At 36.2% G+C, this 71,765-nt stretch overlaps 4 protein-coding genes and 3 pseudogenes across 6 annotated transcripts; 2 read left to right on the top strand and 5 right to left on the bottom strand.

Annotated features, from left to right (window-relative positions):
* Positions 1–6,182: 6,182 nt before the first annotated feature.
* LOC110770645 (uncharacterized) lies at positions 6,183–7,566 on the bottom strand. Its single transcript, XM_021974834.2, has 4 exons — positions 6,790–7,566; positions 6,654–6,707; positions 6,483–6,577; positions 6,183–6,261 (listed from the first exon to the last, which is right to left on the bottom strand). The coding sequence occupies exons 1-4, from the start codon at positions 7,564–7,566 to the stop codon at positions 6,183–6,185; spliced, it is 1,005 nt and encodes a 334-aa protein (XP_021830526.2).
* A 6,027-nt stretch (positions 7,567–13,593) lies between these two features.
* Positions 13,594–15,048, top strand: LOC110745368 (uncharacterized protein At5g64816 pseudogene; annotated as a pseudogene). The gene is made up of 2 exons (XR_015836313.1): positions 13,594–13,734; positions 14,512–15,048. The product of XR_015836313.1 is annotated as an uncharacterized protein At5g64816 pseudogene (transcript).
* A 635-nt stretch (positions 15,049–15,683) lies between these two features.
* Positions 15,684–16,522, bottom strand: LOC110745367 (uncharacterized). The gene is made up of 2 exons (XM_021945447.2): positions 16,163–16,522; positions 15,684–15,922 (listed from the first exon to the last, which is right to left on the bottom strand). The coding sequence occupies exons 1-2, from the start codon at positions 16,426–16,428 to the stop codon at positions 15,703–15,705; spliced, it is 486 nt and encodes a 161-aa protein (XP_021801139.2). The 5' UTR covers positions 16,429–16,522; the 3' UTR covers positions 15,684–15,702.
* Positions 16,523–43,077: 26,555 nt separating this feature from the next.
* LOC110773624 (DNA-directed RNA polymerase II subunit 4) lies at positions 43,078–45,496 on the top strand. Its single transcript, XM_088254072.1, has 6 exons — positions 43,078–43,295; positions 43,376–43,484; positions 43,712–43,789; positions 44,390–44,423; positions 44,523–44,591; positions 45,185–45,496. The coding sequence occupies exons 1-6, from the start codon at positions 43,247–43,249 to the stop codon at positions 45,260–45,262; spliced, it is 417 nt and encodes a 138-aa protein (XP_088110198.1). The 5' UTR covers positions 43,078–43,246; the 3' UTR covers positions 45,263–45,496.
* A 953-nt stretch (positions 45,497–46,449) lies between these two features.
* On the bottom strand, positions 46,450–50,451 carry LOC110773623 (programmed cell death 2 C-terminal domain-containing protein). Of its 2 annotated transcripts, none has more exons than XM_021978152.2 (8): positions 50,293–50,451; positions 49,615–49,718; positions 49,427–49,510; positions 49,238–49,335; positions 48,848–49,131; positions 47,954–48,188; positions 46,889–47,093; positions 46,450–46,767 (listed from the first exon to the last, which is right to left on the bottom strand). In XM_021978152.2, the coding sequence occupies exons 2-8, from the start codon at positions 49,705–49,707 to the stop codon at positions 46,645–46,647; spliced, it is 1,122 nt and encodes a 373-aa protein (XP_021833844.2). In that variant the 5' UTR covers positions 49,708–49,718; positions 50,293–50,451; the 3' UTR covers positions 46,450–46,644. The 2 variants fall into 2 exon arrangements, with proteins under 2 accessions (XP_021833844.2, XP_088111028.1); XM_088254902.1 differs by having other exon boundaries at positions 50,301–50,434.
* A 6,677-nt stretch (positions 50,452–57,128) lies between these two features.
* On the bottom strand, positions 57,129–58,129 carry LOC148293769 (uncharacterized; annotated as a pseudogene).
* Positions 58,130–59,394: 1,265 nt separating this feature from the next.
* On the bottom strand, positions 59,395–61,658 carry LOC148293768 (receptor-like protein 2 pseudogene; annotated as a pseudogene).
* Positions 61,659–71,765: the final 10,107 nt, after the last annotated feature.

Below are 71,765 nucleotides of genomic sequence, written 5' to 3'. Positions count from 1 at the left end.
TTCCAAGGTACTTGAAAGGTTTAATATGATGGATTGCAAACCGGTGTCTACTCCTTTGGCGGAGCATTTTAAGTTAAGTGCAAAAGAATGTCCTTCTACGAATGTGGAGAAGGAGGAAATGAGTAAAGTTCCATATGCAAGCTTGGTAGGGTGTCTCATGTATGCAATGGTGTGCACACGCCCCGACTTAGCCCAAGCCGTTAGTGTGGTGTCAAGGTATATGGCGAATCCTGGAAGGCAACATTGGACAGCAGCAAAATGGATTCTCAGGTACTTGAAGGGCACCAAAAGGCTTGGGATATTGTTTGAAAGACAACAAGGAAAGGCATGTGTGTCGGGGTATGTAGATTCTGATTATGCAGGAGATCTAGACAAGAGGAGATCCACCACAGGATATGTCTTCACTTGTGGTGGAGGACCGATTAGTTGGAGAGCAGTGTTACAATCGGTTAGTGCCTTGTCTACTACGGAAGCGGAGTATATGGCTTTAACGGAAGCTTCAAAAGAAGCGGTATGGCTGAAGAGATTGGCAAAGGAATTCGGGATAGCTCAAGACTTGGTGGTGATTCTAAGTGACAGTCAAAGTGCTATTTGCTTAGTGAAGAATCAAGTGTTCCATGGGAGGTCCAAACACATTGATGTGAGATACCACCGGATAAGGGATTGGGTGAATGATGGAGACATCACAATAATGAAGGTTCATACAAATGAGAACGCTTCAGATTGCCTAACAAAGCCAGTCACAACAGCTAAGTTCAAGCATTGTTTGAGCTTGCTCAATCTTGTTACATGCTAAAGATTGAGGTGGAGTTCTTGAGAGTTATTAGGACGATTCTCAAGACATTACAGATGTCCTAGAAGGCAATGATGTCCACAAGGAGTATTAGGCTCGCCATGGTGGAGATTGTTGGGAAAATGGCTCACCTAAGGATACAAGGTTGGTTTTGGCACTGAAAGGAAGATTTTGAATCTGCCTAAAAGCGACCGGTCGCTAGGCATTTGCGACCGGTCGTTTTGAAGCAGATTCGAAGTCTGGAGCAACATCAACGAGCGACCGGTCGCCAGTTATTTGCGACCGGTCGCAGGAAGCTAGCGACCGGTCGCTTAGCATTTGCGACCGGTCGTTTAGAAGCAGATTCAAGGTCTGGAGGAAAAACCAAAAGCGACCGGTCGCCAGTTCCTGGCGACCGGTCGTCCCAGTCGTGCTGTGACGATTTCTTACGCGTTTTCAACAGTGTTTTCAATGGCTATCGCTTTCCACAAGATTTCAGAGGCTTAGTGGGTCACTTCTGAGTTAAATGAACGTTGACTACCTGCTGGATAGTTGGGAGAGCACTCATGGCTAATTGGTTATCTTATTTCAAAGATATCACTCTCCATTTTCTGGTGTAAGTGGGAGGTGGCTGAGTTGGATTCTATTTACCTACTTGATCTGACATTTAGTCTAAGTGGTGACTAAAGGGAAGAACGTGGAGGACAAGCTGATATCTTATCTCTTGTCTATTGGCTTGTGTAGGAAATGGGGTGAAGTAAGATAACACAAGAGGAGAAAACAAGTTGAATAATTGTAAGTGGAAGAAGCTGGTATTCCAAGTTGAGTTAGAGCTGAAGTTTTAGTTGTGAGTTCAGAAAAACTAAGGGGAGAGCAAGAGAGTTCTCTAAGTGTATCAAGGTGTTGAGCAAGGGTGTGAGAGAAACAGATTGTGAGGGTAGTGTTCTAAGGGGGTTTCCTTTGTAAACCAAAGTTGTAACCTATCTTCATTAGTGAAATTTCTCAAGGTGATCACCAAAGAGGATGTAGGCAATTTGCTGAACCTCTATAAACACTTGTGTCATTTGTGCTTGGTTAATTTCTGTGTGTGTGTGTAAGACTCATCCATCATTGAGTTCTTTGTCCAAAGTCCATCAACAACAAGATCTTAAAAGGGCAGTGAGTTAGTCATTCTAATTCACAACATGAACTTCTAGATAAAATTCTTGGAAATGGAGGGTGTATTTATTATGGGAGTTATTACATTAGATTCGAAATTTATGAATTTACATGGTAAGAGTTAAACCCTATGTTATGTGTGAAAAGTCTTCCAAACATTTACAAATGGTAATGCACAATTATTAGTTGACCAGAATTTCAAAGAAGTGTAAATTAAAGTAATTATATGGTTATGCTTGAAGCTCGCTACTTAATTTTCGTTTCAAAATGTTAACCTCAAATAACAAACAATTTATTCACGTCACTACACATTTCATCAAGCTCTCTTAGTTCGCCAATTTTGTTGAAGGATTTGAAGGCCTTTTCTTTTTTTATTTTGTATACAAGCAATACTGCTTGAAGCTCGCTTGCATTGTTGAATGCCAACTTTGTCCTCTTTTCTTTTTCAGAAAATTACCTTGGATGTTTGACCAAATCTAATGTGTCAAGGGTAGCTATATATTGTCACTTAGACTTAAAACATTTTGTGGTTTTGAGGTACCACATCACAATATAAACGTAGGGAATTGGATGGTGGGAGAGAAGCTTCAAACTCTTAATTCAACCTTTCTTTGATGATTGTCCGCCAACAATGCAAGCTCAACTCCCTAAATTGGTATTCAAAAATTCAATTTGATTCATTATGGACTAAATTTTGAGCTTCCAAATAGACTTAAAAAGTCAAGTCATTATCTGAAGGCCAATATCTTAGCTTACGAGGCAAGAGCGAGTGCAACTTATCCCAAATCGATTGTTTGATATCCAACAATACGCTTTATAAACTTAACACAATGAAGTTACATCGTTGAGCTTGGTAATTTTGAGCTTGTAACCCTAATGAAGGCTTTGAGGTGTTAGAATATTGGTCCAGTATATCGGGTCAGGTCCAAAGTGGCTTTATTCTAGGGTTTAGGGTTGGGCTATGGTAAAATGTTTTAAGTGTCTTTGCATATGGTAAAATGTATGTTTGTCTCACAAAGACTGAAAATTAGTTTAAGGATCCCTCAACTGAAGGGGGACTATATATATATATATTCGACTCAAAGATCTTCTATGCAAAAATTCACTTAAATCCGAAACCATATAACCACTCAATTAGATGATTGTTATTTTATTCTTTTCTTGAAGCACTGTGTTCATCTATTTTGTTGCTTGAAGTTATATGCCTTAATGACTTTCAATTTGTCTGATTTTTTTGCAAGGATGATCTATGAATGAAGACCTGCAGTTATAGACGGCTTGGGTCGTTGAAAAAAAATGTGTACGGTGCCCTAAAGGGCAAGGGCAGAACCTTGAATTTTTCAACGGGTGGGCTAGCTAAAATAGAAGTATACATTAAATCATATAAGTTACGCTAATTCATAGCTTCATTAACTAATTTCCAATCAGCTCTAACATAAAACAAATACATATTATCAAAATGAATATATGTTCAACAACATAATTCCAAGTGTATCTATTAAAGTTGTGCCCTGTGTGATCCTTGAGAAAATTGAAAAAGATTAAAACTTAAGAATTAGGGATAATGACTTTACCCTTACTATGGGTATTGATGATGAGATCGACTTTGATAGCACATAACACTGAAAGGCAACATATATTTTTTTGGGACCACTAGGGCTACGTTTCACATATATCTTTTATTTTATTTTTTATAAACAGAATATCATACTTCATTATGTGGTGGGACCAACGAGGAAACCACTAAGAAGCCACACAAGATGAGGGCCCCAGTCACTTGATGGGCTATACATAGGTTTAATATATTTTTTTCTTTTCAAAAAGCTACAGTGGGCTGCTTTATTGGTTTAATATATATAATTTTTTTTTTTGCAGAAAGCTACCTGGGGCTACAGCCCAATGTAGCCCACTATGTACGTAGTTTCGCCAATGCTAAAGGGTGTCCCTCAAATAAAATTATTTAAGGGTTCCCTTAAATAGTGTTATTTGGGGAATGGGGCACTCAACTGTTGGATTAGTCTTAATAAAATCTTGCGGCTATGATCGTTTCAATGTTTTGACCCGTTTTATAGTCTTGAGCATCTACAATCATGCTCCCCTATGTTTTAGCTAAAATTTGGCTAAAAACACACAAAAGTTATTTTAGGAGCTCTTTATAAAATTTGAACTCTAATCATACTCCCTAGTTTAGGGAGTCATAAATACTATAGTTATTTTTTAATTCAATATGATTGGTCCATCTCCATAAAAATAATATAAAAAAATAATTAGCATTAATTAAAAGTTTAAACTATGCATAAAACAAAGCAGCAGTAAATTATAGGGAGTCACTAGGAGTCCTTTCTCGCTCATCGGATTTAGGAGCTCCTAGAGGTCCCCTTATTTTAGGAGGTGTATAGGGAACATGGTTGGAGTTGTATTTTTCTAATTCCTTCCTAAAATTTGTCTAAGGATGTGGTTTAGGGAGCCCATTGTGGATGCTCTTATGACTCGCAAAAAACCCAATAGGAGAGCGTCCACACTCATCGACTTGAGCGCACTTTCAGAGAACACCCCAAAGAGGAAGACCCAACAACGCCAAATTTCTATCCGAAACAGGTATGGGAATCCCTTCTTGTGATTATTTTAAAATTTACTCTTTGGTTCTTCTATTTGGGGGGTTCTGTGTTTAGGTTTGGTATGGGCTCTAATGGGTAATTCGTTATAAGGATTGTAATGAGTCCTGACATTTCAAATATATACCTTTTTCTCACAATTCTCTATTTTGTCTATCACGTTTTTAGATTTTAATTTATGAGCTTGTTAATGCCTGAATTATGAGTGTTGTCCAAGCAATATTTTGGTTGCTTTTGGCGGATTGCTTGCTACTAGGTTGGATCGGATGTCAACCTGTGGAGGCACCATTTGTTACTACTGGACAAATTTCTCCTTTAGCATGTTTTAAATCAAATTTCCAAAATTGAAAAAGCTAAGAATGAAACCTAATGCTTTCCCTTTTTTTTTTTCATGCTTTGGTTAAGTTACGAGTACACGGAACAACAAAATTTTTATGTGGCAAGTTGGCAACAACAAGAAGATGGCTCCAGTTTTTCCAACACCACCTTCATTGTCTGGAAACGTTGGTTGTACCCAACATGATATGTACAACTCTAGTAGAGATAGGCGTATAAAGATCAAAGGTTGTGATGGAGAGTTTTCTGGATGATGTTTAGAACTCTGAGTGAGTAGTGGCAAAAGAGATCCAGTTTCTAGTTTCTTTATCTACTGATTTATTTTTTAAGGTCTATTGAATTATGAGAAAAGTTTGTTTAAGGCATATCTTGCTTGATTTCTTTGTAATTAGTTGAATCAATAAGGAACTATGGATGCAAGGTGTAGTCATTTCCAGAGCAGTCAAGGTGTAGTCAGTTGCCTTGTGAAAGAAGCTAGTAAGGAACAAATGAAATATTTCTACTTCTCCAGTACATTAAATTGATAAATTTAAACAGAATGTTTACATTACCAACATTAAATTGGAATATTTTACAAGTGCTTCCTCCACAGATGCCTCATAACCAACAAATAAATTGATCTTGTATGTTTCCTACTTCAAAGCTCTTCCTCATATGGTTGCTCTACTCTCATAAATGAAAATCCAAAGTATTCTACTTTAAAATTACTATAAATGCTTTCAAGTAGCACAGCAGTGTCCCTCTGCAGCCTCCTTTAAAAAAATGGCTTTTTATCACAAAACGTCCCTGACGTTTGCGAAACTATCAGATTGCATCCTTAAGGTTTTTTTGTATCACAAATGGTCCCTAACGTTAATATGGGTGCTCTTAAATAGTCCCTCCGTCAAAAAATCTGTTAAATCCCTATTTTATGAGGGATATAATCGTCAAATCAATCCCTTTGACCTCTTCAATGCCTTAGACCTATTTGCCACCAATTTGGAACCATTTCCCTCCATTTCTTATTGGAATTGGCGGGCAACTAAAGCTGCTGTTCATTTTCACATGCTAAAAGCGCTAAAAATGAAAGGGAATAACAAAAACAAATTGGACTATAAACAACTCACGTTGAACAAATTGAATAAACTAAACTACCAACCACTATGAACAAATTGAACCAACTGCATACATCAAAAACCACTTCCATACATAAAAAACTACTTTCAATTACATCATCAACCACATTCAGTTCCATCACATTAACCCCTACATGACTTCCATCAAAAATCACTTCCTTTTTTTTTTGGTCAGAAAGTAGGATTTCACTTCCATACATACAAAAATCCTAGACCACTTCCATCAAAAACCACTTTCAGTTCCATCACTTTAACCCCTAGAAAGCTTCCATCAAAAAACAATATCATACATCAAAAACCTTAGACCACTTCCAATTACAGTTCCATAAAACATCATCTCAAACTCTCCATGGCCTTCCTTTCTTTGCTGGAGACTTTAATTTCCTTCTTTGGACAGTTTGTGATGTTGAGGCTTGCTGGGATGAAGAATTGTGTGCAGTAGGAGGTTGTGATGCCACTTGAGGTGCTGGAGAGGGTTGTGAAAACCTGACAACTGCTAGAGAAGGTTGTGAAATACTTGTTCCCGTTGGAGCATTAGAGTTTGACCTTGATTGCTGTATTTTCCTCCCTCCTCTTGCCACCTAGACAACAATTAAAGTCAAACTATAATACAATAATTAGAACTATTTTAATCACAATACAACGATTTTGTAAAACCTTAAGTTTTGGTTTCCTTTGTCTAGGTTTAGGGACCACTTGGGCACTTGGAGGCTGCAAAGCATATGAAGAATTTTAGTAATTAATCAATAAGCAAATGAATAATATAATTCCTTGAAGTAAGAATATAATATACCTGTTGACTTGTTGATTTGCCACATGTTTTCTTATTATGGCCAGCTTGGCCACATTTGCTGCAACTAAATTTGTCATGAACCCACTTAGATAGTTTGTTTCCTTTGGTTGCAGCTGGTGGATCACCCTGCTCCCTAGCCCTTTTCTTTCTTGGCCTCCCAGTTTGCTTCTTAAATAGAGGAGGCAACAATGGGTGAGGACCAGTGCTTAGCCACTGATCCATGCTAGGCATTGGAGAAATAATAGGGTTATAGCACTTAAGATAAGCTTCCCTTTTGTAGCACTCATCTACATATGAGTAAGGGTCATGCTTCCTTCTAAGAATGCAACTGATTGCATGTGGACATGGGAGCCCACAAAGATCCCATCTCCTACATGAGCATGTTTTTATTGCAAGATCCACTGCAAATTGCCCCCCATGCATATTTGTGACTTGATACTTCATATCCCCAGACAAAGTAGGAATACAATAACCAGCCTCCAGCTTGTTCTTCTCCATAATTTGTTCAATCCTTGGACCAACATGCCTTTTCCACTTCCAAGCTGCAACCCTCCTGTTTGCCATCCTCACCATGAGATTTGTCCTTATACCCTCAAGCATTGAAAGAATTGGCTTGTCCCTTGCCTTTAATATTGAAGAATTGAAAGCCTCACAAAGATTATTCAGCAAAATATCACACTTATACTGGGTTCTAAAGTGTGATCTACTCCAATGAACTGCAGATTTTGGGTGCAACCACTTCCAAGCAACTTCACTCTCTTGCTTCATCCTCTCCATATGGCATTGCCACCAAGGGATTGTTGTTGCCCTAGCTGCATCCCACATAAGTTGTTTCAATGTCAGGCCACTATGTGAAGTCTTGAAATTGTTGTAAAAATGACGGACACAATGCCTATGTTCTGCATTGGGAAGTAAATCACCAAGGGCAAGTCCTAAACCCTTTTGTTTATCTGAAATGAAAGCATAACCATGTCCATTTTCAATGGCTAAGTCCGCCATCAGATTTCTTATGAACCAGTCCCATGTCTCTTTATTCTCTATCTCTACAACAGCATAAGCTAGCGGGAACATTCCATTGTTCCCATCAATCCCTACTGTTGCCAATAACTGACCAGGATGTGGTCCCTTAATGAAACACCCATCCATACCAATTACAGGCCTACAACCTTGCAAAAATCCAGTCTTGCATGCTTCCAAACAAATATACAGCCTATGAAACCTTCTTTGATCACCATCCAACTCAGTTTTAAGCAAAACTGTGCTTCTTGGATTTGCCCTCTTCAATTCCTCACAGTAATCGTGCAGCTTGTGGAATTGCTCAACAAAACTACCTTTGTTTAACTTCGTTGCCTTCAGCTTAGCTCTATATATTTGTTGCATACTCGGCTCCAAGCCAAAATCTCTCTGAATTGCAGCTGTAAATCCAGGAACTGACCAATCCGGATCAGCCCTTAACTCATTTGCATACCTTTGAGCAAAAAAAGTAGAATTCAGCCAATAATTTCTCTGATCCCTTGAACACTCGTGCTCCAAATTCAAGGTTTTGATGACCATTGTTGGTGAGTCATCAATTCTCGAAGCAAATATCACAAAAGGGCAGCCCACCTCACATGCAGCCCTTACTCTTTGTTTGTCATCCTTTTTAAACCATATGTTCTTCCCTACCATGCAAGTATAGTGTTGCACAGCCTCTTTAAATACTGTTTTGTTGGCAAAGTGCATCCCAATATCAAAGGTTGGATTTTTTAGCATAGCTTCTCTCCTCCATTGTCTGAAGTTTGGAACATTTCTTTTCCTCCTATTGCTGGTGACTTCACCATTCTCATCACACTCGTCATCATTGTCTTGTTTGCTATGAAGATCTTCTGAATTCTGGACATCATCTGAAATCTCCCCTGCATAACCCATTTCTTCAGGCTCTTCTTCAATTGGATTGTCAATGCACTCCTCAAACATTGTATCATCAACCTCCACCTCTTCTGCATATGTGTCTTGCTCATAGTCACTATCTATGAACTCTGTATCATCTTCTTCATCACTCTCTTCATTTTCACTAGCATTCCCAGCTCTTTCCCTTTCTTCCTGCATATTAACTTCTCCATTTTTTGTACCATTACCATCTTGTCCCTCATTTTGCCCTTCATATTCCCCGTTCTGACCTTCAGCTTCTTTGTAGGTGCCACTTGCTGTTTCACTTAGTAAATCCCCATGCTGACCTTGCCATGACAACTCATAAAGTGCCACATCAAATGAAACAACATATAGAGGGATAATTTTGCTGTTAGGCCTTTCTGCAACCATCTGCAACACATTTTTATCATTACCTATTAATTTGTAATCCTTATCACGAGGCAACTTGTAGTAAAAGCATATGTTCTCCCCTGTATAACCTATTTCTTTTGCAATCCTAACCAGCTCAATCCACGATAATTTATCTCCATCTATATTGTCAAGACACACAACCTCCCCTCCACAATATTCATCCCCTTTTCCGACAGCTACTTGCATCAGTGTACCTCCATAGTGAATCTCAAGAGTAAGCTTGTCAGTATCTGCCATAACAAACAATTAATCCCAAGAATTGAAGTCTGTTTTTTTTCCTTCATTACCTATTTCAAAGCCTTTCTATAATAAATACGTACACCAACCACATGAAAACAAACCATATATGACAAACCACAACCACACACTGACAACAGCCAAAGTACCAAAGCAACAAAACAATAAACAAACCCCCATGTTTGAATATGACACAAACTAGTCAAATATGGACCACACCCAAAGCATAAAGCCACAGGTTAAAGCATAAAAATTCTCATCAGAAGCAAATAGTCAAATATGAACACTTTGCTTTTTCACACTTCAAAAGATTCTTACCTTTATACGTTGGAGCCTTTCCCCCTTTTCGATAGTTTTCATTTGCCTCATCCATCTTCTCTCAATCACTTTTGCAGATGAGCTTTACCGCCCAATTTCCCACGACTGAAAAACCTTATTTCAAAGAAAAAGCATAGATATGGGTCTGATGATGTTGACGACGACCTAGAGGAAATATATTTGAATTGTGAGAGGTAAAAGTGAGTTTTTTTTTGGGTCAAAGTAAAAGTGAGTTGATCTGACGATTATACCCCTCATAAAATTGGAGATTTAACGATTTTTTTGACGGAGGGACCATTTAAGAGCACCCATATTAACGTTAGGGACCATAAGTGATACAAAAAAACTTTAAGGATGCAATCTGATAGTTTCGTAAACGTCAGGGATGTTTTGTGATAAAAAGCCTAAAAAAATTAATGATAATAATGTCCCTTCTTTTAAGTTCTTTTTCACAGCACATCTGTAAGGCTAGAATAAGTTTTGGTGATGACAAAATCGTGGTTGTTTTACTTGTCCAAATCGCACGGTAATATGTTTCAATTCGTTCTATTTGGCATAACAATAGAATGTGATAGGATGGGGTTATTACTATTCAAATCCGAACGACTATACAGTGGCAAAGAGAGAAAACTTTACATACTGATTTGGACAAAGCTTATTGTATTTGATTGTAAACTGATAGTCTCCTAAACGAGTCAAATGGTCTCAATACTTAGTCTAATGTTTCAGGAAGAGTTCATGTTGAATATCTTTTCTTCAAATACTTGGAATGCATGGACACAACTTAATCCTTTTTTTTTTCTGTTCCATTCACATGTGTAGATGGTGTCACTTAATTTGGAGAATCTTGCATTTCGTTCCGGTTATTAGTGTCTTTCGAATCTCAATCTTTCTCATGGCAATGGTGTTGCAGTTTAAGTTGTTAACGACAGGTTGTGGTTCTGAGATTCAAGCAAACTGAGCTATACAAAAGTAGGTCTTATGCAGGAGGGGCTAGTATTTGAAGACATAAAAGAACTGCACCGATATTGGTCGAAATCGAATAGCTTGGTTTAGTTAGCTGTGGAATCTGATTTAAGCAAAACAATCTCTGGCACAAAACTAGTAGAAACATGAAATCTTTGTATTTTGGTCTTCTAGTTGCTTTCATAAGGATTGATCTAGATTATCTCCCTACTCAGTTTCTATAGTTCTTTGTCGGATCACGTCTGAATTAGATGGATGATCATTTCATCTTTACAAATTAGGCTCAATCACTAATCCTTTTTACTGTCCCACAATAACTTTTAGTTAGTTTCTGCCTCACATCTTCCAAATTGATCACTTGTTTTGGACAGTTATTGTTCTATGAGGGAATATGGCTTGCCAAGATTTTATCTCTACAAAAAGAGCATCATGTGTATTAATCAATTTATTTCTGGATTTGTTGAACAAGTGCCTAGGGTTTGTAAGTCTTCTCTTCTTTAGATAAGTGCTTATGTCTCAGGACAGTTATGTCCAAGTTTTTTTATCTTGATTGGTTCAGATGACGATTCCAATGGTTTTAGCTTCCCTAAATCCATGGCCTATTTCTCCAGTTCAAAGACCACCACAAACTTAAGATCAAAGTTGGAATGATGAGATCATTCTTACAGGAATACCCAGGTATGAAATAAACATGGATATCATAGATTAAGAGCTCACAACTCCTTTGTGTGCATAGCTAATCAAACAATGGTAAACATAATTTTAATTGTTGATCCAATCAATTCATACATCAAGGAAAATCAAAGAAGAGATGCATGTAAAGAAAAAGTGGTGGTTTGGTGTGAAGTGGCAGAAAACCCTAGCCCTCTCTCTCTCTCTCAAAAAAGACTCCCCTCTCCCCTTCTTCCCCCCTCCCCTTCTCCCTTCCTCCCCTCTTCTCTTTTTCCCAATTTTCAGAGACAGAAGGTTTCCCCTATTTGTCTTCGTGTTGTAATGATTTTCCTCCACTAATCACAGGCAGATGCGTCTCGGCATCAGATCTCCACCTGTGTTTCGGTGTTGGATCTCTACCACCATCTTTTTTGTTATTTCTTTATATTTGGAATAAGTCGCAGAGACTCTTTGGGTTTTCTGTATAGTTTTCACCTCTCCTTTTGTGATAGTTTTTCACCTTTCTTTTATGAGAGCTTTGCACCTCTCCTTTGTGAGAGTTTTATTTGTATTGTTATGGCTTGGTTTTTTCAAGCTTTATCTATTTTTGGTTTTTCTGAGCTTGCTCTCTTAATTGGGATGCCTCTGCCAAAGTTTTCGATCCCGAGTGATCGTGGAGGAGCCCTAGATTGTCTTAAATTTGATGTTAGACCGCTGGCCGTTTGTTGCTAATGGCTTTTTTGGCTGAATTATAAATACAATCCCAGAATTTCTCCACAAAAAGAAAAAAAATGGTTAATTGGGAGTATTTCTATCGTTGAAGTTACAACATATGACCTAACATCTTAAATAGTTACAATTGTGTAGATTAGCACCATATCTAATATCGCATGGCTCTTTTAATGTTGAAAAATATCTGGAGTTCGAATTCCTAATCTTCCTTCATCAAAATGGAATAAATAAACAAAATTAAAAAATTTCTGAGGCTATCTTTTCAAAACTTGGCAATCGTCTAATCTTCGTTGGAGCATAGACGGCGAAGTGTTTCTTTGGATCATGGAGGGCATAGTTTATGTAAGCATCAATCTTATCTTTCTCATCTTTAGACTCTGTCTTGGTAATGCCATCCATCCATGGAGACCAGGTTGAATTTGGAGGGGGAGGAGGTGGAGAAGGAGAGAGTGGTGGTTTTGTTTGAATATTTGTTGATGCTTGTCGTGGCACATACTTGCTGCTGCTCTTGCTTTGTTTCTTCATCGTTGGATTGCTGGTTTCTTTCCTTGTCTTATTTGCTTCAAATCTCTGTTAGAAGGAGCAATAACAAGAACAAAAGAATTAAATTATATGAAATAACTGACATTCATTCAAGCAAACTGTTGCAAATTAAAAAAATAAAAATAAATAACTGACATTCATTTAATTTTCCACATTGATGACACAATTATAACTCAAAACTGTATCTCACCCAATTTACTTCAATTAAACTGAAAGAATCTAGTAGCTGAGTTGTATACTGTTCTTCTCTAGGTAGCTTAATGTGCAAGAACTTAACACCAAAAAAAAAACCAAACTTCTTACGCAAGAAACAAAGAAACTCTTTCTATAGCATTCAAACCAAGTTTTCAAAGTAGAAGGATCCAACAACAAAGAAGAATTGTGGTGGTTGGTTTTCAAGTTTTGCTAATTAATCTAATTTTTCAATCAAAGCTGAGTACTGGTTTTCTGAACAACCAGAGATCCCACAAAAAATCAAGAGTAGAACAAACTTGTAGAAACAACACAGAGAGAGAGAGAGAGAGAGAGAGAGAGAGAGAGAGAGAGGTTTTTAACGTACCCTGTAAACAAGTGGGTTTGTTTATGCAGGAAGAGGTGTTCGTCTTGGTGGTGTTATATATATGGAGAGAGTAGGGAGCAAGTTACCCAAATTAGAGGTTGAATTAGATTTGAGTAAGTTTTTACTTGTGTCACAAATAAGGTATTTACTTAGAAATACCTAATTGGATGTGGCATTGAAATTGGGTAAGAAGTGATTATTTTGGAAGTTTTTCTTTTTCCTTTTTCTGATTGCTGAGATATATTTAAGAAGCTCTTTTGTTAATTAATTGAAGATCAAATAGGAAAAAAAAAACCAACAAAGTGCAAGGGGCTTGTAGCTCAAGTGGTTAAGAGTTAAGAGCGTTTACCCTGCACTTGAGGTTTTAAGTTCGATTTCCCTTTTCCCCAACATCAGTTGTATAACAAAAAAATAAAAAATAAAATAAAAACCCGAAAAAGTAGGAAGCCGAAAAAACAAACCCTCCACCAAAATGTTTGGGCTATCCCTTTCAATTAGCCCAAGTCCGGCCTCCAACTTAGTTACCCAGCCCATACTTTGTCTCTGCCTGTCCGTCTGTCTCTCCTCTCTCCCTCAAACTCTCAGGCCAGAAGGGCAGACGTCTCGTCGTATATCAGGTATGCTTCCCAAACCCAAAACCGTCTTCAAAACCCTAAACCAACTGTTCATACTAAAATATTCCAACTTGTCTTCTTCCTGCTCTACTCCTTTGAACAATTTCAAAGCTTCAAGGGTTTTGTTTTTCCTTTGAATTTCCCATTGATTCTTAACCATTTTGAGTGAAGTTCGCTATTATGCTTTAGCTGAGAACATTTGTAATCTCTGAGAAAAAAGTGTAACAAAAGAAACCACAAAAAAATTGGGTTTAAGCTTTGGATGTGTGAGATTAAGTCCTTTTAGTCTGCTTCATGTTACTTTGATTTATCAATGTGGTGGTTTTTCTTTCTTCTTCTTTTCCTTTATTTTTGGGATAATTGTTAATTGGTGGTGTTGTTGAGTCACAAAGAAACAGCCTCTGTTATTTGTGCATAAATATTATTGGAGTTCTGCGTTTAAATCCCAGAAAATGTTTGTGTGAGATTAAATGTTGGTTAGTTTCTCTCAAGGTTGGGTTAGTATCGTGTCGAATCTGGATAATTAACAACTTGTTGAACTTTGGTTTACAGTTTTCCTCCGTTCTTTCTAAGAAAAATTCGTGTTTACTGAAAACTGTGATGTTGTATGAGTTACATGTAATTCAAGGATTCTTTCACCATGTCTCCAATTTATTGACTTCGATTATATTATAGTCAGTGAATTTACTCCAAAATGACCTGTAGAATTCTATGAAGTATATGCTGGCAGTTTGTTGATGACTAAATGAATAACTAAGTTCCTTGTATTTCCTATTTCAGTTAAAGACTGGTAAAGAAGAGGTTGACCTTGCATTGGTGATGGTGGAAGTGTGGTGGTCCCTATTAGCTGCGATCCCCGCAGTGGTTGCAGGACAAGCATTTCGAGTGAAGAAAAGGCGCGCTGAAGAGCAGAGATTAAAGAGTGCCAGGGGGAGAGAGAAGAATTCTGATGAGATTTTTGTCTGTGAGAGGGTATGTACATCCAAGAGAATGCTGAAAAAGCTAGGTGCATTCCCAAAGGACCCAATTCCTGATACTTGTGTCACTGTTTGTGGTGTGTCGGAGCTGGATGCATGTGCTGATGCATGCGCACGCACTGTTTGCGTAAACCAACATCAAGTACCTAACTGGAATGACATATGCCTTCGGAGATGCCAGAGTGAATGTCTAAAACTCTCTTCTTCCAGTTATTCTTAGTGTATTTTTTTCAACTTAAAAGAGGAATGTGTATTACAAGTCGAGTTATCATAGTTTTATGACATATTCTCCGATTATCGGCTATCAATTTTAAGAAGCTTGGACTAAATTTTTGTGCTTGATTGCTCTTAAGGCTGATTTCTGGCACAAACTTGATTGTTGATTTTTTGAATTACCTTTGTTATATCTCTGGCGTTCAGCATATATAGGTGCTTTCTTGTCTTTGAGCTTGCAACTGATGTCGATTTAGGTGCTTGTTTCTTTAAGCTTGTTTGGCTCGCTTGGTGGGCTTGATATCAGGTATTTACACTCAAGCATAATAGTCATATTGCAAAGCCAATGTTTGTGCATCTATTAGGTTTAGATGACATTGAATTTAGCATCCCTAAATGTTTTGTTCTCATTTATTTTGGTTTTACTTTTGTCTGCAAATGGTTAATGGAACTTGTGAAATTTTTTCTCTGTGAGGAGGGTAATTTCTCACTTGAAGACTTTGGCCCTTTCAAGGCCTTTCGAGAGCACTAACATGAAGGAAGTTCGGACACTTCATGATCATATGTGTTTGGCTTTTTAATTAAGAAAGTCTGTCTTTAATTATTTCAAAGAAAAGGTAAAATGCGAGATCATTGATTTGCTTATTGCTGAATCTTGATAACTCTCCATTTTGATATAAAGTTATCAAACTGAATGAATGCAGATTGATACGAGTTTACAATGAAACAAATCTTTAAGCAAAAAAAGCCTTAACTTTACGAATTAAGCATCAAAAAATTCTTAAAGCTCTGCATGGGGCTCTTCATGAGAGACCTTTTCCTTTACCTTTTCTGCTGTCTTATGCATTGTCTCTCCCACTGCTTCGCCAGCTGATTTAGCGGATTCTTCAACTGTGTGTTTGCCTGTTTCAAAACTCTTGTGAGCTGCCTCTTTCAATTTCTCTCCCATCCCAACACCACCGGTGCTACCCTTTCCATCTGCCTCATCTGCACCCCTGAAACTGATAAAGCAATTTGAGAAACTTGGCAGCAAACTTAAGACTTTCTGTAAAACTTTTCGAGAATAGTCGAAAATTGGGGTGCATAGGGTTGCCACACATTAAACCAAATACCTTTGGCGCCGCAATTTTGTGCTATTTTTCTAAAATTCCATGTGAAAAGAAATGCCATCTTTGAAAAGATGGGGTGAACTTGTTGTTAGTTTTTCATGAAAGTAGCAAACTTGCAACAGAAGCACTTACTCTAGATTTGGAGGGGAAAATTGCAATTGCATATCACTTATGATGGTTTTGACTTTGTCCCAGGCATTTTGATGAGACTTTTGCAGGACAGAAATTGTATCATAGAGCACATCGATTGTATCTTGCATTGTTTTTCCAAATGCAGTCTGCTCTTGCTCATTCTTCTCAACCTGTTGTTGTCCTTCCCCGATCGTCGACGGAATCTGAAGCGAGACGATGATGAACCAGAAAAGAAACAGTGCGGTTCTTCTGCTAAATTTGTCCATGCCACTAAATTTGGAGGATTGTTAAAGTAGGGCGATCAACTGGGTTATATCAAAGGTGGTTTTGTACTTGGAGTTGTTTCAAATTTGAACACTTTCTAGGCTTCTAGCCAGTGACATGTAATAAGGTAACGTGGGGTTACCTTCTTGCATGTAGGATTCCACATTTGAACGTGTCAAATCATGGTTAGAGATGTAATATTGCAACAGAAATGTAGCATTAATAATTTATGGCTTTCTGACCAAATAAATAAATAAAATAATTTATGGCTTGCAATTTGTATTGACTGCGTGGAAGGAAGTTTACAAAATAACTAATCATGTGGATCTCTAGCATGTTAATCTGATCTGAGAAAAAATTAACGGAGGAAGGTGAGCAAGATTAATCTATATATATAAAGCAAAAGGCAGAGAATGGTGAAACATTCAAAATACCAAAAAATGCCCTTGGTTAATGCAAACATTTAGAATTGAAATTATTAATTAAATAAGGATAATATGGTAAATTCACACTTTTTCATATTTTTAAAAAAACTAAAATTAAAAGAAAAATTAGATAATGACCTATTTTTATGGAACACAACTACCCATTATCTGTTTTAATTCTAAAATAAATTTTAATTTTTTTTAAAAAAACCTCTCGCAGGCACAGAAGTGCGTGTAGAGAGGCTACTATTTTATAATACTAATAGCAATTTAATCTGATGAAATAATGCTGTCACCGCATCTTTAATAACAACGGAGAAAATGATGGTTAGATCGTGCATCCAATACATTGACAAAACAATGAGATTATTAAGGATTAGCCTCTTCGCTCTCGCATGCGAGACTTTTTTTGATCACATGCGCTATGCGCGACTTATAAAGTTTATTTTTATTTTATTTTTACAATTGTATTTTTCTAGATGGTCGTTTTAAAAGTTTTTTTTATGGCCATTATTTTTTAGATATTTGTCTCAATAGTTTATGTTCGATAAAAGAAAATAAAGAAACTGTTGAAACGAACTTCTAGAAAATACAGGTGATAAAAAAAAACTTTTAAGACGACCATCTAGAAAAATACTATTGCAAAAATCGAAAAAAAAAAACTTTGTAAGTCGCCTGTAACGCGTGATTAAAAAATGCCTCTAGGAGGATAGTCTAATGAATTTTAGTAGCTAAGACGTTCATATTCTATTGATATTAGAAACTTTAATTTTGAATAATTGATGAAAACAAAAGTAAGTCTGAAATTGGACATGCAAGTGACATCGATCCTATCAAAACACAGTCATATATTAACAGGAATTTAGAAAAATACAATTGCAAAAATAATAGATTTTTTTTTTTAAAAAAAGGCCTCTCACACGTGGAAGTGCGTGAAGAAAAGCTAGTGTAATGTAACAGTGACTCCCTATAATTAAATGCTTCTATATTTAATATTATTTTAAGTATTTATTTAATGCCAACTATAGGAGTGCTGCTATTTCCACCCACCTGTCCTATTTTCTCACCCACTTTATCTTCAAAATTTTAAAGACAAATTTATCCCTTTATAAAATGACTTTTAAGGACTTAGGAAAAAAACATTAAAATCAATTTTAAAAAAGAGAAAAAGATAGTAAAAAAAACTAAAAAGATTAACCCCACCTCACCCCATCATCTGTCTCTTTGCCTCCACTAGCGCACCCCTCCTTATTCTCTATTTTCCCTCTTTGTTTCTTTAATAGTCACCACCCCTCCCTCTTTGTTTCTTTAGTAGTCACCACCCCACAATCAAAAGATACCAAGCAGATCCACCCCCAAATTTTCAGTATTAATAATATGAAGGGACTTTAACTAAGATTTGAATCAGCCCAGCAATTCAAGGCTCTCAAAGTCTGCACCTCTCAACTGTGAGAGAGAGAGAGAGAGAGAGAGAGAGAGAGAGAGAGAGAGCAGCATTTGGGTTGAGTTGTGTGGCTAGGGTGCTGGGCTGTAGGGGCGAGTTTGATGGGTGGGGTGTGATGAAATTGGTGGGGAGGGGATCGGGTAAAAGAGAGAGAAATAAATTTTTTTTGGAGTATTTTATATTGTTAATTAATTAATTAATAATATATTATTATTTACTTGGTGGGTGGAAAGATAATGGGTATTTTAGGAATAATGGTGGGTGGAAAGATAAGATTGTATTTTTTCAAATTTATAGGGTGGGTGGAAAAATAAGGTGAGTGGGAAAATAGGACATGGGGTGGAAATAGCAGCACTCTTTTTATTATTGCTTTTGTGTCTACACTTTATTCAAAAATTGAATTAAAATTTATTAAAAACATTTATGACTCTTTAAACTAGGGAGTATGGTTATAGTAGAAATTTTATAGAGAGCTCCTAAAATAGCTTTCTAGTGTTTTTAGCTAAATTTTAACTGAAAAATAGAGAGCATGATTGTGGATGCTCTAATCACACCATGTTTTATTATAATTTTCTTGAATATTTCACTCAAAGAATGTGTGCTTTTCTTTTCTTATTTCTAGCAACACAATATTTTGTTATTTATTCTTTTCAATTTGTTTTTAGTTTTGTTTATTGGCTACATTTTACTGTTTTGCCCCATTTGTATTGGATATTTTTGTTTTGGTGTTTTTTTTATTTATTAACAAAGGGTATTTTCAAAAATTTTGAACATTTTACCACTCTCTATCTTTTGCTTTATATATATATTAGCCTCTCCGCATGCGCTTCTGCGCCTGCGAGAGGCCCTTTTTTTTAAAAAAAATTGAAATTTATTTTAGAATTAAAAAAGATAATGGGTAGTTGTGATCCATTATTTGATTTTTCTTTTAATTTTAATTTCTTTTAATATGACAAAAGTGTGAATTTACCATATTATTCTCATTTAATTAATAATTTCAATTCTTAATGTTTGCATTAACCAAGGGCATTTTCTGGTATTTTGAATGTTTTACCATTCTCTGCCTTTTGCTTTATATATATATATATAATTAATAATGTATAGAATAAAAATGGATTTTATGTTAACGGTATCTATCCTTAAACAATATATAGATAAGAAGTTCAGTTTGTCATACTTTTAGTGAGAAAAAAAAATTAAGGGTTAATTACAATTTAGTACCCTGTGGTTACACCCTTAAGACATATTCATACCTGATCTTTTTTTTATTTATTTATTTATTTTATGAAAATGATATTTTAAATTTGTTACAATGTGGTTTTGTTGTAATGTGGTTTTGTTGTTAGGGTTTTCGTCAGATCTCTCTGTTAATTGCTTACATGGCTTTGTGGGTCCCACATTTTTCACATTTTTTAATTTTAAATTGATTAAAATATGAATAAAATATTAAAAACCAAAAAAAAAAAAAAATCTCTCTCTCTCTCTCTCTCTCTCTCTCTCTCTCTCTCTCTCTCTCTCTCTCTCTCTCTCTCTCTCTCTCTCTCTCTCTCTCTCTCTCTCTCTCTCTCTCTCTCTCTCTCTCTCTCTCTCTCTCTCTCTCTCTCTCTCTCTCTCTCTCTCTCTCTCTCTGCGTTCTCCCGATCAAGCTCCAACACCAACCTTCAAACCCATACCACAACTACCCTCCACTACAGCGCAACCACCCAACGCCCCCTTCCCCCATGACCACTACCTTCCAACCCCCAACCCAGCAATGTGGGAGGAGGGGGGAGGGCTCTGTGGTGTGGTCTCTCAACAACAAAGGGAAATCCCTGGGGCAATAGAACCATGATTGAGGCTTGTTTTCTGTAATTTGGTTCAAGATATGAAAAACCCTGTTCATATTTGGTGTTTGTTTGTGTTTTAAAGGGATATATAAGATGCGAGTTTAGTTGGCTGGCTAGTGGATTGTTATTAATGTGAATGACTTTGATTTTTTGCATTGCAGGGAAGAGTTATGGGAAGAAGTTTTATGGAGGGATTGGGATTCATGGAAAGGGGAAGAGCGGTTCCTGGGTTAGGGTTCTAGGTTCGTTGGGGGTTGGAGGGCGATGGTCATGGGGGAAATATGCACTGGGTGGTTGCACTATGGTGGAGGGTGAGAGAAATTGGCTAAATGCTCTCATCTCTCAGCCAAAAAATTGATCACGACACCCACCCCCGTTCTAGTCTCCCCAGCCAAACACCCCGATCTACCCTATCGCAACCCACCCAAACGCCCTCATCTACCTTATCGCAACCCACCGTCTCTTCCGCGAACTAGCACACTCTGGCTACTAGCCTCTATAGCCCTAACCACCCTCACAGATCCAAATCAACCAAGCACTACCCATCAATAACCCAAAAAAATAATCACATCAATAAAAAATACCCATATATGATCAAGCAACAAGACATTGAAGTGATCATGCAGATCTAGGTAGAGGTTGTTTTTCTAATCGAAGGCCCATCGAAATATATGGTAGAGACGAGATAGAGGTTTGCTGGGGATGAGGGTGAGGAAGATTGGTGTTTGTGGTTATCGACAAATAGTGAGGAAGATGGAGGCTTGATCGAGAGAGAGAGAGAGAGAGAGAGAGAGAGATAATTTTTTTTTAAAAAAAACTAAATATTTTATTCATATTTTAATCAATTTAAAATTAAAAAAATGTGAGACTCATAGTGCCACGTAGGCAACTAACAGAGAGATCTTACGGAAATCCTAACGGCAGAACCACATTGTAATAAATTTAAAAGACCGGGGTATGTGATTGTTAAAATTGAAAAGATAGGGACTAACATGTCTTAAGGGTGTAACCACATGGTACTAAACTGTAATTAACCCAAAAATTAACAATGAAGATGATGCAATAAAAATTGACATTTTGCAAAATATTATATTTATAAATAGAAATAAATCTTTCTTTTTTTAAAATTAAGAAATTCTGGGATTGCATTCATAATTCAGCCAAAGAAGTCACTAGCCACAAAAAACAAATACAAACTATCCATAAAAGGACAATACAAATTAGCCACATAAGGCCATTACAATAACGAAGCTATATCTAACATCAAAATTAAGATAATTTGGTGTGCCTCCACTAACGATCACTTAGGATCGAAGAAGCTTGAAAAAACCAAGTCGTAACAATACAATTCCTAATATTATGATATATACTATAACCTCTAAAAATTCAAAATCACAATATTTAAGTACAATCTATAGCATTAATTTGTTGGATAGCCTTACCTTTGTTTTTATTTATTTATAGAGAAAATCATTAATTGTATTCATAAATTAGGCACAAAGACCATCAGCCACAAGGACAAATACAAATGCCCACAAAGGGGTAATACAAATATGAAAGCATAGTAACCACATAGGGCTAATACATATAGGGGTCGTTTGGTACGGCGGACTGTCATGGACTGGACTAAATCCTGGGACTGTCTTGGATTAGCTCGGATTGGATTAAGCTGGATTAAGTACTGACCTATGTTTGGTGTTGTGTCGGACTAAGAAGCTGGATTGTGAAAATAGTGAAGACCTATGTTTGGTGTTGTGTCGGACTAAAAAATAATTATTTTAATAATTAATTTGAATTATAAATAAATAAAATTCTAATATTTATTTTACTATCTGATATTTACTTTTAATTAAGGATTTTGACCTAAAAATAAATAATAATAAAAACAAATAAATTTTAATAATTTTTAAAGGCTTAAATTATCTTATCTCTTTTCTTTATTTCTTTTTTTTCTCTTTTTTCTCCTTTTCTTCCCAGCCCGTCTTTTTTTTTTTTTTTTTTTTATAATCTTTCTTCCTATCTTCTTCTTCCTCACGACTTTTGATCCTTCTCTCATTTTTGCTTTTTCTCAAATTTTCTCCCTGCCAAAAACTCTTCAGTTGTGATTCTCTCACAAATCTCATCAATTCTTTCTCTAATTTTCTTCCTAATCACTTTTCATTACTCAATTTGTTCATACGATGAACGATTCAACTCAATCTCAAAGCTCACCATCATCTTCTCCACTCTCTGCATCTGCCATGGCTGCTTCGACTCTTGCATCAATTCAATGAATCATGGCCTTTATTTGAGACCCCCCCAAAGTTGGGGCCCATGGTCGTCGCCTTCCAAGCTCAGGGCCGACACCGTGCGCTATTCTGATAGCCAAATAGAGACCCAAGCCTCGTCGTCCCTGACCCACATGTACGACCAAAGCTCGGCCTTCGGCGACCATTAGCAGCAGCAAGATCTCAAGGCGAATGCTGGGTTTCAAGCCTTTTCGATGAACTTGGGCTCGGAAGTGGAGGACTTGGCGTCCATTGCCCAGACTCGTGTCTAGGTGAAGAAGAAGAAGAAACTGGTATCGCGTTGGACTCGCGTGTTCTGTTTAGTGAGCTCGCTATTTTGCGAACCATGTTTCAAGCTCGCTATATTGGACGTGCGAGTGAGGCAATTTTTTTACTGTTGGACAATATAGTCTCATTTAAGTTAGTCCCCTCACTTACCAAACATGGGTTTCAAGTACAATTTAACCCAGTCCAGTCCAGTGAGACCTTCCAAACATGCCCATATAGGCCACAACAGACCAGTGAAATTTCGGCACAAAAGCCGCATACTTGAACAAACCACACATGAATCGCAGCGCCCAAATCTATCAATACAACTACAACTTTTAACACTCATAAGTACAAAATACAAGTAGAGACTAGAAAACAATCAGACACCCAACTCACAAGGAGTTGATGCAATTATTACAAAAAGAAAACTATAAACATGTGACACCCCGACCCAATTTTAATTATTCATTTAAATTAATTAATTAAATTAATTATGAAATTACAATTTTTCCCTCGGGGATAGGGTTATTTTGGTCACTTTTTAATCGGTAGGATTTTGGGGAATTGAATGGCAGCATGACGCAAATCGCGTCGAAACGAGTTCGTAGACACATAGTGGGCTCAAATCTAAATTGTAACGAAAAAGTTACGATCAACGGAAGTGCAGTGGCACAACTGTAAATATTTCGAAGTCCAGTTTTTTAAAGACCATATTTTTCTTCTCTCTCTCTCTCTCTCTCTCTCTCTCTCTCTCTCTCTCTCTCGTGCAGCCAGCACCTTCAGCCGCCACTGTTTTGGGCCACCACCACCACATTCGGCCACCGTTGGCCACGAGAGCAGTACCAAAACAACCACCGCAACTTCCTCTTCCTGCCTCACCCCATCCTCGCTGCGATCAGCCACCACCGCTGGAAAATATCAAAAACAGGCCAGATTTTACTTAAACTTTCCGGCATTCGTTTCGGCGATTCCGACCACCATTTTTGTCGATCTAGGTATGCTTTCTCATCATCTCAACGCGTTCTAGCTGATGGTTGGATTGATTAGGATCGATTTTTGAGTTTTAAAACTCAATTTACAACTTAAAGTTTGGCCAGTTTTCAGCTCGAGTTTCCTGCAAGTTCCGGTCACCTTTTGGCCATGGTCCAAGAACAAACGTTGCTCCACTCATTGTCCTGATCACGTAGGTATAAGTATTTATGGGTGTTTCGAGAATTTTCCGGTCGCCGGAATTTCTTAAGACATGCACGCGCTGCAGGCCCGTGTGGCGACCCGTAGACCTTGTTTGGGTGACTCATTTGGTCCTAAAATGATCCCCATGTCGTCTCGAGCACAACAGTATACTCGGATTTGAATTTGGTTATCGTTTGGAGGTCGATCGGATTTACACATATTAGGCGTTATTCAGGTTCGATATGTTAAGACCGTTGGATCGACTTCATTTTCAAACAGGTTGATCTAGGTACCTCTAGGATTGTGTAGGAATTCACGGATCGAGAATTGGAGTCCTGGATGCTTCAATTCAATGACTTAAAGTTTGGTAAAACGATGGCCGTCCGATCGTGCGATCACGAGCAATCGGACCGTTCGATCTGGACCAAACTTGCAGGACGCGTTTAGTAAACTTTGTTGAATCTGTAGGAACTTTCGGAGTGGAAATCATTGGTCGTGGGCACTGTGGGACCGGTTGACTAAAAACGAGAAGTTTGACCAACTGTTAACCACGGGTCTTTTGAGATCGTCTCATCCTTTGGGAAGGTACTAGAGTGGCTTTAGGACCTTTCCATGGTTGTGTATATGCGTTAAGTTTCTGGGAATTATGAGCTTAAGTGTATGTTTCAATTGCGACCTTACAGTACCGGATAGTATTACTTGAATTGTTCGCCAATGATAAATACATGGGATTTTGAATGGTGGTTATGGCGTATTGTTGGAGTCAGAGAACACCATTGAGATTTAAGGCCGTCACCCTAAAACAAAACATCAACCAAGAAAACCACATATCCACAAATCTGGACACAAATAAACTCCCTACAAGTAAAACCTAAAATCCAGTAGATGAGGAAGGGGAACAATAAGTAGGGAGGTAAGGAAAGAGAAAGGGAAAGAGGAAGAGGAGGAGGAACTTCCTCCCTTCTCCTCGAAACACAAAAGACAAAAGAGGTTTGAGAGAGAGAGAGAGAGAGAGAGAGAGAGAGAGAGAGAGGTTTTCCAAAAGACTTGTACTTGAAAAATACAGATTGAAGAAAAATATGAAAGTGATTTCATCCATTAAGATATATGTGTAACACTAATCAATAAATTTAGGTGATGACGTGAAGGAGTGAGGAATGTTGTAAACAAAGATACATAGTAAAAAAGAGAATAAGTATATCAAATTTATGACCTCCATCTCAAAACTTTGATCACATTTATTCTCAAGTATTTTTTTTAATATCAAATCAATTACATAATTAATTCAGAGATGAGTTATTCTTCTGAAGGAGGAGAAGTTGCAGGAGAGAGATATTGTGAGAACTCAACACATTGATCCCAAATTTCTACACTCTTGGTAAGATAATATGGCACTGAACAATCGTTTGGAACAACGCCACAATGTAAACTCATGATTTGAACTGTTCAATTTTAGAACCTCATACAAGGATTATGCTTTATTTTAAGACGGATTAGGGGGTTTGATGTACTCTTTTTAGTGGTGCGACAAAAGGAAAACTCAAGTTTTAATTATATATCAAGCTGTTGGATAAACGAAAATATTTGTTTGTAAAACCTCTATATTTTATTGAAAACCAACAGAATTTGTATTACTTTCTAAATTGTGAAGCCTCATTTTACTCAAAACTCGTATTTTTATGTTTTTTTAATACAAACTATGCCCAAAAAGGCACTGAAACGAACACACTAAAAAAGCAAAACTACAAACTTCACACCAACAACTACTATCGCCCACATCACCACCTTTTGTATGATATTATATTTATAAGTAGAAATGTATCTTGTTTAAGTGATTCATAAAATAATAGAATTCATAACATATGATATAGTGTTTCCTATAACATCTAAGAACTAAAAAATCACAATATTTAAATATGATCTACAAGTATTTATTTGTTGGAGAGCCTTGGATTTTGTAATTGAATTTAAGACAAATATGAAAGTGATTTCATCCATTATGTAACACCCCGACCCAACAAGGATTTTATTACATGGTATTATTTTCTAAAACGAAGGGGGCTATTTATGTTGAATATAATTTATGTTTAAAGCTTTGCTTTTTGTCTACTTATATTTTCTGTTTTCCGCCCCCATGTTCTAGATATCTAAGGTCGAAACCACTACGTCGAGGCATCATCATTGTTTGCTCTGTAAGATTGCAGTGTAGGAACTTTCCTTTAAATAGGCGATGAGGTGGAGGAGTGAGGAACGTTGTAAACAAGATATGTAGTAAAAAGTGAATAAGTATATCAAATTTAAGTCCTCCATCTCAAAACTTTGATTTCGTTTCTTCTTAAGTATTTTTCAATATCAAATCAATTACACAATTAATTGAGAGACTAAGTTATTCTTCTAAAGAAGGAGAAGTTGCAGGAGAGAGATATTGTGAGAACCTCTTAACGCCTGATCTCAGTGTAGCTTCTTCCCTTATGAGGCACTTAAAAAAGATAATAAAAATTGGAATTTTAAATAGGAGACGGGAACTCTTTGACAAAAGGGTGTTTTCCCGTGTTTTTTGGTGTGAAACGTGTTTTCACGAATAAACCCTTGCTTTTCTTGAAACATTGAGCCCAAATTTCTGCACTCTTGGTCAAAGCAATTGACTTGTTTAATTTGGCAAGAGGGCCCGATAGAGCTTTGTTCACTAATGCAATGTGGCATGATTGACCCATTGATACAAGCTCAGCGCAACAATTATCACTAATAGAACATTCCTTAATTATTGTAATGACTATTTCTTTTCCACATCCATCATGAAGCCTTGATTTGCATTCCTCTAGGAACTTAAAATTTGATGGGGCGGGTGCTAGGGTTGCAAGTCCTGGCAAAATAATCATTGTTGCAATCACGAAAATCAAGATTGCAGAAGTTTGATAACCAATGAAACTTGCCATTTTTTTTCGTTTTTAAAAATATACTTTGTTGGCAACGAAGCTATTGAATGGTGGAGAATCTATAACAAGTTTGTCTTTTTATAAGTCTAGTGTTATTGATGATGTGAAACGCATTTACAATGAAGAACATATTTAGTAGGATAACTCCAAACTAAACGGTAAAGTAATTCAATCTCATTCATTTTAGATATAGGTTTGCACATGCGTCTAATCAGTTTACGAATTAATTAATTTAGATTTTTTCAAAAAAAGTTAAAAAACTATCGTTATCGGTTCTTGTGCAACTGAAGAATAACTCAAGCTTGAACTATAAGCTAATCGCAATTGAGTCCTAATTCTATATTTATTGTTTTCTAGTACATAAGCTAATCGCAATTGAGTCCTAATTCTATTATTCAACTTGAACAAGTCATACAAATTTGTTCACCTTGAGAATAAAAGAAAATGAATTTGAGAAAAGTAATGGGTAGTTATTATTTCATGTTTGGTAAGATAGCTCATATATATAAACACACACACACACACACACACACACACACACACACATAGAGTAACACTGAATCGCTAAACCAATTGGTAAGATAATATAGCGCTAACCAATCGTTTGGAACAACGCCACAATGTAAACTCATGATTTGAATTGTTCATTTTTAGAACTTCATATAAGGATTATGCTTGATTTTCAGACGGATTAGGGTGTTTGACGCACTCTTATTAGTGGTGCGACAAAAGGAAAACTCAAGTTTTAATTATATATCAAGACATTGGATAAACGAAAATATTTGACTATAAAACCTCTATATTTTATTGAGAACCTACATAATTTGTGTTATTTTATAAATTGTGAAGCCTCATTTTACTCAAAACTCATATTTTTATCCTTTTTTTTTTAATGAAAGAATACTTTCATTAGATAAACTTCAATAATACAAACTGAGTCCAAAAGGGCACTGAAACGAACATACTAAAAAAACGAAACTAAAACAGACAAACTTCGCACCAACAACTACTATAGCCCACATAACCACCATTTGCAGGATATTATATTTATAAGTAGAAATATATCTTATTTAAGTGATTCATAAAATAATATAATTTATAATATATGATATAGTGTTTCCCATAACCCCTAAGAACAAAAAATCACAATATTTAAATATGACCTAGAAGCATTTATTTGTTGGAGAGCCTTGGCTTTTGTAACCAAATTTAAGAAAAATATGCAAGTGATTTCATCCATTAAAACATATGTGTAACACTTATCAACAAATTTAGGAGATAAGGTGGGGGAGTGAGGAACGTTGTAAACAAGATATTTAGTAAAAAGAGAATAAGTATATAGAATTTAAGGCATCCGTATCAAAACTTTGATTTCAATTATTCTCAAGTATTTTTCAATATCAAATCAATTACATAATTAATTCAAAGAGTAATTATTCTTTTGAAGACGGAGAAGTTGCAGGAGATAGAAATTGTGAGAACTCAAAACATTGATTCCAAATTTCTGCACTCTTGGTCAAAGCTTCTGACTTGTTTAATTTGGAAAGCGGGCCCGAAAGAGCTTTGTTCACTAATGCAAAATGGCATGATTGACCAATTGATACAAGCTCCATGCAACAACTGTCACTAATGGACCATTCCTTAATTATTGTAACGACTATTTCTTTTCCACACCAGGCATGAAGCCTTGATTTGCATTCCTTTAAGAACTTAAAATTTGATGGGGAGGGTGCTAGGGTTGCAAGTCCTGGCAAAATCATCATTGTTGCAATCACGAAAATCAAGATTGCAGAAGTTTGATAACCAGTGCACCTTGCCATTTTTTTTTAACTTTTTAAAAATATACTTTGATGCCAACAAAGCTATAGAATGGTGGAGAATCTATAACAAGTTTGTCTTTTTATAAGTCTAGTGTTATTGATGATGTGAAACGCATTTACAGTGAAGAATATATTTGGTAGTTTGGTAGTATAACTCCAAACTAAACGGTAGATTAATTCAATCTCATTCATTTTAGATTTTAAAGGTTTGCACATGCGTTTTATGAGTTTATTAATTAATTAATTTAGATTTTTTCAAAAAAAGTTAAAAAAACTATCGTTATCGGTTCTTGTGCGACTGAAGAATAACTCAAGCTTGAACTATATATAAAGCTATTAGTTAAATGAAAATATTTAATTGGAAAGCATCTGCATTTGACTAAAAACCTTTGGAAATTTTGTTACTTTGTAAATTGTGAAGTCTCATTTTACACAAAAACTTATATTTATTGTTTTCTGGTACATAAGCTAATCGCAATTGAGTCCTAGTTCTATTATTCAACTTGAACAAGTCATACAAATTTGTTCACCCTGAGAATAAAAGAAAATAAATTTGAGAAAAGTAATGGGTAGTTATTATTTCATGTTTACGTAAGATAGCTCATATATATAGACACACACACACACGCACATACACACACATGTGCACACACATAGAGTAGCACCGAATCGCTAAACCAATTGGTAAGATAATATGACGCTAACCAATAGTTTGGAACAACGCCACAATGTAAACTCATGATTTGAATTGTTCATTTTTAGAACTTCATATAAGGATTATGCTTGATTTTCAGACGGATCAGGTTGTTTGACGCACTCTTATTAGTGGTGCAACAAAAGGAAAATTCAAGTTTTAATTATATATCAAGACGTTGGATAAACGAAAATATTTGACTATAAAACCTCTATATTTTATTGAGAACCTACAGAATTTGTATTATTTTATAAATTGTGAAGCCTCATTTTACTCAAAACTCATATTTTTATCCTTTTTTTTTTTATAAAAAAAATCAAAGAATACTTTCATTAGATAAACTTCAATAATACAAACTAAGTCCAAAAGGGCATTGAAACGAACACACGAAAAAAGCAAAACTAAAATAGACAAACTTCACACCAACAACTACTATAGCCCACATCACCACCATTTGCAGGATATTATATTTATAAGTAGAAATATATCTTGTTTATGTGATTCATAAAATAATATAATTCATAATATATGATATAATGTTTCCTATAACCCCTAAGAACTAAAAATCACAATATTTAAATATGATCTAGAAGCATTTATTTGTTGGAGATCCTTGGCTTTTGTAACTAAATTGAAGATAAATATGGAAGTGATTTCATCCACTAAAACATATGTGTAACACTTATCAACAAATTTAGGAGATGAGGTGGGGGAGTGAGGAACGTTGTAAACAAGATATTTAGTAAAAAGAGAATAAGTATATAAAATTTAAGGCATCCGTATCAAAACTTTGATTTCAATTATTCTCAAGTATTTTTCAATATCAAATCAATTACATAATTAATTCAAAGACTAATTATTCTTTTGAAGAAGGAGAAGTTGCAGGAGATAGAAATTGTGAGAACTCAAAACATTGATTCCAAATTTCTGCACTCTTGGTCAAAGCTTCCGACTTGTTTAATTTGGAAAGAGGGCCCGAAAGAGCTTTGTTCACTAATGCAAAATGGCATGATTGACCAATTGATACAAGCTCCATGCAACAACTGTCACTAATGGACCATTCCTTAATTATTGTAACGACTATTTCTTTTCCACACCCGGCATGAAGCCTTGATTTGCATTCCTCTAAGAACTTAAAATTTGATGGGGAGGGTGCTAGGGTTGCAAGTCCTGGCAAAATCATCATTGTTGCAATCACGAAAATCAAGATTGCAGAAGTTTGATAACCAGTGCACCTTGCCATTTTTTTTTAACTTTTTAAAAATATACTTTGATGCCAACAAAGCTATAGAATGGTGGAGAATCTATAACAAGTTTGTCTTTTTATAAGTCTAGTGTTATTGATGATGTGAAACGCATTTACAGTGAAGAATATATTTGGTAGTTTGGTAGTATAACTCCAAACTAAACGGTAGATTAATTCAATCTCATTCATTTTAGATTTTAAAGGTTTGCACATGCGTTTTATGAGTTTATTAATTAATTAATTTAGATTTTTTCAAAAAAAGTTAAAAAAACTATCATTATCGGTTTTTGTGCAACTGAAGAATAACTCAAGCTTGAACTATATATAAAGCTATTAGTTAAATGAAAATATTTAATTGGAAAGCATCTGCATTTGACTAAAAACCTTTGGAAATTTTGTTACTTTGTAAATTCTGAAGTCTCATATTACACAAAAACTTATATTTATTGTTTTCTGGTACATAGATAGGCTAATCGCAATTGAGTCCTAGTTCTATTATTCAATTTGAACAAGTCATACAAATTTGTTCACCCCGAGAATAAAAGAAAATGAATTTGAGCAAAGTAATGGGTAGTTATTATTTCTTGTTTACGTAAGATAGCTCATATATATAGACACACACACACACACACACACACACACACATGTGCACACACATAGAGTAGCACTAAATCGCTAAACCAATTGGTAAGATAATATGATGCTAACCAATCGTTTGGAACAACGCCACAATGTAAACTCATGATTTGAATTGTTCATTTTTAGAACTTCATATAAAGATTATGCTTGATTTTCAGACGGATTAGGGTGTTTGACGCACTCTTATTAGTGGTGCGACAAAAGGAAAATTCAAGTTTTAATTATATATCAAGACGTTGGATAAACTAAAATATTTGACTGTAAAACCTCTATATTTTATTCAGAACCTACAGAATTTGTATTATTTTATAAATTGTGAAGCCACATTTTACTTAAAACTCATATTTTTATCCTCTTTTTTTAAAAAAAAAAAAATCAAAGAATAATTTCATTAGATAAACTTCAATAATACAAACTGAGTCCAAAAGGGCACTGAAACGAACATACTAAAAAAGCAAAACTAAAACAGACAAACTTCGCACCAACAACTACTATAACCCACATCACCATCATTTGCAGGATATTATATTTATAAGTAGAAATATATATTGTTTAAGTGATTCATAAAATAATATAATTCATAATATATGATATAGTGTTTCCTATAACCCCTAAGAACTAAAAATCACAATATTTAAATATGATCTAGAAGCATTTATTTGTTGGAGATCCTTGGCTTTTGTAACTAAATTGAAGATAAATATGGAAGTGATTTCATCCACTAAAACATATGTGTAACACTTATCAACAAATTTAGGAGATGAGGTGGGGGAGTGAGGAACGTTGTAAACAATATATTTTGTAAAAAGAGAATAAGTATATAGAATATAAGGCATCCGTATCAAAACTTTGATTTCAATTATTCTCAAGTATTTTTCAATATCAAATCAATTACACAATTAATTCAAGGCTAATTATTCTTTTGAAGAAGGAGAAGTTGCAGGAGATAGAAATTGTGAGAACTCAAAACATTGATTCCAAATTTCTGCACTCTTGGTCAAAGCTTCCGACTTGTTTAATTTGGAAAGAGGGCCCAAAAGAGCTTTGTTCACTAATGCAAAATGGCATGATTGACCCATTGATACAAGCTCCAAGCAACAACTATCACTAATAGACCATTTCTTAATTATTGTAACCACTATTTCTTTTCCACACCCAGCATGAAGCCTTGAGTTGCATTCCTCTAAGAACTTAAAATTTGATGGGGAGGGTGCTAAGGTTGCAAGTCCTGGAAAAATCATCATTGTTGCAATCACGAAAATCAAGATTGTAGAAGTTTGATAACTAGTGAAACTTGCCATTTTTTTTTTTTTTGCTTTTTAAAAATATACTTTGTTGGCAATGAATCTATAGAATGGTGGAGAATCTACAACAAGTTTGTCTTGTTATAAGTCTAGTGTTGTTGATGATATGAAACACATTTACAGTGGAGAATATATTTGGTAGTTTGGTAGTATAACTCCAAACTAAACGGTAGATTAATTCATACTCATTCATTTTAGATTTTAATGGTTTGCACATACGTTTTATGAGTTTATTAATTAATTAATTTAGATTTGAAAAATAAGTTAATAACCCATCTTTTCTATCCTTGGGCAACTAAAGAAAAACTCAAGGTTGAATTATATATGAAGCTATTGGATAAATGAAAATACTTAATTTAAAAACATCTATATTTGACTGAAACCTTTGAAACTTTTGTTACTTTATAAATTGTGAAGTCTCATTTTACACAAAAACTTATATTTATTGTTTTATGGTACATAAGCTAATTGCAATTGAGTGCTAGTTCTATTATTCAACAGGAACATGTTATAAAAATTTGCTCACCCTGAGAATAAAAGAAAAGGAATTTGAGAAATGTAATGGTTAATTATTGTTTCATGTTTACATAAGATAGCTTATATATATAGACACACACACACGCACACATAGAGTAGCACTGAATCGCTAAACCAATTGGTAAGATAATATAGAGCTAACCAATCGTTCGGAACAACGCCACAATGTAAACTCATGATTTGAACTATTCATTTTTATAACCTCATACAAGGATTATGCTTGATTTTCAAACGGATCAGGGTGGCTGACGCACTATGATTAGTGGTGCGACAAAAGGAAAACTCAAGTTTTAATTATATATCAAGACGTTGGATGAACGAAAATATTTGATTGTAAAACCTCTATATTTTTATTGAGAACCTACAAAGTTTGTGTTACTTTTTAAATTGTGAAGCCTCATTTTACTTGTTAAGCTCATAATTTCATACATATACATGCCCAATTTACTTACTTCTTTTGCTTAGTTTCCTATAATTCTAAGTTATTTACCTCCCTTTGTGTGTTTTGTAGGCAAATAGAGCAAGAGAGCATAATTCATGCAATTCAAGCATGTTAGGGCTTGATTTGGATGAAGGGAAGAAGAGCTTAAAGATAAACTCATTTTGGCTACAGCCCCCTGCCAGTCCAGTTCCGTAGGTCACATTGCAATATTTGTTTCAGCAACCTACACAGCTCGGATGAGGCCGCATTCTTCATGAAAGTTGTTCCAATGGGTGTGTACTATAACATATCCAAAATTCAGCCCCATTGGATAAATATGGAGTCTGTTACCTAGCAAACACATAGCCATGCTCAGGATGGATTTTATCAGCGCGCAAAATGAGTTAGCAATTTGTTTTGGCCTTAACTTCCTCCTCCGACCTTGGATTGGCCCAAATGATATATGGCTGGAAAGAAGACATTCTGAACTTCAAGTTTGAGTGCTTAAAGTCTTAATTTGCTTAAGGGAAGCCCAATTCGTAAGCCCTTGAAGTTTCTGGTCATGCTGACCTCAGGATGAGCTATTGTTTCTGGTTGGAAGCTTGGTCGTGGTGAGCTAGGCATGAGCTATTGAGCTGGTTGGAAGCTTGGTCATGGTGACATGAAGATGAGCTAGGGCTGCTGGTGGGATTTATTGGTGAAGTGCATCAACCAATTCAAATTTTCTAATACAAGTGCATCAATCATTTCAGATTTTATAAAACAAGTGTTGTATGCATTAGCCATATTGAATTCAGATTTTTCACTTCCTTAGGCCTATAAATAGGGAGGTTCTCTAAGCTTGTAAACACACCCCAAGGGGGGGAGCTCTCAAACACTTCTCTAGAGCTCCCTTCCCTTCTTTCCCTCAAATTCTCTTAATTTTGCTTTCTAGTTCTCAATTCTAGCTTTCCTTTTGCTTCTTAGTTGTAATTTATTTTTCTTTGTTATGTAAATTCTTTTCTTAAGTTTTCAAGTTGAATTAGTTTCCGAGTTTCAATTATGGTTTTTGTTCTTATTCATTATGCTTATAAGTTAATATGCTAGTTTGAATGATTGATCACCTTGCATGTTAGCTATCTTGGTTTGAATTAAGAGTATACACCATGCTTTAATTCGAATTGAACTATGAATAGGAAGAGTATGTATGGACATTCGACAACAGGGATTAGATACATACTTGGTTGTTTAAAATGTTCTTCTATGCTTAATGGGTTCCTAATGCTTAATTTTAGGTTAGACAACAAATGATCAAACTAGGGAATTAGGAACACAAGGTTATGACCACACACCATGGCTTAATCATACTTTAGCTAGAATCAATCCATTAATCTAAATTGAACTTGGGAACTTATTTGCTTGAGTTACTTTCTTATTTTCTTCCTTCTTTCATGTTCTTTGTTTTTGTTTCTGTTTTGTGTAGGAAAACTGAATTGGATCATTCAATCACCAATCCCTGTGGAATCGACCTCGCACTTACATACGCTAAACTACCAACGGTTCGTGCACTTGCGAGTATCACAAGTTGAGGATGCAGCTTAATCCATTTTGGTGGAGCTAAATCTACACAACATTACTCCAAACTCATATTTTTATCGTTTATTTTTAATTAAAGAAGACTTTCATTAGATAAACTTCAACAATACAAACTAGGCCCAAAAGGGCCCTAAAACGAACATGCTAAAAAAGCAAAACTAAAGTGACAAACTTCGCACCAACAACTACTATAGCCCACATCACCACCATTTGCAGGATATTATATTTATAAGTAGAAATGTATCTTGTTAAAGTGATTCATAAAATAATATAATTCATAATATATGATATAGTGTTTCCTATAACCTCTAAGAACTAAAAATCACAATATTTAAATATGATCTATAAATGTTTATTTTTTGGAGAGCCTTGGTTTTTGTAACTAATTAAATTGAAGATAAATATGAAAGTGATTTCATCCATTAAAACATATGTGTAACACTAATCAATAAATTTAGGCGATGAGGTAGAGGAGTGAGGAACGTTGTAAACAAGATATGCAGTAAAATGAGAATAAGTATATAGAATTTAAGGCATCCATCTCAAAACTTTGATTTAATTTATTCTCAAGTATTTTTCAATATCAAATCAATTACATAGTTAATTCAAAGCCAAATTACTCTTCTGAAGAAGGAGAAGTTACAGGAGACAGAAATTGTGAGAACTTAAAACATTGATTCCAAATTTCTGCACTCTTGGTCAAAGCATTCGACTTGTTTAATTTGGAAAGAGGGCCCGAAAGAGCTTTGTTCACTAATGCAAAATGACACGATTGACCCATTGATACAAGCTCCATGCAACAACTATCACTAATAGACCATTCCTTAATTATTGTAACGACTATTTCTTTTCCACACCCGGCTTGAAGCCTTGATTTGCATTCCTCTAGGAACCTAAAATTTGATGGGGAGGGTGCTAGGGTTGCAAGTCCTGGCAAAATCATCATTGTTGCAATCTCGAAAATCAAGATTGCAGAAGTTTGATAACCAGTGAAACTTGCCATATTTTTTAATTTTTTAAAAATATACTTTGTTGGCAACGAAGCTATAGAATGGTGGAGAATCTATAACAAGTTTGTCTTTTTATAAGTCTAGTGTTATTGATAATGTGAAACGCATTTACAATGAATAACATATTTGGTAGTGTATGTCCAAACTAAACGGTAGATTAATTCAATCTCATTCATTTTAGATTTTAATGGTTTGCACATGCGTTTTATGAGTTAATTAATTAATTAATTTAGATTTGAAAAATAAGGTAATAAAACATCTTTATCAGTCATTGTGCAACTAAAGAAAAACTCAAGTTTGAATTATATATGAAGCTATTGACTAAATGAATTGGTCAGATAGTATGACACTAACCAATCGTTTGGAATAATACCACAATCAATGGCGGACCCAGGAATTTTTATAGGGGTAGACTAAATTTTTATTTTATTTTCAGAGGAGATATATTATAAGCCTTTTTTCTCATGAAACAAAAATGTAAATAAAATTTTATAAATCAAACAAAGTCACATTACAAGCAAATATAACATTAAAAAGTACAAAATATAAATAAATATCACATCAAACACATTGTCCAACTTCAGTACGACTTCAGTACGATTTCCTCTCAAGGTTCAAATATGGCGTTTTGGGTGGCTAGAAGAATTTTTTTGATGTTTGCTCTTTGTGGGTGTAGCCTAATATTGGTACGATAAGAATAGGTCAAGTTGGTATAGCCTTAGCGTGAGTTTTGCTTCTAATCAAATTTATATAGGTTTGGATTGATGTTTATTATTTCCTATATGCTTCAGGAGTGGGTTTATTTTAAATAAAGCTATTATTTACTTTACTTAAATTGGGCTATTATTAGTTTATGGCTTATTTATGTACATGCCCTCTGTGCTTTCAAAGTTGTCTCATATTACCACATGTTCTTTGAAACGTCTCAAAATACCACATACACTTTTAATAACTGTCTCACGTTACTTATTCCGTCAATATTAAGAGTCGTTCCGTTACATGATGGGTTTATTGAGTAATTTGGGGTTTGTGTTGGTGGTGGGTGGAGATTTTTGGGAGAGAAATCTTCTGGAGGCTGTTGTGATGAGTAGGTGAGGCGTGATTGTGGGTTCAAAGGTTGAGAGGGTGAAGAGGGTGAAGAGGAGGAGAGTGATGAAGACCAAAAGGGCACAGATGGAAATTGTGGATTGGGCTTTGGACAGAAGGAGATTATTGGAATTGGCTCAAAGGTTGAGAGGGTGAAGAGGAGGAGGGTGATGAAGACCAAAAAGACCAAAAGGGCACAGATGGTGGAGAAGAAGAAGAAGAAGAAGAAAGACCAAAAGGGCACAGATGGAGGAGAAGAAGAAGAAGAAGAAGAAGAAGAAGAAGAAGAAGAAGAAGAAAAAGAAAAAGAAGAAGAGAGTGATGAAGACCAAAAAGACCAAAAGGGCATAGATGGTGGAGAAGAAGAAGAATGGTTGTGCCATTGTCTTCTGGAAAGAAGATTAGAAGCAAACCCATACCCTAAGTGGGGGCCACATCACATAACGGATCTTAATACTGAAGGAATAGGTAACGTGAGACAGTTATTAAAAGTGTAGGTGGTATTTTGAGACGTTTCAAAGAACATGTGGTAATCTGAGACAACTTCGAAAGCACATGGGGCATGTACATAAATAAGCCTTAGTTTATTATATTTATTTGATGTAGTGGGCTAATATTTATTGGAGTAGGAATAAACTTAACTATATTTAATATTTAAAAATCTTCCCCTAGGTTGGAGTAGGCATAAATCCACCCTTGACCACAATGTAAGCTCATGATTTAAACTGTTCATTTTTAGAACATCATAAAATAATATAATTAATAATATATGATATAGTGTTTCCTATAACCTCTAAGAACTAAAAACCACAATATTTAAATATAATCTACAAGCATTTAATTGTTGGAGAGCCTTGACTTTTGTAACTAAATTGAAGATAAATATGAAAGTGATTTCATCCATTAAAACACATGAGTCACACTAATCAATAAATTTAGGCTTGTAAACAAAATATGTAGTAAAAAGAGAATAAATATTATCAAATTTAAGGCCTCCATCTTAAAACTTTGATAATTTATTCTAAAGTATTTTTCAATATCAAATCAATAACATAATTCAGCGACTAGTTATTCATCTGAAGAAGGAGAAGTTGCAGGAGAAGTAACACCCCAACCCAAAAAATTATTTTTATCTAATTATTTATTTGTGCAAGTACATTTTGCCCTTGGGGGTTGGGGCGCACTTTAGTCACTTTTTGTTTCGGAAGGAATTTGAAGAATTGAGCGGCAACTTTACATAGAGCTCATCGATACGAGTTCTTAGACAGGTGCCAGGCTAAATTTCAATTTCAAATGGAGAAGTTATGATCTACGGAAGTGTAGTGGCACAATCATAATTTTGGAGAAGTCAAAATTTAAATACCCAAGGTCAGATTCTTCCACGTCATTCTCTCTCTCTCTCTCTCTCTCTCTCTCTCTCTCTCTCTCTCTACGACGCCGTTGCTTTGACCAACGATTTCGTCGTCTTTTGATGTCTGTTTTCGATGTGTTTGGTACCAAAAGAATCGTCTCTTTGTCCTCTACCTAGCCCAGGCAATTTCCCAGCTTGTAAACCTAAGGATTTGCGACTGGAAGTGTCGGCGATTTTCAAAGCTTCCGACGCCGTTTTCGGTAACTCCTGCCACCGATTTCGTCGATCGTGGTCTAGTCTTCGTGATCTTGCTGTTTATGTGGGTAGTTTGGATCGGTTTTCATATTTGAGAGATTGTTTTAGACACCTAAGTTTGACTGGCAACTTTGGTCGTATTCTGGGTTGCTCCGGCCACTTTTGGGCCTAGGTCCAAGAATCAACAATGATCCCCAAGTTGTGTTTGAACTGTGGGTATAGGTATTGGCACGTGATTTAGAGATTTTCCATTGCTGAAAAAATCTCTTAAGAGACCTGCCGCTGCTCACGGCAAGTGGTGACACGTGGGCCACCTTGTTGTGGCCCATTGTGTTCTTAAATGTTCCCAATGTCGTCCTGAGCATGATGGTATACTCGGATTTGAATTTGGTTATCATTTGACTATCGAACGGATATTGTGCCTATTATGCAATAACCGGATTTGATAGGCTAGGACTGTTCGATAGGTTTCAATTTCAAATATGTTATTCGACGTACCTCTAGGATCGTGTAGGAACTTGCGGATTGAGAATCGGAGTCCCGGATACTCCGAGTCAGTGATTATAGGGTTAGGCGAACCAATCGCTGTCAGACCGTGCGATTGGCTTAGATCTGATCGCTCGATTGAGACCAAACCTTCAGGACTTGTTTGATAGACTTTGTTGGACCTATAGGAACTTTCGGATTGGAAATCGACGGATCAAACCACACGTAGTTCTTATGTCGACAAACATGATTTTAGATAATCTACGATTATTAAAGGTAAAATCAACGATTAATTTTAGATTCATCTACAACTTCAAATTCGACAAAGCACACACTGAACACATTATAAATTCCTTCCCTTATGTCAGTTCATCCCCGCAACCATACCCTATCCATGGCATATGTTGCTGAACAACACTTTCCAATCCATGACTTAAACATTCGTCCTTATGCATAGTACTCACGAAGCACAATCTCAAGAGTCTCAACCTGAAAACGAATCCACACACACACACACACACACATACACACACATATAATATAAATACACTCACCTCTCACCATCATCATGTACCGGGGGAAAACAATCCAATCCGGGGATCGTTTGACTAGACCACATGGAGGAATCCTCAACAATCATGTGACCGGGGATGAGCCGTCCAACCGAGGGATTGGGCTAACCAGCACGCACAGCAGAATCCTCAATACTCGTGCGTCCGTGAGAAGTCCTACGCGCGCAGACTACCCCGCTAAGGGTCTACGGTACACCCCGTCAAGGGTGCCTAGGTTCCGACATATCCAAACTATATCCACAATTTCCAAGTATCCATCAATTTCAGAATCCGTAACCAAGGAAGCCCACACGCCGGAAACTCCAACGCCACGTGTGGGTATAGTGACCAGGAAAGGTACGTATGATGGTGAAATTCGTAACCCATATATAAATATTATACAAATAATATTCCTTTCCTTAATTCAATCTTCCAAATATTTATCCATAGTATAGGAAATCTCAAACATAGATTCCATAAAGACCCAAAAATAATTCAAATAGAAATCAGAACTTGTTTGCACTTAATTTCCATAAGATACTATATTCCACAATTAAAATTATAGACTTTCGTAAATAGCCTGATATCACCCAATCCATATACTTTAATAATAATCACAATAATATTAATTAATGATAAATAATACCCCTTTGAGATCCCATATCCTCATTAACCCATAAAAATCAATTTTTCAGACAAAACTCAATATGCAAGAAATTCCATAATAGAAGAACAAAGTACCTTTAAAAACAAAAGTCCACTTATTTAATAAAATCATAGTTGAGCCCAAGGCTCACTTTCACAACCCACCAATCAAGTATCGCATACTCGTCCCTTCCAAAACTTCAATTATCAAACTAATAATCCAAGAATTTCATACGATAATATAAAACAATAATAAAATCCCAACATAGTTAACATAACTCAAATCACAATCAAGACTCGTTAATAAGGTCGTTCTAGTACTCCTCAAAGGGTGAAACCACCTCGGAAGACTCACAGTCAACTGAGGGGTCAAACTGCCCAAACTTGGTTAGCCGGGCCTACAGGGCCCACAACCTCTAATTTATGATCCGACAGTTCGTATGGGTTCAACAAGGTTTAGAATACACATCCTTCAAGTTTGGTCCGAATTGAATGGTCAGATTGCTCGCGATTGGACAGTTATCGTTTAACGCAAACTTTAAGTTATTGAATCGAAACATTTGGGGCTCCGACTCACGATCCTAAGTATGCATAGATCAACATATATTAAAATGAAGTCGTTCCAACGGCCCGAACATATCGAACCTGGATAACGCCTAATATACAATATCCGATCGATGATCAAACGACAACCAAATTTAAATCCGAGCATATCGTCGTGCTTGGGACAACATGGGGAACATTTTAGGACCAAGAGGGACACCTAAACAGTGCCCACGCACCGCCACACAACCCGGCAGCGTGTGGGGTGTCTAGAGAAATTCTGATGACAGGAAAATCTCAAAATCTTCGATCAAGACCTCTACCTACATGATCAGGACATTAAGTGGAGCAACTTTTGTTCTTGGACCAACCCCAAAAAGTAACCTAAAGTGGCCAAAATCGAGGGCTGAAAATGGCCAAAACTTCTATCGCTTAAATTCGTTCCAAAACGCAGAAATTTCTCCTAACTAACACAACCAACAACTAGAACACATTGAGAGGATGAGAAAACATACCAAGTTCGAAGAATTTGGTTGCCGGAAACGCCGAAACGAGCTCCGGAAATTTTACGAAAAATTCGGCCGTAAATCTGCAATTTCCTTCTAGATTTTTGGGACCGGAGAGAGGAGGAGGAGGCGGTCCTTTTGGGACAGGTGTTGCCAAAAATGGTAGCGTGAGGCGGCAATAGTGGCTCTAGGAGCCACTGGCTGACAGAAAAAGTCCTGCGGGCGAGGGGAGGTGGGGGGTGGTCTGTTACGTAGGGAGAGAGAGGGTTTTTCAGATATTTAAAAACCAATTTCGAAAAAATTATGATTGTGCCAATGAGTTTGTTTTGATCATAACTTCTTCGTTACAACTTCGATTCGAGCCCACTACGTGTCTATGGACTCATCTCAATACGATCTACGTAAAAGTACCAGTTATTTCCCCAAAATCCTTCCAGATTAAAAAGTGACTAAAACCCTACCTCCGGGGGCAAAATTGTAAATTCAAATTTTATGAAATTAATTAAATTCACGAAAGATTACATTTTGGGTCGGGATGTTACACAAGACCCGCCCCAGATTCCCCCTTGGAACCCGTGACGAACCCGGTTTCCCATCCGACATTTGGCCGATGTCGGATCCACTAAAATGCTCTTCTTTCTTAATTTAAAGTTGTAAGGACTTCGACTTCTATTGAAATTTCGACAGAGTCTACCATGTAAGTAGAACGTTTCCCAATTTACAGTACCTACAAACAAGCCCCAGAACAACCTAACTTCCAGCATGCACAAGGTAAAGGCATGTACAACAGTTATGACTATTCAAATGGGCTTCACATCCTCTACCCAAACTCAAAACGAGCAAGTAGAGCAACTAAAGATTTAGTTTACAGCCCGGGGAAAAGGAAAGTAGAGAAAGATAAATGAGGAATTCTTACAGTGGGGACAGCGGCGATGCCTCTACATGGTGGTTTCGACCTCGGATATCTAGAAGCTGGGGTCACAAAATAGAAAATGTGAGTGGATGAAAACAAAGCGTTCAACATAAATAACCCCCTCCGTTTTAGAAAATAATGCCAAAACAATATGCAACAAAATCCTTTTGTATACGTACATATATAACGTTCGATACTTGAAAAAAATTCAATTCAGTATGCTTATATCAAGATATACGATAAGGAAAACCATTTAATTAATACTCCTCAAATTCTTGGAAAACGTCAAACTTATTCATTTAATCCTTATTCTCCCAAAAATAGAAAACACACTTTGAAAACATTAACGAAATTCGGCCTTAGTAATTTATCTTTTTTACCTATTATATTCTCACATAATCTTTGAATTCCAAATTCACCATCTACTTTAACCCAATAAAAATTTGCTCACTAAATAATTTAAGGCATTTTAGTAATCAAACGGGTTTCAATTCCGATTCAGGAGAAGTTAGTAAATAACTTATAAGGAATTAATATCATTCCTACTCTAATTCTAATAGTTTAGTAAACAACTTCAATGGAAATTCAGATTCTAACTGCCCAATTCAATTCCTTTTCACCTGCTTAAGAATTAGGAAATGAAGAAATGTTTGTTTGTTTGTGTTTTTTTTTGTCTGAAGAAATGTTTGTTAGGACCCATTGAATTTAATATTTTTTTTTCCCGAAACCCGCACCGAACTTCAACTTTCCCAATTTTCAAGAATATTTATATATCGGCAAGTCTGATTCCGAATTGAATTCCTGCTTACTCGAAAAGTGGGTTTCAAATACTTCAATTTCTCGCTCTCTCTCTTTCTCTCTCTCTAGATTTTCGGTACCTTCTGCTTGCTCTGCAACATGTCTGGAGAAGAAGAAGAAAATGCCGCCGAGCTCAAAATCGGAGACGGTACCTCTCTCTCCCTCTCTCTCTACCTACATATATATATAAATTGTTTGTATTTATTTGTTTTCTTGTGTGGTGGGCAGAGTTTTTGAAAGCCAAGTGCTTAATGAACTGCGAAGTTGCGTTGATTCTTGAACATAAATACGACCAGCTTCAGCAGATGTCTGATGACCCCAGAAACCAAGTTTCTCAGTGAGTTTTGCTTTCATTTTTATCTATTGTAATTTCTAAGATAGTGGTTATGCCTTGATTTATGAATTTGAACCTTTCACCTGCAAACCCAGCTTATGATTATGTAGATTGTCTGGCAAAAAAGGAGATTTACATTGACTTTGTCTGGCCTTGAACTGTTTTCTCTTAAACAAGTTTGATAAGAATAATTGATTATTTTCCCTTTCTTTTTCATCTTACTTCCTCAGAGTATTTGAGAAGTCGCTGCAGTATGTGAAGCGCTTTAGCCGTTATAAAAATCCTGATGCTGTCAAACAAGTTAGAGAGTATCCTTCAAATTGTGAAGATGGGAATTTATGTTCTATGTTGTTCATGATTGTGCTACATGTCTACTACATTCATACATATGCACAACTTCCCATCTTTTATTATTTTCTGGAATTTCGTACTATAGAGGACCTTGCAATTATCTCATATACACTACATAAAATAGAGAATTAACCAAATTTGCCCGTTAGAGGAGGCATGTTTATCAATCCTACAACTCCAAATTTAGCTGGATGGCTCGTATTAGTCATGGGTTCTCGTTATTTGTCCAAGTTATGATGTGTGTAGCGTTAAAGCAAGTTAAACTACAGCAGTTTAAGGAGCTCAATCGTTTGTTAAAGATTGTAAAAATCTAGTCAACCATATGTGGGAAACTCTTGAACAATGGAAGCATTTATTACTTAATCAACTAAGATTATCCATTCAGTTATGAGGTCTGTGTGGATTGGAAATCTAGCTGAGTTCATCTGTTGATGTGTATATGTAACTCTTACTTGCCACAAATTCAGACATGAATCTTTCAACTGTTTTTGTTAGTTGCTTTAAATAAATAAATGATGTTCCATCTGCATCAAAGGTTGATCTTAACTGGGATTCAGAATTCTGAGCAGATATCAACTGACTGAGTTTGAGGTAATTGCCAATCATGTACAATACACTCTAGGATGAAAATTTTCATTTCATTTTTTCCAAAACAATCTTCTTAATGCTGGATTTTTCTCTGTTGTGCAGCTTTGTGTTCTTGGCAATCTCTGCCCTGAAACTGTTGAGGAAGCTATTGCTATGGTACCATCTATAAAGGTATATCTTATGCCCACTTTTTGTTATGGTGCTTATGATTTGTCAACATATACATATATATAGGTGCTTATGATTTGTCAACATATACAGATACATATAATGCTTTGCAAACATGGTACATTTTTATGTTAGTGAAAGATTGATATGAGGAGATGGTTAATTACAAAGTATGTCCTATTTTCCTGTCGTTACGCTATGGTAAATTGAAGGCTCCTAATAATGTAAACACATAATTTTTTTGAAAATTAAGAGGATGATGTGGTTCTCAGGGAAAAAAAAGATAATTAATATAACAAGTTTAGTTAAGTTTACCAGAAAAAAAAAGAAAAAAAAGGCTACTATAGGGGATACAATCAGATGATGGGCAACAAAGATTCTTGAACATGTAACATTCAAGATTCAGGTTCCTCACTTGCCATTCTAAGTGGGAGGGAGAAAGTTTGATACAAGTTCATGCCAAAAATAAAACCTTATTTGAGTATAGAAATAAGGGCTTTTCATTTCCTTCTTGAGTCTGTAAATCCTGCCTAAGGTTGATTTGATTCATTTGACCCTAATTAATATATATATTTGACGGAGCCTCTCTTATGCAGGCCAAAGGACGTGTTCATGACGATGATGCAATCGACAAAATGTTGAATGACCTGGCGCTAATCAAGAAATTTGAGTAGTGTCTGTTGCTTCTGCTCCCTATCAGTACGAATAATGCTTTTATGTTGTAATATTTAGATCTTAAACGTAGCAAAGAGTTTGGAATGCAGGCATCGATGTAGTTGAATATTATGACTTGTATTTACGGATGATGATGGTGCCCATTAGTGATTTGTTCCTTTGTATTTGATCTTAAAGCCAGCCCAATGCCATGGCTTGAGTGTGATGTGAATATGGTTTTTGTATTTGGTTAATTGATTAGTATAATCCAATTCATCAGGAAAAAAGGAAAAAAAACCAAATACTTAATACGAATAATCTAATCGAATCCAACTATTATATCTGCAATCTTTAGTATTCTCTTTGGTTTCTGGTCAATAATATTAGAATCATAGATATGTAATTTAGTTTGGTAAAAGAAACAATTGCAGTCACGGGCATTCCCTGTTGTATCAGGTATGAACAATTTGCTCTGTTCATGTCTCAAAATCACCTCTGCGATAAGCCAAAAAAAGTTTTCTGGGAACTTAGATAAGAATTTTTAAGCTTTCTTCGCCAGCCAGTTTAGCTTAAGCCTCCGCTCTTTCCAAGTTGTGTGTTTTGAACATCTGTGTACTTTTGGATTGGATTATAAAGATTCAATCCCATTGGATTACACATGGTTAGAGAGTTTACAGTGAGGATGCAATTTGAGGAGCTCAATCCTTCCATCAAAACATTTAAAATGTTCTAGTTGAGGAGCTCAATCCTTCCATCAAAACATTTAAAATGTTCAAGTCCTGTGATTTTTTTATATTTGCTGATGGTGGAATTGGCCTCTTGAAATAGCCTCCTCGCTTTAAACTCCACATTGATTGGGGGGATTCATAATCCTACTACATTTTAAACTTATTCAGCTATATAATCCAACCCACCAAACTTATTCAGCTATATAATCCAACCCACCAAACGGATTGCAAGTTGTAAAAGATAAATTGTATTTGTAACCGAAACAACGGTATGGTCTGACTAACCAAGATTGTATTAGGAGGTAATCTCTTAGCTCAAAAAATGTGGCAACAAAAATCAATCTAAACCCTGTAAATGCATCATACACTCAAACGACAAAGGTTAACTGTTCCCCAACAAACCATATGCACCACAGCAGTCTCAAGACCTCCTTTCCAATGGACAATGATTTTTCCTTTCAGCATAATTGATGATGCAATTTAAATTCTTCAAACATTACCACAACCACCAGAACTCTTACTGTGTCAATTCTACAGCGAAACCACCATCAATAACCAGGAAACAAAGCCTCTTACGCCCTGTTATATGTATACTAACTTTGAAGAGCTACAATGTTTCACTGGCATATAGAATGTACTGTTCTTTCCTTCTTTCCTAGAAAAAACTATACCGATTATGACAAATAGCCACGTTCAGCTAACCCATGAAAAGATTTCTCTACTTGCACCACAACAGCTTCCTCTGTCACAAGCCAGTTCCCCTTGCTGGACTTTCCTTCATCATGTTGAGAACAGCTCTGCAAAAGGACAGACTTTACATTAAATTGTTTCTGAATAAAACTCCCCTACTGAAGAACATGGGGATGAATAAACTAAAATCCCCAAATATTCAGACCAACTAGCAAAGAGTTGACTTACCTTGGAACAAGTATATATCATAAGTGTCATCCAATTCCAGTTCTCCAATGACGGTCTCAGACAATCATCAGCTGCTTCTTGTACAAAGTATAATACCGGGGGCATTAGCTGCATTTCATACTGCCTTGATCCACCACACAGCCTGCATTTCCCAGGGTCTCCTTCAGCTGATGAAGCCAGGAGTGGCTTTCCGCCATATGAATATCTAAGTACAGAAGATAAGATGAGATGAGAAAGGCAAATGGGAAGCTAAACAAAAGATTTTTGATTTTATTCACCAATTCTAACAATGATAATCCTTAGCCCAATTTCGAAAGACCTATGGAAGATAAATGTACCAAAGCCTGAGACAAGCTTCCCACAATTTAATGCCCAGTTTCCAATTTAAGATCAAATATAAGCTGAAAAAGTATTATCTTTTCAAAACAAAACAAAAAAAAGTTATAATCACCTGCAGCTGCGAGTAACAGGTGAAAATCAAGTTTTATCACATGGAAATTGACACAAAATAGCATTTGGGTAAGCTAAAGGGAAGTCAATAAGCAATTCCTCACTGGTTAGCTCCAAAAGAAAAGACACCTCATATGCTTAGATCCTAAAATACAGTTCATCCTTAAGGTCCCAATCAGAGAGAGAGAAATCTGAAAATATTATGGTAAAATAGTCGTCCTATATATGCAGTTAAGTACATCACTTAATTGCATGTCTTAAGTTAACTTTGGCAAACCACAAGAGATGAAGTGTCACAAACCGGACCTAAGGTATGAACCACACTTTTGGGATCTAACCACACATGATGTTTTCCTAATTTGGTCCTTTCCCTGGAATAAAAAAAAATAATAATAAATAGGACATGTGTTGATCTGCAATATTAACCCGCGCGAATTTTATGTGCTTCTGCATCATACTGAGCCTCACAATTGATATTATTCACCACCAAATGCAGAATAGGAATCTCTACAATTTTTAACTAGTAATGATAACAAGTTCCTGCTGCAATTGTAATTCCGTACTTACATTCTAGTTCCATCTACCACAACATTCTAAGTTCCATTGATTCAATACCTGAAACATTGTTCTGGATATGCATCCAACCGTTTCTTGAACTTAAGGTATGTCCTGTCAGCAGTCAAAGCTTTATCATATTCATATGCTTCCTCTGCCCACGTTTCATCTTGTACATGATCCTCGTCATTATTTACTTCTTTTGCAATGGAAAGTGATGTGTATTTTGAACATAAAGAAGTAAGATTCTTTGAGGATGGCTCTTCTTGAGTGTATATATAAAAACAAGGCACCACTGCACAAGCACATCAAACAAGTTATAGGTCAGAAAAACCAACTACAACCTTCAAATGCCAAGTCAGCATTTTTACCCAAAAACTGTCACGAAATAGTTGGTAACTCCCTGAAGAACTGCCCGCCCACGCGCCCCCAACACACAAATGAAAAAAAGAAAAAGAGAAGAGAAAATTATGCAACAGACAATAAATACGCAAATAAGTAAAATCATGTTGTACACACGCATGAACAAGGTTTTTCAAACTTAGCAGAATTTTCTATGAAAAAATGATTTTAACAGTTCTGTTCCACACAACAACGGAAACAAATCATGATTTCTTGATATGCTAATTTTTCTTGTTTCTAACTTTTTCTTTCAAACCAAAAGGAGAATTTAAGCCATTCTCGATCTCATATTTATTCACTGATAAGTTTCATTCTTCCACATCTTTATATTTGTAGCCAATCCTATTCTTTCCACTTTGTGCAAATTTTCCTATGTCACCTTTTACATTGAACAACCAAGAAGAGTTTGAAATTATCGGAACCATGAAGTGACATCTTTTACCCACAGAGAAATGAGGGTCGTGAAATGGTGGCCAAAGAAACACACACTTAATAAAAACTACGAAACTAAGTAAAGGGAAGATAAGCTGAGGTTTATTCTTCTATCCATACCAGGTTTGTTAACGTCTACCACTTTTTCCAACTGACTTGAAGGTGATTGCTTTGTAGAAGTCTTACGATTATCCTTCCTATGCGGTTTCTTGGCATGAGAAGCCAAGCTCGTAGCGGCATTAAGTGCTTTACCCAACTCCTCCAGATCTACATCTTCATCATCCCAATCCTCCCACCAGCTGGTGTTTAAAGCTGATACTGATGAAGTTGAAGGGACCACCTCCTGAGAAGCGGCAATTGGTTCCTCCTTATTGTATAATTTTTGAACACGAAGAGCTCGCCAGCTGCATGTCATGATATATAATCTTAGGTATATCAGTTTAAAATGTTTGCATCAACAATAATACTTATTGCAGCGTTGTAATATCAAAACAGAATGTTTATAAAGACCTAAGAGGAGTGCTCCCACATTTTGGCATTAGACAACCAAAAACAAAAAGAACACGCTCTTCAATCTTTAAGTTTTTACTTGAAATTGGGGCATAAACCTGGAAAAATAAAAATAAGAATCATGGCTGTTCATTTCAAATATGTTCACAAGAAATTGTAAATTTATTAGTTTCTAGAAGAAAGTAAAACCTGAGCAAAAAGACTTAGTTTACTTCCACATGCACTACACTCAAGTAGATCAGGTGTCACGGATTTCTCAGGAAGAGGCCAGTCCTGTCACAAAGAAAGTAAAAGGGGATATAAAAACAAAAATAAAATAACAAAAACTCAATCAGCATATCCTCCAGAAAAACATGACATTGCGTGCAGTTTCTCACAGGTAGTCCACCAATTTTTGTTGTATAATGATCAGATTGTTCACGATAATCATCGGCCCATGGTCCTGGCATCCCTAATAGAACTGCAGCCATCACCCAAGGTCCTGGAAAAAGCAATAGGAACTCATAAGCATAGTAGGTGAAGCAATGTAAGCAAAAGAGCTAAACATTCAAACTCCACCATCACCATATATAGTTGCTAAGGAAAGAAAACACGTAAAACAATAAACTGGGCAGATTAGGATAATATAACTGATAATCAACATATTCAAGTTTTGAAGTTGAATGTTTTGCATTTGCCCATCATCCATGACCTTTTTAAAACATGAGGATCCACTCAACTGAGCCTGATACGACTCTTGGGTTAATTTTTATTTTAGTTTCTCAGAAACCAAAATGATGAACAACTCTTCAAAGCTGTTATAAATTTATAGCCGTTCAAGCTCCTAAGCAGGATATATCTCCATTTATCTCTAATGGGTGTCATATGAACTCAAAATGGCCTCTTAGTTTCCCTAAAGAGAAAGAAAAGAACATCTCTGCACCTTGAAATTAGGATTTGTCATGAACAATACAAGATTGAAAGAAACAAAATTATGCTTACTCTAGATACGAAGAAAGAAAATGAGAATTATAGGTACTGCAAGTTTTAATCACCAACAAAAACAAAAGGCTTACCCAGATACCTACTAAAGCTTTCAGAAAGGGAGAGATAGAGTGCAGAGTGAGAGGGATAGAGAGGGGAAAGAGAGCAGAGAGATATCTGAGGGGGAGTGGGAGGCGGAAGGAAAAGGAAGGAGGGAGAGGCGCAGGGGAAGGGTTTTTCTTATTTATTTATTTATTTATTTTAATTTTTAATTCTATTTTTTAATAGATTTTAATACTAATCTAGTAAAATTGGTTGTTAGGAAATAAAAAATAGGGGCCCTTTTAAAAACCCAAAAATAAGGGCCCGTCGTTCAGTAACGTTTTAAGGGTTTTCATTTTCAAAGAACAAAAATGAGGCAAAAACATATTCGGTGGCCCAAAAACAGAAAATATTGAGAATGTTTTCATAAAATGAGAACAAGTTCATGTGTACTTGTAGAAAACAGAAAAAATTTGTTTTCATTCTCATGGGAAATGTTTTCATAAAAATAACTCACATATTATTATTTCAAATTGTACTACCAACACGTTATCATTGTTTTTGTTTTCTGAATATGTTTTCTAATTAATCTATCAGACGTATTTTCATTTCCTAAAAATGCAAATTCATTTTCTTGTTTTCATTCTCTGAAATTATTCTAAGAAAACATTCTCCGAAAACGTTACCGAACGGCCCTGTTTTACGAGCCCGTTTTCTGTTTTTCCAAAATGAAAATAGGTGAGATTGTGTTCGGTAGGCACGGAGAGAAAACGCGGAAAACAAAATTGTGAAAATGAATTCTATTTCACATACAAAAGTTGATAACAACAAAACAACGTTTTCAGCATTTTCAATGAAAACGCTGAAACACATTTTGCAATCTCCGAACAATATTCTCAGTCTCTCTTCACTCTATCTTCCATTTATCTCAAGCTCACCCATGTATTTCAAGCTCGTCATTTTTCCACAATGGATCTTCTATTTTTCAGAAAATACACATGGGTCTTCTTTCTTTTTGAGGTGAAATTAGTGGGTCTTCTATTTTTTCCATAGCAGTCTTCTTTTTGTATGATGATGAAGAAGATGATTGAGAGATGGAGAGAGGTTGGTTGATGGGGTTACTGCAATGTTAAGGGGTAGGTGTGAAGGCAGTGGGTGAGTTTTAATTTTGGAGAGAGAGAGAGGAGGTGAGAGAATGAGAGAGTATCTAGAGGGAGAGAGCAAAAGAGGGGAGGCAATAGGATTGAGGTGGGTTTTGCAGAGAGTGAAGGAGAAGGTTGGCTTGAGGTTGTTTCATTTTTATTTTTTTAAAGATAATTCTAGTTTTATACTGTCGAATTTTATTCTATTTTTTAAATGATTAAGAAAATACTTTTGAAAAATAACTCACATATTGATTACTGTTGGGGTTTTTTTCCGTCGGAAGGGTCGTTCGGGCTTGTTGATTCTCGGACCGCCATAGAGTGGCGGATCAAGCCTTCGTTGCCCCTTTTTCTGAGTTAGCGAGGACTAGGCCCAAAGCATCCCGAGGGAAAAGCATGTCCCAGGGGAGTACTCTGTTCTTCTTCCAGCGGCTGCGTGTTTGATGTTGACGTTTCCGGCAGCTTAACGAAAAGTTGAAGATGACTTGCTGATGTAGATCTGAGATTATATTAGCTTGGCATGAGAGCTTGGAGTGTGGAAGCTAAAGATTCACAAGTTTAGCAAATGAGAATGCATGTGCTTGGCTTGGTATTGGATATGCTTGAGTTTGGGGTGTTGATGATTTCTTATTTGTGGCTATGGCTATGGCTATAGCTATGGCTATAGCTATGGCTATCGGGATTTAAGAGTTTCAAGAGGAGGATGGGAGGAAAAGCTTGAGGCTTGAAGGCTAAGGTATTTATAGCTTGGAAAGGTATGAGGAGGAAGGAAAATCTTGGTTGTGATGGTTGAGGAATAGCTGGGATGACTGCTGGAATGCTTGCAGTAGCCAAAGGGAGAAAGGAAAGTGGTTCGATGGTTGCTGGGGTGCTTGAGCAACCAAGAGGTGTTGGTCGATGGCTGCTGGGATGCTTGCAGCAGCCAAAGGATGAAGGTTGATGGCTTGGATGGCCGCTGGAACGCTTGCAGCGGCTGAAATGAGGAAGGAAGATGAGTTCTCATGGTTGCTGAGAAGCTTGCAGCCACCAAGAGAAAACTGATTTTGCTCAGCAAACGTCTCTTAATTTATAGAGGGTCGGGGTTTTCCTTTATTTCCAATAGGCAAAGAGAGGCGCTGGAACCAGCCTATTTACAATGGGTAAAAGGGAGCGCTGGGGCATGCTATTTTCCAGCATGCGAAGCTAGGTACCATAAACTGATTATTTCCTATGGGTAAAAGGAAGCGCTGGAAATGGCCTATTTCCAGCGGGTAATAGGGAGTGCTGGAAAAGGCTTGTTTCCAACGGGTAATAGGGAGTGCTGGAAAAGGCTTGTTTCCAATGGGTAAAGCTAGGTATTTGGAAAATGACTATTTCCTATGGATAAAAGGAAATGCTTGGAAAATATCTCATTTGCTTACCCACATTGGAGAACTCTAAGTAATGGGCTTGGACTTTGGTGCTCCCAAGTAGCTAGCCCAAAGTCTCCATTGTCCAAGAGCTTCCGTGGGCCTTGCGGACCTCCGTAACCTTCCACACCACAATCCCTCATGCAAGCCCCGCAACCACATGACTTGGGTTCATGTAAGCTTGATAGGTGATTGACATATGAAAAATGTATTATTGGCTTTGCATGGCATGGACACTATTATTTATTTAATGAATCAATTCCCAAAATATAGCTTGGATTAACGCATGACCAAAATTATATGTTATATCGGGCCTTAAATGTCTTTGGGCTTCTCGTGACTTTTTTGGGCCTCAACAATTACATAAAGTTGTATAAAATAAATAAATTTACATAATTACATAATGTATCTTAGAATTGAAATATATAAAGCAAAAGGCAGAGAATAGTGAAATATTTAAAATACCAGAAAATGCCATTGGTTAATTCAAACATTAAGAATTGAAATTATTTATTAAATGAGGATAATATGGTAAATTCACATTTTTTCTTATTAAAAAAATAAAATCAGATAATAGGTCCTATTTTAATGGAACATAACTACCTATGTTATCTTTTCTTAATTCTACAGTTTGGTATTGCTGTACTGTGAAAATAATCGCTGTCAAATTTGCTGTAAGAAAAATCAGCTGTGAGAGAAAGCAGTTTGGCATTTGGTAAACTTTTTGTTAAAAGTGTTGCTTGTACTAATTAGGGGTGGGCACTCAAACCGGCGAACCGGAAATCCGAGCCAAACCGGAAAAAAATTGAGTTGACCAAAAAGTCAACAATCAGTCAAAAACCGAACTAGACCGGTTTGGACCGATTTTGGATCCGGTTTCATGTCTTCAAAAATCGAACTGGGCCAAACCGAACCGGTCAAATTAAAAAAATATATAATTTCAATAATTATTTATATTTAATGCTATATTTTTAATCTAATAACTAATATTTAGTCAAGTTCAATTTCAAAATATCTCTCTTTTCTAACTTTAATATTTATTTTTATATGAAATTGAATAATTTGTTAATTTTCAAGTAAAAATAAAATAAAATTTCAGTTGAAAATTGTATTAAAAAATAATTTTTATAATTCGGTTCAACCCGAATCGGATCGAAATCGATTCAACCTGAACCGAATAGTTTCTGAATTTTTTTAATTAAAATCGAACCGATCCAAATCGGATCAATAGTACCGAATCAGTTCTAATTTAAGGCAAAAACCGATCCAACCCGAACCGTGCCCACCCCTAGTACTAATTCCCACATAATCAGAAAATGATTGCCGCATAATCATTAAACACAGCGCCTCTTCGAAACTGATTCCTACATAATCAGAAAATGAAAGCACCTCATTAGCTGCTTTCCCTTATAGCTTTCTCTCACAGCAATTTTTAACAATAAGTGATTTTCTCATAGTTTACCAAACGGGTTGGGCTTCCCAAAATTTTTAAAAAATCACTTATCATCTCAAATAAGCAATGTCAAACGGGCACTAAGAGTAAAATAAAAAAGAAAAATGAAAACCAATTGGCTGGCACATGCTTGTGCCAAGAGGCTAGTTTTAATTAAAGTTGTACATTCTTTGTTTTTGTTATTTTCTAAAGAGTTTTTATCACAAATGGTCCCTGAGGTTTGCCAAATTATCACCTTTGGTCCTTTATGTTTTTTTCTAACATTATTGGTCCCTTATGTTACCCCTCACACATCAATTTGGTCCCACTGTCAGGTTCAGTAAAAAAATTTCGTTAAATTGATGACGTGGACGCCACGTGAATTAAACAATGTTTTAAACATTTTAGGTTTTATCACAAGTAGTTCCTGAAGTTTGCGAAATTATCACCTTTGGTCCTTTATGTTTTTTTTTGTGACATTATTGGTCCTTCATATTTTTTAAAAATAGTTTAACATCTAAAATCTTTTAGAATATACATGTCACGTCAAATCCGTTAGGTTCTGCTGAAATTTCTGTTAAATTGATGAAAATTTCAACAGAACCTAACGAATTTGACGTGACATGTATGTGGAGCCTACATGTCCAATAATAACATGACAAGTGGATTTGAATAAAATAAAAATTTATGTTTTGAAATTTTCCTCTTTTTTAAATTTGTTAAAAAAAATTATTTTAAATGTGAAACTATTTTTTAAAGGGTACAGGGTTTTTCAACAAAACCTAATAGATTTGACGCGACATGTATGTGGAGCCTACATGTCCATTAATAACATGCCAAGTGGATTTGAATAAAAAAATGTATGTGTTTGAAATTTTTATCTCTTTTTTAAAAAACAATTAAAAAGATTTTAAATGTTAAACTATTTTTTTAAAAAACATTTCTTCATTTAGATCCACTTGACATTTTCTCATTGGCTACGTGTGCACCACATATGTGTCATGTCAGCAATTTAACAAAAAAATTTAACGAAATCTCACGGTGGGATCAAATTGATGTGTGACTTATGTTACACCTCACACAAATCTAACGAAATGTCAAGAAAAAAAATATATATAAAGGACCGAAGGTGATTATTTCACAAACCTCAGGGACTATTTGTGATAAAACTCAAAATATTTAAAACATTGTTTAAACCACGTGGCATCCACGTCAGCAATCTAACTGAAACTTTTGACGGAGCGTGACGGCAGGATCAAATTGATGTGTGAGGTGTAACATAAGGGACTAATAATGTCAAAAAAAATATATATAAAGGACCAAAAGTGATAATTTGGCAAACCTCAGGGACCATTTGTGATAAAAAGCCTTTTCTAAATGTACTATCAGACAAGTTTAGACTGTTTTCATTTTTTGTACTACTAGACATATTTTCACTGTTTTTATTTTTTTGAATATGTTTTCCAATTAATCTACCAAATGAATTCTCAAATCCTGAAAATGCATATTCGTTTTCTCGTTTTCATTCTCTGAAAATAGGGTTAATCGTTTTATTAGTCCCTGAACTTAGACCCGATTTGCATTTGAGTACCTTAATTTCCAAAATGGTTACCGTGGTCCCTTAACTTTACTTTCTTAGGACAAATGGTCATGCCGTCAATTTTGTTGACTTTTTCTGTTAAATACAGGGGCAAAAATGGTATTTTTATATTAAAACAAAAAAAATGAATAAAAAATTATATCTTTAAAATAACAATAAAAGAAAATCAAATAAAAAACCAACAAAAAAAAGAAAAAGAAAAATCAAATTTAGAGCAAGTAGAAATCGGGATAGAGAGGGAGAGAGAGAGTTTAATTTTAATTTTATAGTTTTTTAAATTTTAAAATTTTTTATTCATATTTTAATCAATTTTGATACAAAAATACCATTTTGCCCCTGCATTTAACGGAAAAGTTAACAAAATTGATGGCAAGACCATTTGTCCTAATGAAACTGAAGTTAAAGGACCACGGGAACCATTTTGGAAATTGAGACACTCAAATGCAAATTAGATCTAAATTTAGGGACTAATAAAACAATTAACCGTATTATATTATTATGGAGGCGTATTATCTATTATCTTTGGGTTAATTGTTTTAGAAGCAGAAGCCCAAGCAATAGAAGCAGAAGTACCTTTGATTTTGTATGAAGTTTTTTCAGACACAAGTGCCCCAAATGCATAATAGCACCTAGTTGAAACTGAGTAGATCTTCGTCCTTGCTTCTTCCTCACTGTATTTGAGACACAAACAAATGCATCAATCAATTAATACAAGCAATGTGAACTACATTAGAGAGTGATCATATCTTTTATACCGTTGTTGGTTATGTGTGACATTTTCTCATTTGCCCCCTGCTGAAGATGTTGGAAGATGGAAGCTATATGGCCCGGACCTAGATGGTCTGCAAGTTGAGCAGGAGGAGTCCTCGACCAAACTTCCTTCTTCTGCCACAAGCAAGTCTTCCTCAAAGGCAGTCTCATGTGCTGAGAATATCCCCATGGGAGTTTCTCCTTCTTCATCTGCCGGGATCAAGCACCTCGTCAGCATGAACAACAAAAAGGTCAATGGCATGCAGGAGGTCTGGGATATTCTGCTCAAGTCTCCGCCCAAATTGCCCAAAATCCCTGATCTTCCTTGTAAAGAGGCCGCTGAGAAGCAAGGATTGGGTCGTCTGCGCCGATCCGGGGATCAAACTGATTGGCTTAATTATTTGACCTAGGATCTAAGATATTTTACTTCCACAAATATCATATAGTAGTCTTTCGACAAGGTTATATAGTAATGAAAGAACACGCATATCCCTATAATTAGTTGATAACTTAGTATAACATGTCTGTCAGTAAGCTTAATAGATTACTCAATGATAGGAACTTGCCTGCAATTGTTAGGGAAGTTTCAGTTAGATTAGGAACTTGAAGCACATCTCTTTCAAGTTTCAAGGGTACGAATCATAGCAAAAGCTGAAATTGCCAAGTCGGTTTATCGACAGAAAATTTATCCTACAACAAGGAAAATATGAAAGTATGAAAGCACGAAAACAACGGTAAGCTACCACATAAAATTTGGAAATGAAAATCATCAAGGAAACTGTAAACCATATACAAACATGTTCGTTACTTATACGAATTGGTGGATTCACATTAACAGCTGGGTAAAGAACAGCTGGCTGAATTCCTTGTGCGATAAGATTCTTGAATGTCTGCGCAAACATAGATGCTGTGAATTTGCTGTTAACAAGAATCTTACCTGCCATTCCTGCAGCCATACTTAATTTTTTTCCAAAAAATTAGTGAGAAATAGTAGTATGATTACAGCAAAGGAACACTAAAAAGGAGCACAGGACACATCAGATAAATATGATAAAGCCAAGATAAAGAATCAGACCAGTTGTCATTTCTTCTATGAAGTCTAAAGGTTTCCTATATATTCTCTTCAAAATAGCGTGTGTTTGTTGAGCTAGCAATAAATCTGGAAAATGACAATAAAACAAAACTATGCTACCAGATAACGGTTCATATAAAATAGGTGCAAATACCTTTGTCGTCTTCTTAATCTTTAGCAGTGGGATGACAACAGAAACCTGATATGCTAGTATTACATCAAAATGATGGCCACATGACCAGCTCGCAGAGAGCAACAAAAAGGCACCACAGAAATGCACACAAAGCATGAAGACGATAGAATATACAGTAACAGGAAAGATACCTGGGAAACCAAATGACCAGCTTGCAGAGAGCAACAAAAACATCAAACGATGCACTGTTTTTAAATGATGGTTGATCACCGTGACACTGAGAAAAAAGGAAAAGGAAAGAAAAGAAAATTTGATATGTTTGTTCTAACTATGTATAAACCATCTTCCAATCCCACGGTGTAGCATCCATTATCTATGTAGTACCCTGTTTGATGAAATTCCTATAGCAGGTCTGTGTTTTTAATCCTGTTTCTCTCAGAGTACACACACCAAGACGACTTGAAACTGTCATTTTCAACATTTTATTGTAAAATGGATCATGTAAATCTTTCATTCAACTTTCAAACAAACTTACATATAAAAAGAAAAAACAGAGTTACTCTTGTTCGATGTTTTGTATCAAACCTAAAATTGAAACAGAGAAAGCACACACACCAAAAACAGTCTCCTCAAAGCATCGATTTTTGTCATGGTGTGCAGTGAAAACGTGAACTTTATGCCGCATCAACAATTAGTCTTTCAGCTCCACCTATACATCAAATTCATAAATACAGCTTAAACACAAAACAACTTCTTTACAACCTTCAACAACAATAGAAAGAAGAAGAAGTAGAAATTACCCATGCCCAGAAAATAATAGCAACGTTCAACTTTCAGCTTCCCTTCTTTGCCATTTTCAGCTCTCCTTTAATTCTCTGCATTCTAATTCAAAGTCACAAAAGATAAGCATTTTCTGCTAATTGGGCCAAAACTGGGTCGGTTCTGGCCCAACATTTGTAATATAAAGTGTTGGGTTATGGCCGAGTTCGATATGATCCGACCCATTTCAGTTTCGGACCAAAAACAGGTCGTGATCTTTCTAATTAGTTCTTAACTTCTCGCCCAGAAGAATCTGAAGAAGAGAAGAGAAGAGAAATGAGTGGAGAAGAATTAGCAGGGCCACCCAGCCCCAAAGCTCCTTCGTCTGCTTTATTTTGTCGGCACTGGTTGTAAGTCATGAATTTTCATTTCAATTTTAAGTCTTTCGTTTTTGAGAGAGAGGGAGAGTCTTCTTCTTCTTCTTCTTCCTTTTTTAATGTTCGGCTGATTTTAAATTATGGGTAGTTATTTGCATTTGTTTTCTTTCACGGCTTCATCGAAGAGGTCCACCCGGCGACAATGTAGCGTTTTTATGTGAAAATTTTGATTTGGCTTGCCAATATCCATGTTGGTTGCATTATCGACTTTAGACAGTTGAGTTAAATTGCAAATGTATTACAACTTGTTTATTGCAGAGATGTTATAAGCTGTATTTTCACTTGTTTGCATGAGTTTAGGGTTTCTTTTCCCCCATAACTTTATGAACTGAAACATATATCCTTTAAATTTGAGTCCAGTTACTTTGAAATGAAGGAAAAAAAAGGAAAAGCAAACTGAAAATGCAAAATAAAAAGTACAATATTAATAAATATATATCTAGCCTCTAAGCCTTCTTTTCATCCTCTTGAGGGGGACTGTTATCATCACATAGAGGAGCCTATCTTGTAGATTGTCTATGAAACGAAAGTACGCATATCTCCATGTCTTGTTAATAACTATAGAACCACAAACTCCCCAAATCCTAATATGAACCCCAATGCTGCAAAGATATAAAACCACGGAAGTTGATGAAGTCCATTGTCCACGTCTTTATAGTTCTTGTTATTTGCATCAATGCCTTTACTTGGTCCGCACTTATTTGGAAGTGGGGCACCACAAAGTTTTGGATTCCCCTCAAAGGCAGAAGCGTTGAAGCTTTGGAGCTGGGTGCCTGTTGGTATTAGTCCTTCAAGATTATTGTATGAGGCATTAAATTCTTTCAAGAAATTAAGGCTCACCAATGACGATGGGATTATTCCAGACAAGTGATTCGAGGAGAGGTCTAAAACCTCTAAGTTTTTTAGGTTAGATATTTGTTCAGGAATGACGCCAGAGAAGTTGTTGGACCCAAGAAACAGCTTGCGGAGAAGATGCAATTGGCCGATCTCAGCAGGTATATAACCACTAATGTTATTGTTAGATAAGCCTATTATTGTTGGAACAGAAGACAATTTTCGTTGTAGCAAAGTTTGATTTGTGCATATGTTGCCGCTGAAGACAGGCAATTCAAATTCATATTTGTGTACTTGAGATGCAATAGGTTCATAAAGCAACCTTGGTAGTCGACAAAGTTGCTTTGGAAATTCACCTGACATTCGGTTGTATCGCAAGTTTATATAAACCAGTCTAGGAAGAGTCCCCAACCAACTTGGAATTGGCCCTGTGATTTGATTAAAACATAGTTCCAAGATCTCTAGATTCTTGAGCTTTGATAACCATACAGGTATTTGACCAGTGAGGTCAGAATCAGCCAAATTCAATGCTCGAAGATTTTGGAATCCGTCAAAATCAACCATGTCATCATCAGATGGCATTCCCTCACCTACAAAGGAACCACTAAGTAGGAGTGCGTGAAGACTTTTGCAACTCATCAATATCTTCATTGCCCCTGTGAGGTTGGTGAATCGGTTGTAACCAAGCGAGAGGAAGGACAAGGATTTCAATGAAAGAATCTCAGCTTCTATTTGTCCATCTAGATGATTTATAGCCAATCCAATGGCTTTTAAGGACCTACATGAGTAAAGACTTACTGGAACCGTACCTGTGAAGTTATTGACCCTTAGGTCAAGTTTAGTAAGTTGTCCAAGTCTGGAAAACTCAAGCATGGAGATATCTCCTTCCAAGTTGTTGTTTCTCAAATGCAATTCTACAAGGTTTGTACAATTCATCAAAGATAGGGGCAAAGCACCTTCTAAATTGTTGAAATCAAGGGTCACCAACTTCAACTTGGAGAGCTTCCCCAAATTGAGAGGAAGCTCATGGCCAAAATGATTAAAGGAGAGGTCAAGGATTGCTAGGTTTGTGAGGTTGACAATTTTATCACTAATGGCTCCATGTAGTGAATTGAGAGGTAATGCAATTTCTTCAAGTTTGGTAGCATTATAGATAACTTCTGGAAGTAATCCTGAGAGGTTATTGTGACCGGCACGAAAAACCTGCAGTTTGGAACACTTCCCTAGCCCAGGAGCAAGGTTGCCACTGAATACATTGGAAGAAAAATCCAATAGCCTAAGGGAGGGAGAAGAATGAAGACAAATAGAGGATGGGACATACCCTGTGAAGGTATTGTTGCTGACATTGAAACTAGTCAAGTTGCTAGCTTGTTGGAAGAATGAAGATGGAATTGCACCAAAGAAGTGATTGCTGGACAAATCGACTGTCCGAATATTGCTGGATGGTAGAGAAAGTGGTAGCTCTCCAGAAAGACGGTTATAGCTCAAATCGAGGATCTCAAGTCGATTCAAATGCAAGAAGAACTGAGTTTCAAGTGAACCAAGAAGTGAATTGTGGGAAAGGTTCAAGTGGGTGAGATGTGTAAGATTTGCAAGTGAAGAGGGAGAGATACCTCCTTTGAGCCCTTTGGAAGGCAAGAGCAAACGGGTGACCCAACCATCTTGATCACAAGTGATGCCCTTCCAACGGCAGCAATCAATGGATGTCCAGTTTAAAGGAGGAGAAGTGAGAGTGGAGGCAAATGACAGAAGGGAGCTGCGTTCAGTTTGTTTGCAGGCATGAATATTTGTGGATATAATGTAAGGGAATAAGAGGAAGAGAAGGAAGGCATGAGCCATTAGGTTATATGCTTGCACTAGCATTGCTTTGTGTATGTGCCGTTGCTCACAAGTATATTTATATATATAAGAGCAAACATGCTTGAAAATGCAAACATCTCTGCAAATTGAGAAGTCGTCAAACAACAACCACAAAATGCAAATGATTGATATTGAAACCTTTGGGCCACCAGGAGAGGACTTGGCCTTCACAAAGTACTCAAAGTTATTGCCCTGATAAACGTTTTCCTTTTTTTTTTTCACAAAAAAGAAAGAAAGAAGATAAACAGAATCCTTGTTGAATTCAAACTCAGAGTCCTTTTTTTAATAACTCAAAGTCCAAGTTCAAAGTTGTTTTTCTTGTTTTTCTTCTTGTGCCGTTGCTCAGTGCAAATTAGGTATATATATATAAGAGCAACCATGCTTGAAAACGATGCAAACATCACTGTACACGTACGTCAAAGAGAAGTTCATTGGGTCTAATTTAAAGGCCGCAACGAGTTCAAAGTACTCAAATTTGTTGTCGATCCCATTGAAAGTTTTTCTTGGAAAGACGGCATGCATGCCACACATGGCCTGAGGGTGACCGTGCCACACATGTTAAACTGCAGGGGAAGCACAAGTCACTACCATATGTCAGCTACATGACCAAACAGATCAACTGTACTTGATTTTTAGTAGAACAATTGTATATGAAGCAAAAGCCGAAATGCATAAAACATAACTAATTTAGAAATCCCTCCTCTCCACCAATAGTAAACCCAACAAAATTATATTTAAGTCTACGAGTTTACTCAATTGAACAACTTATACTGGTACTACAAGGTGATACAGTCTTCAGTCTTCTTTCGAGCAATGTCAACAAGGTATTGATTCAAATGCTGACCAAATATTTTTGTAGAGGATGAATCTGTCACATGCCTTCGCGCTTCGATGCCCAATCTGCGCCACCTGCAGGTCTTTTGATAAGTTTAGCCATAGCCAAGGAGAACTCTCTTGGGTTGCAATCTCAAAGGAATCCCGTTTCACCGTTCTTAATCTACAGGGGCCCCAATATTGCACGCAATAACAGGTTTATGAGCTGCCATTGCCTCCAGCGTTTCATTAAAAAAACCTGTTCCTTGGAACCTGATCGGTTCATAATTGTATATCATTTTGTACCCTTATAGCTTATGATTTGGTTATGTTTTTGAGTTAAACTTGTGCTTTTAATCCTTTTTGTGTTTATCTTTCAGTTCATTGAGCTTTAGGTAATAATGAGGGCTTTGGATAGTAAATGATGCAATCCATGCATGTTAGGGCCTAATTTGGATGAATGGATGAAGAGCTTAAAGACAAACTCAATTTTGGCTACAGTCCCCTGCCAGCCCAGTTTCGTAGGTCATATTGCAAGCTTTGTTTCAGCAACCTACATAGCTCGGATGAGGCCACATTCTTCATGAAAGTTGTTCCAATGGGTGTATACTATAACATATCCAAAATTCAGCCCCATTGGATAAATATGGAGTCTGTTACCTAGCAAACACAGAACCATGCTCAGGATGGATTTTATCAGCGCGCAAAATGAGTTAGCAATTTGTTTTGGCCTTAACTTCCTCCTCCGACCTTGGATTGGCCCAAATGATATATGGATGGAAAGAAGACATTCTGAACTTCAAGTTTGAGTGGTTAAAGTCTTAATTTGCTTAAGGGAAGCCCAATTCGTAAGCCCTTGAAGTTGCTGGTCATGCTGACCTCAGGATGAGCTATTATTTCTGGTTGGAAGCTTGGTCATGGTGACATGAAGATGAGCTAGGGCTGCTGGTGGGATTTATTAGTGAAGTGCATCAACCATTTCAGATTTTATAATGGAAGTGTTGTATGCATTAGTGAAGTGCATCAACCATTTCAGATTTTATAAAACAAGTGTTGTATGCATTAGCCATACTTAATTCAGATTTTCAACTTCCTTAGGCCTATATATAGTGAGGTTTCCCAAGCTTGTAAACACACCCCAAGGGGGGGAGCTCTCAAACACTTCTCTAGAGCTCCCTTCCCTTCTCTCCCTCAAATTCTCTTAGTTTTGCTTTCTAGTTCTCAATTCTAGCTTTCTTTAATGTTTTCTTAGTTGTAATTTATTTTTCTTGTAATGTACATTCTTTCTTAAGTATTCAAGTTTAATTAGTTTCCAAGTTTCAATTATGGTTTTTGTTCTTATTCATTATGCTTATAAGTTAATATGCTAGTTTGAATGATTGATCACCATTTAGGCTTGCATGTTAGCTATCTTGGTTTGAATTAAGAGTATACACCATGCTTTAATTCGAATTGAACTATGAATAGGAAGAGTATGTATGGACATTCGACAACAGGGATTAGATACATGCTTGGTTGTTTAAATTGTTCTTCTATGCTTAATGGGTTCCTAATGCTTAATTTTAGGTTAGACAACAAATGATCAAATTAGGGAATTAGGAACACAAGGTTATGACCACACACCATGGCTTAATCATACTTTAGCTAGAATCAATCCATTAATCTAAATTGAACTTGGGAACTTATTTGCTTGAGTTACTTATTTCTTTCTTCCTTGTTTTATGTTCGTTGTTTTTGTTTCTATTTTGTGTAGGGAAACTAAATTGGATCATTCAATCACCAATCCTCATGGGATCGACCTCGCACTTACATACGCTATACTACCGAACAGCTCGTGCACTTGCGAGTATCACAAGTTGAGGATGCAACTGAATCCATTTTGGTGCAGCTGTATCTACGCAACAAGTTTTTGGCGCCGTTGCCGGGGATTGGCAACATAGTTTGGTTCTATTTCTTTTCCCTACTTGTTTTATTTTTATTTTTCATTTTCATGTTTTTCTAGACAATTTCTTGTTTTAAAGTTAATGACGTTAATGGATCAGTTGTGTTTGTAGTCCAACAGAAAAGGACAATTGCCCAACAAGCAAGAGAACTGGGTTTAAGTCCCAGCTTACACAACCCATTGGCGCTTGTTGCTTTGAAGCATGGAATTGGATGTGTGTTGATTTTCCTTTTCATTTTAGTTTTTATTTCCTAATCCTTTTAATTCCATTTCAAGTTTGTGTGTTTGTTTTAGCAATTTATGATAGCTTAATAAAAATGGAGAGAGATGGCAACCTCAATCATAAGAATGGGAAGTGTGGAGCAATGGGAGAAGTCGCGACCTCCAAGTGCATCACACTCGACCTAATCGCTTCAAGGGGGAGCATTTCAATCCTTTCTCTTCTTTGAATTATGTTTATTTCCGTCATTGTTTTTACCTTTTGGTCCGCGATGAGTTCTTTGTTTTTCTGTGCTGAATCCAACCATATAAAGAACGTGAAATTTGGACTTACGGTTGGAAAGTTATAGCCTAAAAACTGAACACAGGTCGAAGCTGAAAAACAGAGAAACGAATCTGTCCAAATGGTGATAAACGGGTGATAGAAAGTGCTGTTTGTGTTTTTCTTTGGTTTATTGGTTTGTTTCTTTTAGTACAACAATTTATGTTGTTTGTTTGAATTTGTTTAGAGTACTTAGTTCATTTTCGTTTATGGTTTGTTGTTCCATTTTATCTTAATTTGTTTTTGTTTCTTATCTTAAAAATTTTAAAAAGATTTTTCATATGAGCTGACTTATGGTAACTCCAGTGAGCACTTCCGTCAATACAGTGTCTAGGAGTTCTATAGGCGACACCTTCGGTGTCTAAGAAGTTTGGGTTTTAAGCGGGACCATTGTGACCCCTCCAACCTTCCCGGATCCCCTGGCTGTGTTTTCTGAGGCCCTTAACTGGTCATCCGTGAGTTGCTTGTATATTCGTGTGTTTTTAAATTAAGTTTATTTTTATTTTCTTTGTTTTCTTTTCTGTTGAGTCTTTGTTTTTGATTTGTTTTTGTTTTTGTTTCGTTAAGTTAGTTTATGTTTTTATTTACGTGGTTTGGTTGGTTAGTTTATTTCTGAGTGTTAAAACACATTTTTATTTCAAACATTGCATAAAAAAAACAACAAAACAACAAAAACAAAATAAAAACAAAAACAATAAAAAAAAAAAAAAAAAAAAAACAAAACAAAAAAAAGAAATATTCTTCATCTTCTTCATCATCATGGCTTGCCTCTATTTTCTCGCACTTGTAGAATCTGCAGCAGCTCCACATGGTCCTCATTTTTTCTTTGCAGTGCTTCCACGTGCTGATTGGCACAGTAGAGCCGCTTCTGCAAGTCCGCCACCATAGCCTTCAAGGAAGCTATTTCCTCGCTCATCGCGGCACACTCCCTTGTCCTCGCTAGTAGGCGCATGCCCAAATTGGTAGCGGAGACCGCGTGGAGCACAGTTAAATTGTGGGACTCCTCTACCGCTGCCTTGTCAGACCTCTGTGCCACATGCAGATGATCTGTCGGAGTGAGCTTGCTGCTAATCATGCCTCCTAGCAGCACTGCTCTGTTCGGCAGTGCCTCAGAAAAGTTCGGTATTACCTCAGCAAAGTTTGAGGCCGTACCGTGATGATATGTGGAGTTTGGGAAGACACGGTTTGAAGGAGCCCTTATCTGGGCATTCGGAGGTGCAAGGGACAGCTCAAGGTTGAGATCATCAAGGTGAGTGCATGAGGATGCCATTTTTTTGTTTCTGGATTTTTTGATGTTTTTCCTTGAGTTTGCAGGAAGAAATGCTGGGTATCATCCGCTTGTAGAGGCGTGCTTTAAATAGACATATGCTGATAAAGGTGCCAACACCATTTCGGATTTCCCGGGCATGCTCGACCTAATCGCTTCAAGGGGGAGCACCTTTACTTTCACTTTACTTTTCTTTTTTCCGTGTTTTCTGGTGTTTTATTGTTTTGCCCGTTACTTTCATTTTCTAGAGCTTTGTGTTTTTGCCTTTCCCTTTCGGCTATCATCTTTATTTTATTTTAGTTAGGGAACTGTGCTTCCATTTCCGTTTGTCGTCTTCGTTTGATTTAAGTTTGGAAAGTGTGCTTTCTTTTCCGTTTTCTTTTTCCTTCTGCAAATTTACTCTTTTATTTCCAAAACAAAATAAAGACAAAAACAACCAAAAAAATAAAATAAATTAAAATAAAAACATCAATAATGCAGTAGAAGTCATTTCTTCACAGTGCTCGGTGTCTCGACCATTGGAGCTTTGAGTTTGGCCCTCTGGCTGTCCTCTTCCTGGGCTTCATGCACAGCCTCTTGGGGCTCACCACTTGAGCTCCCAAAGATCGCAATCTTAGCTTGAGCGTAACTACTCTCACGATCTGCTTGCTTGCGTTTACCCGGTCGGTCTAGGTCTTCCAGCTGTTTTCGCATGTCGCGAGAGTACAACTCTACCATCTTTGATAGGTTTCTATTCTCGTCCCGCAATACTTCTAGCTGGTGTCGATTCACCTCCACTATCCTTGATCTCTCCCTTTTCAAGCTTTTTATAGCAGTCTGACACAACTCAACCATACTTCGCTCCGCCGCCAACTGACCTTTCAGCACCTCTACCTCATGGGACTTCGCAAGTAGGCGATGACCCAAACTTGCGACTGTTGCCGTACTCTGCACGCTCAGTGCTAGGGCATCGCTCACGACCCGGTTGTCATCCCTTGTCCCCAGAACACGTATATCTTTAGGAGTCACTAAATTTCTAGCCACTCCAATGGCAACATCGTTGTCCAGGAGTATTGAGTCAGTTACTGTCACAGGCCCCCGTGCGGAAGCAAAGTAGGGCATCCATACTGGTGCCGCTGCTTGGCCTCGTGTCTGAGTCGGTGGAGCTAGGTTGAGATCCAACGAAAAGGGGTAGGAAGAGGCCATTTGATTTCTCACTTCTTATCTTCTTTCTTTCTTTTCTCTTTTGTGTGTTTCTGAGTTTGTGTTTTTTACCCTTTCTTTTTTTTTTACCTTTTATAGACTTAGTTTTTGCTAACCCTAGCCATTGCGGTTCTGAGTTCTGTGCGACCCTTACGGCTTATCTCTATATGTCGCCGCACCCGTTTCCCAACCCCCTTAATTGCATTTTCACCTTTCACCACCTTCAAGTGAAAAAGTCGTCGCGCCTTCCTACGAGTCTAATAATTCTAGCTTGGGGGATGTGAAAGCGGCCTCTGCACGCCGACACGTCCCTCGCCTATTTTCCCCGTGACTTCCCAGGAACCAAGGCATCAAGGACCACACTTTTTCTGTTTCGTAAATACCCGCCTTCGCACTCCCAATTCACGTTTCATTAAATTAAAATAAATAAATAAATAAAATAAAATAATAATAACATGTGGGCTTCGGACTTCATTGTGGGCTTCGGGTTTTCACCGTTGTTAGGTTTCAAGGTGGGTCAACTTTCTTTTGGGTTGGGCTTTCAATTGTTTGGGTTTTGGTTTGCGTAAGACTGTCTATTTAGGGCTTACTGTTTTGTCTGTTTAGGGCTTTCTGTTTCGAGTGTTTTACTGTTTCATTTTTTTTCTTTTTTGTTTATTTGTTTGTTTGTTTTGTACTTTTTATTTTTGTAATTTTTTTTTATTTTTGTGTTTTTTGTGTTTTTTATTTTTGTGTTTTTTTTTTTTTTTTTGTGTGGTTTATATTTACTTTAGTACCTTTCATTTCTTGTTATGACATTGCTTGTTCCTAATTTTTAAACATTGAGGACAATGTTCATTTCTAGGTTTGGGGGTATTGGAGTTTAGCATGTAAAATTGGTTTTTCCTTAATTTAATTAAATTTTTTTTTTTATTTGCTTGTTTTTATTTTTATTTTATTTTGTTAAGTCTTGCTTTAATTTTGATTTTGATTTTGATTTTGATTTTATTCACTTTCCGAACACATTTGATGAGATTGTGATAAATGTTTGCATGACTTAAATGAAAATTGAATTTTATTTATTATTTATTTTTTTTCCTTGTAAATTTTTATTGTAAAAAAAAAAAATTAATTAATTGATTAATTTGGCATCGTTCTAGCATGATATGTTCGAAACCTTCTTTACTTGCCATTTGTTTCATAATTCTCCAATTAAAGGATTTGCATGACCCAAAGAATTGTATCAAGCATAAATTAGACTTATATAACCATAAATGTGAGCTTTTGAGCCTTGTGCTTCATTTCATGAGTGTTATACACATACTCTTATTTTCTTGTCATCAAAGTTGTTGTTTGATCTCATTATTCATTGATTTGGTTGAATACTTAAAAGTCATTCATTCTTTTGCAATTCGATTTCATGACATTTAAGAAATGATATTAGGCCCTCTTTGGATCGTTTGTACCTTTCAAGCTAACCTTATGCATGCTTAAGCATGATTTTCCATTGTTAACCATTTTGAGCCTACATGTAAACCTTTTCTTTCATTTACCAATTATATTTCCTTGCCTTAGCCTGAAAAACAAATATTTACCTTTCTAAGGAACTCATGAGCTTTAATTGGGATGTGTTTTTCATACTAAGTTTAGGAATTGGTGTTACATTTTGAAGAAAAAAAAAATAATAAAAAAAATCACACAATTGGTGAAAGAAAAGAGAAAAGTTGTGATTAAGTGGTGGTTGAATGAAATTTCATTTTTGGGTTTCATTTTTGGGCCTTCAAAATAAATTGGTGTTTAAGGAAAGGAGTATGAATCATTGTAAATGAAGGTATAAGGAGTTTTGATCGCGTAAAAGAAAAAATCTAATCGTGATGATTCGAAGTCTTGTAAACAATTGTTTTATGCTCTTATATTTTGAGTTTCTTGGACTTTGTTTTATCCATACCCTTCATTTCTTACTCACCTTACACCCTTGGCCCCATTACAACCTATGCTAAAGACCTAAATTGATCTTAAATGTCATGTGGTTGAATTGCATTCATTTTTTCTACTTTTAAGTGTTTGGCATCCTTCTTGAGATCATATTAATGCAAGTCCTTCATCTTTTTATTTCGAGTTAAGTCCTTATGGTTTAACTCTAACCTCATGTTTATAACTGAGTATTGCATTGTAGCCCTCTTCCGAGTGATTCATTTGTGAGAGGACAACTTTGGTGAGATTTGAAGTTGCATTTGTGCTTGGTATGATTTTTGAAATTGTGTGGAAACTAAGATTGGGGAATTTGTTGCATTTGGCTATCACACTACTACACTTTGAGCATATTATGTTTTGAACTTTGCCGCTTTGTGAATAATGTCTAAAATTGAGCTTTTATTGTCAAAACGTTTAAGTCATGTGCATGAGTCATTTCTCTTCACAAAATGTTCGGAAAGATTGTTTTGAGTTTTTATTTTGATTTTGTTTTTTTTTGTTTTTTGTGTTTTGTGTTTTGTTTTTATTTTTATGTTTGTTTTTGGTTTTGGTTTTGCTTAAGAACTAACAAATCTAATAAGTTTTCTAACCATTTTGTTTTGTAGAGTTAGAAAAACGTTTGTGGGTATCGTAACTGTTAAACCCTCAGGAGACACAACTCCTCCTACTAGGGATGCCTAGAGGTTTAAAGGCTTGTTGCATTCGCTCAATGCAATCGAGTTACCTACGAAAGTGGTCTAGTTAACTTCTTGTTTTGTTTTTAACTTTGTTTTGTGTTGTTTTGCTCGAGGACTAGCAAAATCTAGGTTTGGGGGTATTTGATCGGTTCATAATTGTATATCATTTTGTACCCTTCTAGCTTATGATTTGGTTATGTTTTTGAGTTAAACTTGTGCTTTTAATCCTTTTTGTGTTTATCTTTCAGTTCATTGAGCTTTAGGTAATAATGAGGGCTTTGGATAGTAAATGATGCAATCCATGCATGTTAGGGCCTAATTTGGATGAATGGATGAAGAGCTTAAAGACAAACTCAATTTTGGCTACAGTCCCCTGCCAGCCCAGTTTCGTAGGTCATATTGCAAGCTTTGTTTCAGCAACCTACATAGCTCGGATGAGGCCACATTCTTCATGAAAGTTGTTCCAATGGGTGTATACTATAACATATCCAAAATTCAGCCCCATTGGATAAATATGGAGTCTGTTACCTAGCAAACACAGAACCATGCTCAGGATGGATTTTATCAGCGCGCAAAATGAGTTAGCAATTTGTTTTGGCCTTAACTTCCTCCTCCGACCTTGGATTGGCCCAAATGATATATGGCTGGAAAGAAGACATTCTGAACTTCAAGTTTGAGTGGTTAAAGTCTTAATTTGCTTAAGGGAAGCCCAATTCGTAAGCCCTTGAAGTTGCTGGTCATGCTGACCTCAGGATGAGCTATTATTTCTGGTTGGAAGCTTGGTCATGGTGACATGAAGATGAGCTAGAGCTGCTGGTGGGATTTATTAGTGAAGTGCATCAACCATTTCAGATTTTATAATGGAAGTGTTGTATGCATTAGTGAAGTGCATCAACCATTTCAGATTTTATAAAACAAGTGTTGTATGCATTAGCCATACTTAATTCAGATTTTCAGCTTCCTTAGGCCTATATATAGTGAGGTTTCCCAAGCTTGTAAACACACCCCAAGGGGGGGAGCTCTCAAACACTTCTCTAGAGCTCCCTTCCCTTCTCTCCCTCAAATTCTCTTAGTTTTGCTTTCTAGTTCTCAATTCTAGCTTTCTTTAATGTTTTCTTAGTTGTAATTTATTTTTCTTGTAATGTACATTCTTTCTTAAGTATTCAAGTTTAATTAGTTTCCAAGTTTCAATTATGGTTTTTGTTCTTATTCATTATGCTTATAAGTTAATATGCTAGTTTGAATGATTGATCACCATTTAGGCTTGCATGTTAGCTATCTTGGTTTGAATTAAGAGTATACACCATGCTTTAATTCGAATTGAACTATGAATAGGAAGAGTATGTATGGACATTCGACAACAGGGATTAGATACATGCTTGGTTGTTTAAATTGTTCTTCTATGCTTAATGGGTTCCTAATGCTTAATTTTAGGTTAGACAACAAATGATCAAATTAGGGAATTAGGAACACAAGGTTATGACCACACACCATGGCTTAATCATACTTTAGCTAGAATCAATCCATTAATCTAAATTGAACTTGGGAACTTATTTGCTTGAGTTACTTATTTCTTTCTTCCTTGTTTTATGTTCTTTGTTTTTGTTTCTATTTTGTGTAGGGAAACTAAATTGGATCATTCAATCACCAATCCTCGTGGGATCGACCTCGCACTTACATACGCTATACTACCGAACGGCTCGTGCACTTGCGAGTATCACAAGTTGAGGATGCAACTGAA

Source organism: Prunus avium, chromosome 6 (genome assembly GCF_965620075.1).
Source record: "Prunus avium chromosome 6, drPruAviu1.hap1.1, whole genome shotgun sequence".
NCBI classification, from domain to species: domain Eukaryota; kingdom Viridiplantae; phylum Streptophyta; class Magnoliopsida; order Rosales; family Rosaceae; genus Prunus; species Prunus avium.
Note: the sequence above shows the minus strand (reverse complement) of the source record. Positions and strands in the feature narration are given on the sequence as shown.

Excerpts from the sequence above, each read along its gene's own strand:
- LOC110770645 (XM_021974834.2), bottom strand. The coding sequence starts at position 7,566 with ATGGAGAGGATGAAGCAAGAGAGTGAAGTTGCTTGGAAGTGGTTGCAC. Across the intron at positions 6,578-6,653 it reads AAAGGAAACCAAAACTTAAG|GTGGCAAGAGGAGGGAGGAA; the intron begins GTTTTACAAAAT and ends ATTGTTGTCTAG. Across the intron at positions 6,262-6,482 it reads CCTTCTCTAGCAGTTGTCAG|CTTTCTAGGGGTTAAAGTGA; the intron begins GTTTTCACAACC and ends TTTTGATGGAAG.
- LOC110745367 (XM_021945447.2), bottom strand. The coding sequence starts at position 16,428 with ATGGACAAATTTAGCAGAAGAACCGCACTGTTTCTTTTCTGGTTCATC. Across the intron at positions 15,923-16,162 it reads TTTTCCCCTCCAAATCTAGA|TTTCAGGGGTGCAGATGAGG; the intron begins GTAAGTGCTTCT and ends TTGCTTTATCAG.
- LOC110773624 (XM_088254072.1), top strand. The coding sequence starts at position 43,247 with ATGTCTGGAGAAGAAGAAGAAAATGCCGCCGAGCTCAAAATCGGAGAC. Across the intron at positions 43,296-43,375 it reads CGAGCTCAAAATCGGAGACG|AGTTTTTGAAAGCCAAGTGC; the intron begins GTACCTCTCTCT and ends TGTGGTGGGCAG. Across the intron at positions 43,485-43,711 it reads CCCAGAAACCAAGTTTCTCA|AGTATTTGAGAAGTCGCTGC; the intron begins GTGAGTTTTGCT and ends TTACTTCCTCAG.
- LOC110773623 (XM_021978152.2), bottom strand. The coding sequence starts at position 49,707 with ATGGCTGCAGTTCTATTAGGGATGCCAGGACCATGGGCCGATGATTAT. Across the intron at positions 49,336-49,426 it reads AACTAAGTCTTTTTGCTCAG|GTTTATGCCCCAATTTCAAG; the intron begins GTTTTACTTTCT and ends TTATTTTTCCAG. Across the intron at positions 47,094-47,953 it reads TATCCAGAACAATGTTTCAG|ATATTCATATGGCGGAAAGC; the intron begins GTATTGAATCAA and ends TTCTGTACTTAG.